Raw genomic sequence first — 60,948 nt, forward strand, 5'->3', positions numbered from 1 at the left:
CTCTCTCCAGCTGAAGCTGGTTTTCTGAATGGTGGGATGGAAGGAGCATCCCTTCCTTACCAGACAGAGGTGCTGCCCACCCCAGAAGAGCCCTCTTCCCCAAACCCACAGGCTGTCAGTTGGGCAGTGCCAGGCTGGGCATGTAGACCTTTGCATTGCAGAATGAAAGGGGGGAGGGGGAAGGGAGTGAGGTCCAGGTCTCAGGGAACCGAGAGAACTCTGGGGAGAGGGATGCTTTGTCCCAAGGGCCAGCTCTGCCCAGGACAGTGGAGCTTAACCTTCTGGGGACCAGAAACTCCTTGGAGATTCTACAGAAAGCATTGAGCCCTCCCCCACTCTCCACAGCCAGGCACAAGCAGACACAGTTTGAAGGGTCTTCAGATCCCCCTGGCCATCACAATCCTTTGCCGCCAACTCCCCAGCTGAGAAATGGGTAGAACATTCCTACTGGCTTCCCTGGAACTAAGGCTGAATAAAGGCAGATCCACTCCTCCTGCCAAGCACCTCAAGAAACAGGCCTCGCGTCTGCCCAGGAGGTGCCTGAGGACCCTGGATAGGACGCTGGATGTGCGCTGCGTTTGGCCTACCTCTTCCACCACCAATCTTTTGCAGCCACATTTTGAAACCTTAAAGGACCAGCTTCCAGGAGTGAAGGGACGGGGAGAAGACAAGTAGGCACACGGGGCTTCTCTCCAAACACCTGGACTGGGGTTTGGCTAATGACGTGGGAATTATGTGTGGACTTAAAATATCTGTGCTTTCCTCGGCTGTAACCGATCTGCAAAGGGTGGACAGGCTCAGATCCCAGAGGCCGACTTCCGGTTCCAACAACTTCCTCTCGGTTCAATGAGAATTAAGGTGGCCACCGAGTAGGGTGGAGAGCTCGCCTCCAGGGCTTTCGAGCCAGGTTTCCCGCGGGTCCCGGAGCTCCTCTCCCCCCCCTGCGCTCTTGGCCTTGGCCTTGCCCTTGCCAGAGAGGGCGGGGCACCAGGCTCCATCGCGCACCTGGACTTCGCCTTCAGGCGGGAACCCCAGCCCCCGCGCGGAAAAGCGGGTGGCCGGCTCCGCCAGAGCAGGGATGCAGAGCCTGGAAGCGAATATGGAGGGCAAAGGTGTGGGTCTCCCTCCAGCGGGCCCGGGCGGCGGGGTTGGTCAGTTTGTATAAACTCCAATCAGCTCCTGCTTTGCGCTTCATAGGCGCGGGGTACCAAACAGCGCGCGAGCGGCTGGAACGCCTCGTTTATCCCGCACCTCTGGGATCCGCGCTGTTCCCAGGTAAATGAAGGTGTGCCCATGAATGCGGGCTTCCTTTACGACCCCCTCACTCCCCTGCCTCATTCAACACAATATGCTGGGCAGGAGAGACGCAGCTGAGAAGGCCTCTCCCAGCGCCTGATTCCCCAGCGTCCGCTAGCCCGAGTTCCGGAAATGGCTAAGCCCCTAAACTCGGGGTGCAAGTCCCAGCGTGAGGTGGGCGAGGAGGAAGGGCGGGCGACCCTGGGGCGCTGCTGGGGCCCTGCTGAGCCGGCACAGATCGGGTCCCACGCCTGCTCCCCCGAGGTCCGCCCGCGGTCTCAAAGCCCCTAAGCGACCCCTGCTCTTTGCAGCGCCTGGAGAGCACTCGTCGTGGGTAGTGCCTCCCTCCCTGCCTCTATCCGACTGGAGGCTCGGGTTGGCGCGGCGGCGTCCGCATTCCGGGGAGATTGGGGCAGGGGCTGCGGCGGCTGGGGGCCGGTGCCCAGGGCCGATGCTGACCTCCTCCCGGCGGAGGACGTGGAGAGCGCGCCGAGGACCCGCGAGGACTCGCTGCTGTCGCGCCCGCCCCGGCGGCTCTGGAGAAGTGGCACCTTTTCTGCGAGCCCTGGAGGTCCAAAGGAGTTAGGAACCTTTCGGTCCGCCGGTCCCCGTAGTGTTTGGCTCCAGGGATTTCTGAGACCGTAGGTTCTGACGTTGGATCGCCTGAGTTCGAATCCCAAGTCCTCTGCTTTGCTGTGTGGCCCCGAGCTATTACTTCACTTGTCTGTGTTTCGATTTCGTAACCATTATAGAGCGAGAATAATAGTTCCACCATAAGGCTATTGTTGGGATTGCAAAGATCTCAGTGTGCAAGGGCTGACTTGTAATTAACAGTTGCCGATAGGCTGTGGCTATTACGTTATTTCTAGAGTGTGAGGTGTGTGCGCAGGGTTCCCTAGGACAGGAGGGTTCCCATGCGAGACTTAGAAGCTTCTGGGCTTCATATCTTGGCTCTTCCCCTCTTTTCTGCCAGTGTCCAAAACGTCCTTTCAGCCACCACACGCTTCAGAGCAGTTATTGTAGCCCTTCTGCCACTTGCAGAGCTGGCAACCTCCAGCCACGTGCTGCACAGGACTCGCTGATGGGGGCGTCGTCCCCATTTGACTCACATGGAAGTCAAGGCTTGGGTCAGTCAGGCAAGGTTACATAGAAGGTAGGTGCCAGGCTGTGGAGCGGGGGTGCCCCTCCTCACAGGTCCACAGTGCTCAGCCAGGGTGGTGGTGCAGTAGATAATTGGGGAGTAGAGGGCAGCTCAGACTGAAGGTGGTGGCTCTGCCGGGTGCAGTGACTCACACCTGTAATCCCAGCACTTTGAGAGGCCAAGGTGGGCGGATCACGAGGCCAGGAGATTAAGACCATCCTGGCTAACATGGTGAAACCCCATCTCTAGAAAAATACAAAAAAATTAGCCAGGCATGGTGGCACACACCTGTAGTTCTAGCTACTCGGGAGTCTGAGGCAGGAGAATCACTTGAACCTGGGAGGCGGAGGTGGCAGTGAGCCAAGATCGTGCCACTGCACTCCAACCTGGGCGACAGAGTGAGACTCCATCTCAAGAGAAAGAAGGAAAGAAAGAAAAGAAAGGAAGAAAGAAAGAAAAGAAAAGAAGAAAGAAAGAAAGAGAGAGGAAGGAAGGAAGGCAGGCAGGCAGGCAAAGAAAGAAAGAAAGAAAGAAAGAGAGAGAAAGAGGAAGGAAGGAAGGGGAAAAAAGGAGGGAGGGAGGGAAGGAAGGAAAGAAGGAAGGAAGGAAAGGAAGGAAGAGAGAGAAGGAAGGAAGGAAAAAAAGGAGGGAGGGAGGGAAGGAAGGAAAGAAGGAAGGAAGGAAAGGAAGGAAGGAAAGGAAGGAAGGAAGAGAGAGAGGGAAGGAAGGAAGGAAGGGAAAAAAAGGATGGAGGGAGGGAGGGAAGGAAAGAAGGAAGGAAGGAAAGGAAGGAAGGAAGGAAAAGAGAGAGAGAAGGAAGGAAGGTGAGAGAGGGAAGGAAGGAAGGAAAAAGAAAGAAAGAGAAAGAAAGAAAGAAAAAGAAAGAAAGAGAAGAAGAAAGAAAGAAAGAAAGAAAGAAAGAAAGAAAGAAAGAAAGAAAGAAAGAAAGAAGAAATTCTGCTGTGTTCTCTCCCCACTGGGCACCCTCTAACCAACTCAATCCCCCACCCTTGGGCTCTACCGGAGCCACCAGGACTGGGCAGCTACCCCCCAGCCAGGGGCAGTCCTTTGGGCTATTAATTCAATCATTCATTCAACATATTTTCTGAGCAGCACTATGTGCCAAGTACTGCACTCAGCACTGGGGAGACAGTGGCCAGGGACTTGCATTCTAGGAAGAACACAGACAATAAACTAAGTACATTAACAAATGTAGGAGATAATGTCAGATCGCGGTAGATGCTATGGAAGAAAAGGAAGATGTGACAGGGGTAGCTAGGGTGGTGAAGGAAGGCCTCAGTGAGGAGGTGGTACCCAGCACTAGGGTTGAGGAAGAAAGGCTTTTCTTCACCATGTCCCCACACCCTTCCCAAGTGGGGAGCCTGGAGCCTGAGGCCACAGAATGTGGAAGCTGCTTCCTGGAGGGCTGACTGGGAGAAGCAAAAGGGAAGGAGAAAGGGGCAGCCAGCGGTGCATTTGCCAGGGGTGGGAGTGCAGGACTTGAAGCAGTTATCGTAGCCTTCCACCATTTGCAGAGCTGGCAACTTCCAGCGAGTTGTGCACATGACTCACTGAGGTGGGTGTAGTCGCCTGGGTCTCCCAGTACACAGTGAGGTAACCGGGCACGCAGAAACTGCCTGGCGTGTGAAGGAACCTGACGGGAATCAGGCAGCAAGCCAGGGAGAGCCTCAGCTGCGGGAGAAAGAACGCACCTGGAGAGCAGCATTCAGGCCCAGACTCAGGCTCCAGCACTCTCCCTGTGGCCAGAAAGCTGGAAAGATGCCCTACATCCTTGCCCAAGAACCAGAGCAGAGTGGTTCCACTTTCAACTACGCAAGGACCAATAGAGGAACAAACGATTGAACACAAACAGAAATAACCAGCTCCTCTTATTAGCACGGTCCCTGGAACGTTTTGGAAGGGACCTAGGAGAGGGAGTCGGTGGAGGTTTGCATGAGGGCTTCAGGTCACACACTCAAACGACTTGCCCGGAACGTTGTCCCCAAGGTACTTTCTCACTCGTTGGCACGCGCTCATTCTTCCTGGATCCAGCTATACGATAAAATGCAGAGGACTAAAGGCGCTCGTTCCAAGGACACAGGGTCTCAGGCGAGACAGGAAAGATTCTGGCTTAGGGCATGAAATCCTTGGGTTTGAATATCCAGGTGGTCAGGGAAAGGTTGAATAGCGAGGCAGTAATTAAACAGGTAGTACAAGCTCAGAGTGTTTAGGTGGTAAGAGGCGAGGTGATGCTCAAAAAATGCTGCATGAAACACAGCAATTTTTTGCATTGGGTGCGCCTGGTTCAGAGGTTCTAGGAAGAGTGTACAATTGCAATTGTTCCTGTCTTGGGGTTGCCATCCCCATCCCAACCTTCTCCACCACAATTTGCCTCTCATAGTCCTTCCCTCATTTTTTAGGCAGGAATGGGGGTGGAGAAAGAAGTGGGGGTATTGCCACCACTTTCTGGGTGCCTGCAGGCAGCTGTTGGGCACAGGAGACTGGAGTAGGCTGCTGGCTTGGAACTCCTTGATAAAAAAAAATGCATCTCTAAGCCCCTGGGAACCATAGGACACTTTCATTCATTCACTCAACAAGCATTTTATGAGTGCCAAGCCCTACAGTGAACAAGACAGACCTGGCCTCTGCTGTGAGAAAACTCATTGCTCTCAAGGCACAGGCACAGGAAGGGCCAGCACGCTGTTAATTCTGCTACTTGATTCTTGAAGAGGGGGTGGGTGGGTGACCAGCTCTCCTTCACTAAGGGAAACCAAAGAAAGAGTCTCAGAACTCCCTGCACTGAGCAGTTGGAATAAACTGAGGTGATAGAGTCCTACAGCCCCAGGTTTAATCTTTATTTTATTTTATTTTATTTTTATTTATTTATTTATTTTTTGAGACGGAGTCTTGCCCTGCCGCCCTGTCGCCCATGCTGGAGTGCAGTGGCACAAACTCGGCTCACTGCCAGCTCCACCTCCCTGTTTCACGCCATTCTCCTGCCTCAGCCTCCCAAGTAGCTGGGACTACATGAGCCTGCCACCACGTCTGGCTAATTTTTGTATTTTTAGTAGATACGGGGTTTCACCGTGTTAGCCAGGATGGTCTCTATCTCCTGACCTCGTGATCCATCCTCCTTGGCCTCCCAAAGTGCTGGGATTACAGGTGTGAGCCACCGCTGTAATCTGGTCCAGGTTTAATCTTTTATTCCACAAATATTTGTGGGGTGCCAGGCACGTAGGAGGCTGCCGTAGGGCAACTAGTGGGATTGAGATACACACATAGCCAGGCAGCCAGACAACCACGAGATCTGGGCCGGAGATGAGGCAAACGAAAGCGTCAACTTAAACTAGGAGAGATGGGAAGTCTTCCTAGAGGAAGATGCTCTAGGCTGAACTCTGAATCATTAGCCAGACAAAAGTGCAGGAATGAGGTTAGGGAATTCCAGGTAGGGGAAATCATCTATGCTACAGTGCACAGTCTGGAGACTTTGGCAGTTTCTAGGAACTTGAAGAAACTGCTGGACAGGATCATTTAGGATGATGGCAGGAGCACTCCGCTTTTTGCTATCTAACTTTGGAAAATTTCTTTGGTTGAGTCTCAGTCTACCCATATGCAAAATGGGTATGATAAGCCTTGTATTGCCAGATTGTTGGCACAACAGGAGCTCAATAAATAAAGGACTTTCAAGTGGCTAAGGTCTGCCGGCCAGTGAGGCGCGGTTCCCATTGGGCATGGAGTCGGGGGCGGCTGGAGCCTGCGCGCTCCTGGCCTGGTTTGCGGAATATCTTTATTAACGAGCACTTCAAGGTAAGCTGGCGATGGAAACCAGATGTGGGATCGCGCGGTCGGCGGCGGAGCAAGGACCAGAGATACTAAAGGGGTAGGGTGGGGGTAAGAATTAGCCCAGATGAGGTTGGGAGCAGAAGCGCGACCCACTAGATATTTTTTTTTCTTTGGGAGACCTTAGATGCAGAAAGTTGACATCTGACCCACAGTCCTGGGTTCACGGTGCTCAGACCCTCTTTAATTTTACCTTGCACTTTTACCTCTCACCCTACTCCCAGACTCCCTCGAGGTACGTTCTCGCTTAATGATTTTCTCAGCGGTTTAAGGAGGGCTGCTCTCGCTGGTCTCCTTCAACTTGAACCATTCCACAGCCGGAGGCCAGTTTCCCCTCTGCGCCCTCGCTGTCCGCACGGCCTTCCAGGTCTGTGGAGGGACTAGCCTGAGCAGAGGGCTATTTCCCAGCTGTGTGACCTGGACCAGGTGGCCGCCCCTCTCTGAGCCTCCGTTAGCTCATCAGAAAATTGGGGGCCCCAATCTCTAGCACGGTCGTCATGAAGCGAAATCGAGGGGCTGCACGCGCAAAGTTTTTTTCCCTTGCTGTGGCGGTGCCAGGGGCCTTGAGGCTCGCATTGGTGGTGAAACCACAACCTATCAAAACCAAGCAGTTCCTTTTACATTTGCGGGCAGTGAAGCCAGAAAGAGAAGAGACGGTCTCACCCCTCTCCCCAACCCCTGACCCCAAGGAGTGAACAGGTGACAGCGCGACTATCGGGTAAAGTCAGGGGGTCTCCAGACTCCGCTTCTGTACTTCGCCTGGCAGGAAATCCCCTCGCCTGGGCGCAGACGTGGGGCGTGCGCGGTGCGGCCTCTGGAAGAGAGCGCAGAGGGCAGCGCTCTAAAGCTTCTGAAGCCGGGCCCCAGACCAGGGCTTCCCCAGGACTTGAGGGAGCACAGATTCCGCTACATCCCAGCCAGCGCCCTTACAGCAGAGGGAAATAGTTAACAAGACGTGCAAGTGGACCATGCACCGGACGACGAAGGCTTGTGTGTGTGTTAATCTCCCGTAGGAATGGGAATGGGGAGGAAGGTTGGAAACCTAGGAAAAGGTGCCAGCGGGAAGGCCCGCAACGGCGCCCCGGAGCTCGCGTGCAGGAGGCCGAAGGACTCGCTTGCAACCGCAGGCCCGTGGTCTCCCTGGCTTCGAATGTCAAAACCTGTTAGGTTTATTTTGGGGGGCTTTTTTTTAACCTGTCATTAAAATTTGCATTTCCCTTTGCCCTAGGCCAAAGCTCCGACACCCCGCCAATTCGCAGCCTAGCCTCGGGAGCCGTGGGGATCCTGGCACCTCCCCAGCCCCGCCTAGAATCGGAAAAGCCCTCGGGCGCCTCCGGGTTGAATCCCCGCTAGCGAGTTAGTAGCATCTCCTTAAGAGTGGAGAGGAGGGGGCAGGGGCCAGTGGAAGGAGAGAGGAGGAGGGGACGAGACAGGGGGAAAGGAAGAAGCAAGGCGGGGGAAAAATTTACTTATTTTTTTTTTCCGCTGCAAAACCTTAAGAGGGTTTGGGAGATCTGGTCAACTTTCCGAAACATCTGAATCTTTTTACTGCCCTCCGTTCTTTCCCTCGGCTAGCTGTGGGGAGGGAGGAAAGAGAGAGAGGGAGAGAGAGAGAGGAAGGGGGGGAGGGAGGGAAAGAGAGAGAGAGGAGGGAGAGAGAAGAGAGAGAGAGGAGGGAGAGAGGAGAGAGAGAGAGAAAGAAGAGGGGGAGAGAGAGAGGCAGGCGTGGAGGGGAGGAGGGAGAGCGAGCAGGCCGGGCACTGAGTGCATAGCCACAGCCTCCTCGCGTACCCAAACTCCCAGCCAAGGCGCGCGGTGGCGTCCTCGCGCCCTCGCTCGCGCCCCCGCCCGCCGCCCGCGCAAGCCAGGCATGAATGCTGAGACTTGCGTCTCTTACTGCGAGTCGCCGGCCGCTGCCATGGACGCCTACTACAGCCCAGTGTCGCAGAGTCGGGAGGGCTCGTCGCCTTTTAGGGCATTTCCCGGAGGCGACAAGTTCGGCACAACTTTCCTGTCGGCCGCCGCCAAAACACAGGGATTTGGGGACGCCAAGAGCCGGGCCCGTTACGGCGCTGGGCAGCAGGACCTGGCGACACCCCTGGAGAGTGGAGCCGGGGCGCGGGGCTCCTTTAACAAGTTCCAGCCCCAGCCGTCGACCCCGCAGCCCCAGCCGCCGCCGCAGCCCCAGCAGCAGCAGCCGCAGCCCCAGCCGCCCGCGCAACCGCATCTTTACTTGCAGCGAGGCGCCTGCAAGACGCCCCCGGACGGCAGCCTCAAACTCCAGGAAGGCAGCAGCGGCCACAACGCGGCCTTGCAGGTTCCCTGCTACGGTGAGTGCACGTGCGGGTCACCTGGGGCTGGGGACCACGGGGTGTTTGGCTTCCGCATCCCTTGAAACTAGTGGCTTGCGGGAGGTATGAGTTGTCGGGCTGGGGGCGGGGTGGGGGCAGTGGTTGGTGAGTCTGGTCGGTAAACGGGATCGATCGCTGCAAGGGAGCCAAGGGATCTGTTTTGTCTCCTTCACGTCCGCCGGCGTAGGCACGGAGAGTTTCGGCTGTTAAACTCGACTTGGAGTTTGTTTTTCCCGGTCCCTTCGGCATTTCCCCAAACCGCTCGCTTTGCGCTGCCGGCTGGGCGGGATTTGAAGCGGATGCTTCTTATCGGCCCAGTGCGTGCGGCCGCAAGGAGTCTCCGGGCAGCGCTCTGGCGCTGGGCTGCGGGGCTGCGGCACTGCGGGGCTGCGGGACTGCGGGGCTGCGGGGCTGCGGAACTGCAGAGGCCTCGCTCCTCGCCGGCTGGGAGGCTCCTGGGGAGGCACCGCCGCAGGTGAGAGCGCCGCAGGTGCGGAGCCAGGCTGGAAGCCCGGAGCGTGGTTGGCCAAAAGCTCACGGGAAATCCAGGCGCACTGGCGCGACACAGTGCGGAGCCAGAGACCCTGGGGTCTAGCAAGACCCGAGTCCTGGGACCCTGAGCGCTACTGGCAGTGGGGATGCGGGCAGGCCAGTTCCCCGGGAGCTTCTCCCTCGGCGATTCTTGGAGGCGGCAGGCCTCTGAACAATGGTTTAGGACGGAGTCGGAGGGGAGACAGGAAGTCCCGAGTCCCCGGTGGCCCAGGGCTGTGGCAAGAGAGAAGGGTCTGGGTCCTGATTTGAGCCCACGGGGAACCCGAGGGAGCTGGCCTAAATGACCTCCAAGCCGCCTTGAACGCAGCCACAGGAGGCAGGCCTGGGCCCCCCAGAGCACAGCCACCATTGCCTGGGAGAGAGAGACACTCAAGGACGTCTCTAGCCAGAGCAGCTCGGTAGTCTAGGCCTTCTATTCTTCCAAAGAATCGGGGTTCCTGAACCCCAAAGCGGAAGGGGGAGCAGAGACGCAGAAAGGGAAAAACCTTCTCTGGGCCAGGAGCCCTGAGCACATACTCTCCCGGAGGCCTTGGCATTCAGGCTCGGCCCTGGTGAGAAGAGTTGGGGGCAGGGGATTTGCCCTGATCCAGGCTGATGGAGCGGCACTAGGCCTGGGGACAGAGGCTGGGACACGGCAGAGGCCTTGGTGGCTAGAATAACCCTGGGAAAACAGCCGATGGCAGATGTTTTCTCGTATTCAAGTTCCTTCTTTCACAGGCGCAGAACTAGTTCATAGATGGCTGCCGACAAACATTCACAGTCATAGGCTTCTCTACAATTTCACTCTACACACACACGCGGAGAGCATCTTCCTTAGGAGCCGATGTGGTGCTACCCCAAGAACACATGCCCATGTGGCCTCGAATGAGCCACATACTCCCAAACCCATAGGACAGAACTGAGAGAAGATTTAGAAAGATTCAGTGGCCCTTCCCCACTTCCTCCACCTTCCTCTTCACCTCCAGTTGGAATGAGATCAGGCATTCAGATCACAGACCCCCATAGCTCCACACACAGACACCCACAGCTCCACACGCAGACACACACAGTTCCACACGCAGACACACACAGTTCCACACACAGACACCCACAGCTACACACAGAGACACCCACAGCTCCACACACGGACACCCACACATGGACACACACAGCTCCACACACGGACACACACAGCTCCACACGTGGACACACACAGCTCCACACACGGACACACACAGCTCCACACACGGACACCCACACATGGACACACACAGCTCCACACATGGACACACACAGTTCCACACACGGACACACACAGCTCCACACACGGACACACACAGCTCCACACACGGACACACACAGCTCTCATACAGGCGCTCCTTCCGTGCTAGGCCAGCAGAGACTCTCAGCCCTGTCCATACCGGCTGTCCTTCCCAGCCCAGGGACGCAGGCCCCAGCCCGTCCCTGTCATTCAGGACTATTAGGTGAGGGCAGGTCGCAGACTAGGGGACCCATGGAGGTTCATGCTGCATAGCCAGCAGGCTCGTGCTCTCTCTCCACTGCATTAGATTTTCATATTTTAACGAAAATTACCAGTGAGACCTCTGAAGAGGCTGATACATTAGGCAAGAAGAGAGCCTAAGGAGCTCCCCACCTCTTGGTTAAATGCTTTCAGGTCCGGAGGGAAGGCGGAGAGGGCTGGCCTCCCCTGAGCCCTCTCTCTGTGCCCTGCTGGGCCCCCACAGCCAGCCTGGCCCTTCTTCTACTTGCAGTAGCCTTTGGAGCTGAGGGAAAGGGCCAACCACTTGACCCGCTACTGCCCCTAACCCGTGGCAGTGTGACCTGACAGCAAACACCTTCCCAAACCCCGGTCTCCTCATCTGCATCCTGGGGTGATAACAGAAAGGCCTTACTGGGTCATAAATGTGCCTCTGCAGAGACAGCAAGAGGCAAGAGCAAGAGGCCCCGCTACCCCTGCCCCTCCCAACCCCCGCCCACATTTCCATCCCTGTCTATCTCCGTGCCGCTGGGAACTCAAGAGCACCCAATTCTGAGGACAGGGCAAGGCCCTGCCACTGCTGTGGGTCATAAACTGCGGGCTGGGACCAAAGGCAGCCTGTAACCACCGGCAGGCCCCCACTCCATGCTACCTAAGATGGAGGCACTGCTCGGGGCAAAGCTACAAACAATAAACAGCGAGTCACTGTTTGTTCTTTCCCTCTCTCAGCAGCTGAGTCTCCCCAGCCATTAGATGTCTGGTCCTTCTAGGAAAGGGATTAGGCGCTTTAGGTCTAAGATGGAGAAACTGAGGATACAAAAGTTGGGGCTCTGCCCTTTACAGAGGTAGCCAGGAGGAGTGCGATCCCTCCTCTGCCAGCAAGCAGGAAAACAGAGGCATGCATTGACAACAATTCCTTCCCAAAGTTGTGAGAGTGTATATACTCAAAAGGGGAGAAATGGAGTTCAAGGAAAAATCCTTAGACGCTCCCAGGAGCATGGGGAAAGTCGGAGGCAGGGGCAGCCTTGGTGCCAGTACTGGCGCTAGCTGATCTCCCTCTTCAGGCGGGCAGCTGAGACCCGGCAACCATTCCCAGTCCTGGAGGTCGGGGCGAAAGCTGTTCTTTCACGTGTGTAACTACACCTAACAAAAGGGGGAAGCTCGGAGGCCTCTTCCTGGGCCTCAACTTCTGGGCCCATTCCCGGCAGAGTCCAATCGCCTCTCGGCAAGGAAGGTGCCCCGGGCAGCTGCGCCAGGGCCAAGCCGAGGGAGTGCGGGGCGGGGAAGCCGCCTCCAGTCTCTGCTGGCCGGGTCTGGACTGGGTTGCGGAAAGAGGTGGTGAGAGAAACCCTCCCGGGCTGCAAGCGTCCCTACCCCAACCTGGGCCTTCCTTTCCCCAAATGTGCTAAAAGAACGATGATTAAGGCGGCTCCGCAGTGTCCTTTGGGTGCGCAGACCGTGTTTTTACGAAAGAGCCCCCACCGAGCCCTCTTCTGTTGCAACCCAAGACTTCACCATTCTCCCCTCCAGACTCTGGGTCCGCTCTTTGGCCGCCTGAATTCCTTGCCTGAGCCCTGAGCGCGCCGCCTGGGCCCCAGGAGACAAGTCAGGTTGGAGACCCGACGTTTCTCAGCGACGCAAAGAGCCTTCCTGTACTCAGGGCAGAGACTCCGGCGCCTCGCCCCCAAACTCCGGATCCGACCCCGGGAGTCGCAGCCGCCGCGTGCTGGTCCTAGTCTACCAGTCCCGAGACGCGGGGCCGCTGCGGGAAGCTGCCCCCTTCCCCCTTCCCTTTCTCTTTCGATTCGGTGGCGACAGGTTTTTGCTGAAAGCAGATTGCTACCTCTCCATCCACCCACCCCCAAAAGCAGCGCTCTCAGCGCCAAGGTCTGGGGAGGCGCGGGCCAGGCTGGAGCCCCTGGGGTGCCGCCTAGGGGCCCAGTCCCGATTTTTCGAATTAGAAGCAGTGGTTAAATACCAGAAGGTATTTATTTCCCCTGCACCCACATAATCCATGCACCACGAAATGTGTAAATTCTGCCGGGGTCGTATTTGAATTTAGTTAGAGAACTGGGGTGTGTTTTGTATACAAGAGACGACCCAAAGAAGGCAGAAACGAAAACCCGACAGAAGCAGCAACAGCCAGTGGGTGACTGTGGGGTGATCGCAGGAAAACTCGAGCCTGGGACTGAAGCCTACTCGGGAAGGGGCGACTGTTGTTTAATTTTGGAGGGAGGGATGGCGAAGGAAGATGCTTTTAATTTTTTACTTTGTCAATTTCCATAGCCTGCTTCACCAGTCTGGTCCAAACACATACGTTGTTAAATAGAAAAACAGAGGGCCTGGATTAAAACTCAATATTTTAAGTCAATCGACTTGCACGATCTTGCACAATCTTTTCTTTATTATAATTTACATATAGTGAAGTGCATAGCTCTGAGGAGGAAAGTTGGAAGAATTGTTATGTATGTGTACACTGTTAGTTAGGACGACCATCTGGATAAAGAAACAGACCATTTATTTACATGTTTCCTTAAACGTTGTAAAACGTTAAAGCAAAAACATTTTTTGTAAGTTGTTTTAAGAAAATTTCAGAAGATACTTCGGAGCACCGGGGACCCCATTTTGTTCCTGACAGCAGTGTTTCTTGAGTAGGGTGACACTTTAGCCAGGGCATTTGCGCGATCCCGATTCTAATGCAAAGTTCCAAGCGGCTGTGCCAGGAACCTCGCCGCTACCGCCGGGCTATGCCGGAGTCACCAAGCCCCGAGCCGCACGCGCTGCGATGCCGGCCCGCAGTAGGAAAACAGATTAAAACGCCCTACAGAAAATCTCGGCGAAGTCCCGGAGGACTCTGGTTTCTAAGATCAGCTGGGCGCACTTTCTCCGGGACGTCCCTTCTTCTCGGTCTCAGCGCCTTCCTGCCCGCAGCCGCGCGCAGCTTTGTTTTGGTGGCAAACTGAAATAAGAAATGGAAATATATTGGCCTTTGCTGCTGCCAGGGATGAGAGATGGTTGACGTCCGGCGTGTTTGTCCGGGCTTCGGGCTTCTCTGCAGACCCCTGGACTGGGGTGCCTGAGGCCAGGAGAGGAGGGGGATAGTTGCCCGGAGCCCCCGCGGCTCCCAGGCCTTGGGATGACTCATGGGGGGTGCGCTGCCTTGGTGAGGCTCTCGCCCCGAGGGTAGGCGAGGTGGGTGGGTAGGGGAGTGTGTGCCGGAGAGAAGAGAGAACGCTTGACCAGAGAGAACTTCCTGCCCCCGGAGCCTCAGCGTCCTTAGCCCCCCAAACCCCTGTTCAGGAAGCCGAAGGACCTAGGCCCAGACAACGGTTTGGGGTGGGGCGGTAAGAGCGCCGTCCTGCACCCGGACGTCGCCTGCCAGGCACCACCTGGCCATGTGCGCCCGCAGCGCAGGGTTCTCCAGCCATCCGCACAGGTCCTCACCGAGGTGACAGTCATCGGATTGGGAAACCAACACTGCGAGTACCCGGCTATGTGATGACACCGTCCGGGGGAATTCGAGTGGAAGCCGACCGTCCTGCGTGCCTCTAGACAAGTGAGAGGCAGCCCTTCCAAAGGGGGACCTTTGCTGGAAGGAGGAGGCACCTCTTTCCAGCCAGTGAGCCCTCCCAACTGCAACCGGGGTCTTCTCTAATATCAGTTACCCGCGGCCTCCAGGGACCCTGCCTCCAGAGATGCAGCCCGGCACACCTCTCCCCTGCAGATATATAAACCGGCAACACCCCCATCTCTATTCAAGATGCTCCTTCCTCACCCAGTAGAGGGGTGCAGAGTAAACCTGGGACAACAACTTGCGTGCTGCCTGGAAGCAGGTCCCTCAGAAAGGATGACAAAAATTTGGTGATGCGGCAGAAGCTTCCACTGTGTCCAGGAAAGGGCAGCGGCCCCCTAGTTGCACAGGCCCCGGCCCCGGCCCCCACCCCCAGCACATTCTGTCACCTTAGCAAAGACCCGCTTCTCCACCTGACCCCAACCCGCACCAGCCAGCGCCGAGGAAAGGGAGGAATGGAAGGGAGTTGTGGCTCAGGGGTGAGGAAGAGCCGCCGCGCAGAGGCAAGGCTCTGAGGAGCCAAGGCTGGGTGTGTAGGGTGGTGCGCAGGGCTGCGGGCCGGTTCGGATTTGGACTCCAGAGGCAGCTGGAAGGGTCACCGTGGGGCTCCGCGGCTCCCAGAGTGCCCTTTTGGTGAGGAGGGGGTCACTGGGAGATACGGGCGGGGTAAGAGGCGCCACTAGCTGCCAAGTACCTGACTTTCCCGGTGGAGGCGCCGCTTGTACTCGGGACCGCTTGGTCAAGGCTGCTGGGCACTGGCACCGCTGCACTTGGGGGCAGAGAGGGAGCCAGTGCTTGCTTCATCGGATTCTTGAATAAGATTCTTTAAGAGTGGATTTTCATTCTGAACTGGAGGCCCAGCATGGATGTTGGCCCCACGCACCTCGTAGAGGGACAGGACCTGGTGACCCAGGTCAGGGCAGAACAACTGGCTCTCCAGGGCTCTGAAGGCCACAACCAAGAAGGCTGGGAAGCTGTGGGAGGTTTGGACCACGACACTGATGTCCAGCGTGTCACACGTGGGGACTGGGGCCCACAGTTGGGGTGTAGATCACCCCAGCCTCCACCTTTGCATTCTCTACTCCTGCATGGCCTTGGAGAAGTCCGTTCTGCTCCGGGGTCTGAATTTTAGTTGTATGAAATGCAGGAGTGTTGGCAATTTCCAAAGACCCTCTTGGAGTTTCTGTGCTGGTAGCAGTCTGGGCCCACCTTCACCCCCTTTGTCTTCCTTCCTCACCCCCACACGCATTTTTGTCCAGGAGAAATTGGGGTAAGGTGGGTGGAAGAGGCTTCCCTGGAGGCTAACACAGGTCCTGAGTGGGGAGCCATCCCAGGACACAAAGCCGGCTGGAGCTCCTGCAGGGCCGTGGTGGAATGCAGGTTCTGGGCTCAGGACTGGAATGCAAATAGGGAGGGGGTAAGCGAGTGTCTTTGTGACCAGGCTCAAGCTGAGGCCCCGGGCTCAGGGCCCCTGTGTCCATTCATCTTCCCTATCCCAGTACTTACGGAGCATCTTCCCTGAGCGGACCTTCTCCTAGGAGATAGAACGTGCCAAGACCCTGCCTCCTGTGTTACAGCTTATGTCCTTCCAAGTGTTTTGTACAGTTGGGCTTAACAAATGTTGGCTGGCTGGAAGAATGAATGAAGAACTGGTGTCTCCTGCAGTGTTGCCCCCGCATGGTTAAGTGCCCCCAGGAGCCGGCTTAGGTGTCTGTGTGAACAGGTGCACAGCATGAATGTGAGCGGTGTGTGCCGTGCCCATTCTCTCTGGGTCCGCATCCTGCTGTCTGAGTGTTTCAGGGCGAGGCTGAGGATTTGCGTGTAGTCTGGTGAAAGGCATGTCTGTCCTCTGGCACTTGTGTCTGTGTCCCCCGGTGTGCGAGCCTCAGGTGTGCAAGGGTGACTACCCATGTGCACGGCTCTGGAGCTTCTCTGGGTCTGTGGGTGGCAAAGCCTCTGCCTCCAGAGGTGCCCCCAGGGAGAGTGACTAAGCGCCCTTGCATCGTGGCCTGTGGCCTTCCTGCCCCTGGTCGTGGCTCCCAGGAGCAGCTGACTCACCGGGTGGCAGGCGGAATCTCCCTGTGGCAAGTCCCCGGTGGGGCCCAACCACCCCCAGCGTCATCCTGGGGCCCTCGAACATGGCCCATCCAGCCCACCCACACTGCGACGAGGCCTTCTGACAAGCCACCAGCTCTGGAATGTACCCTCTGTCCCTGTTCCATGTGGCTCACTGCGAAAGAGACGTGTCCTTGGCACTGTCTATGCCCACTGCTGACCCCATTTAGCACATGAGCAAACTGAGGCCCAAGGGGAAATGGACCCCCACAGCCAGGTTAGTAGGAGGGCAGGAACCCACCGAGTTCTCCTCCTTCCGCTACGATGGGTGGAAAGGCAGAAAGTGTTGGGGAATCCAATCCACTCACCCGCTCTCTTGTTGGATGCGACTCCTGCAGTAAGTCCAGTAAGTCGTACTCTCTCTGTGCATCAAACAGGGCAGATGCTCACAGTTCTGCCTCAGTCTCCTTAGAAGTAAAGCAGACCCCGCCATGAGCCCTGGGCATTAGAGGACAGCAGGAGAGCACCCGTGGAATCCCTGGTGGGACTGCAGGAACCTGAGTCTAATGCAGCCCCACCAGGCTGGGACTCCTGCTCTCTGCCCAGCTCCCCAAGCTGGGTTTTCTTTTCCTAAATTCTTGAAAACCACAAGCCAGCGTCAGCTGAGGCCAGATGACCAACTCCTCCCACTGTGTAGGACCGTCCACCAGGCCCTGAGAGCCTTTGGTTACATCAAGGAACCTGGTAGCTCCCTTGACCCTGCAGCACACACACAACGGGTCATGGTGACATGGTGGGGGTCTCACTCAAGGTTGGAAGAGATGGCAGTCATCTCCTGGCCCACATGTCTTATTTCACAGACTAGGGGACTGAGAGGCTTGATTCCATTTACACAAGGCTCACCAAACTTTGCCTGTCGCTATGCCAAGCCTTGTGGGGGATTCTGGGAAGCTCTGGATGCAGCCCCTGCCTTCAGGTTCAGAGGCAGAGACAGACGAGTGACCTTGAAATTCCAGTTCAGTGGGATGGGCCCTGAGATGGGGAAAGGCCTGACTCAGGCTCTGAGGAGAAGGTCAGGCTGGCTTGCCCTGGGGTGTGCAGGCGCCACCAGGGTTTGGTAGCTTACAGGAAGCCACTTAAGGGGAGGGTTCAGGAAAGTTGGGGGAAGTTGGGATTTGTCCAGGCCAATGAGTTTTCTCTAGTGGCTGGAAATCCTGAGGCTTCTTCTCTCTTGACTTTCTCCTTTTCTCCCTCCATGCTTTCTCTGTAAATCAATAGGTCTTGGTTTTTCTATGGAAATAGTCATGTATAACAGCCCCCTTACTTCTCTAGTGCCACTCCATTTCTCTCTGTGTTGAATGGCACTTTGGCCCTGTCCTACCTGGGAGGGGAGTGTGAGGAGGATGCGATCACGGAGAGAGGTAGTGTGTCTGCCCCATACATCCTGCACCACCAGGTTCTCTGCTGCACCCCTCACACTACACCCTTTGAGGGTGCTAGGATATTGCAAATGATAATGGTGGGGTTCTGATCAGGTTTCAGAGTAGGTATGTAGAGTTTGGGGTCCTCCTGGATATATGAGCCTCCCCGATGTCTCTACGTGGCTACAAGGATTCATTCACACCTGGTTCACATCCCAGCATGGAGCTGGGACAACTCCAGCTCCATGGCCTCTGACTTCAAGGAGGGAGCTCACTTTCAAATGGGGAAGACAAACATGCACCTAGCTCTACTGCATGGCTCCCCTGTTGTGGCCTCAGCCTCCCCATCTCTGAACCTTCTTCATGGGACTCAGTGGTTTCAGAGGCCTTCGGGTTCTGTGATATTCACCAAGAGAGGTGGATGGACCCTCCAGAATCCTCGAGATGCCTCGGGACCCCACACTCTTCCCCATTCATTGTACCAGGAAAGGAGGAAGGCTGGTCCAGTCTGCCAGAGGTTAAGAGTCTGGGATGCCAGGCCTGGCTCCTGGCCTGAGTTTTCCCACCTGCAGGACAGAGACAATAATGGGTTTTGAGGCAAAGAAGGCTTAGAGTTGGCTGCTGCTGCAGAACCATGTGACAGCCCAGAACAACTGAGCGTCCCTGCCTGTGTGCCAGGCAGTGCACCAGAGCTGCTTATGCATTATTTCACTTAATTACCATCACAATCCTATGAGATCGGTACTATTATCATCCCCATTTCGTGGATGAAAACTGAGGTTCATGGAAGATAAGTAACTCCTCCACAGTGAGACAGCCAGGAAGGAAGAGTCGAGCCTTGCTGGCCGAGGGCTCCAAGAAACCTAAAAGGCATTCTGTTCTAGAATGATCCTGATTAGGCTCGAGATAACCCTAATTCCGTCCCAGATGATGTGGAGATGAAAGACAGGGTCTCACAAACATGGACCCCAGGGCAGGGCGCCGTGGCTCACGCCTGTAATCCCAGCACTTTGGGAGGCCTAGGCGGGCGGATCACGAGGTCAGGAGATCGAGACCATCCTGGCTAACACGGTGAAACCCCGTCTCTACTAAAAATACAAAAAATTAGCCGGGCGTGGTGGCGGGCGCCTGTAGTCCCAGCTACTTGGGAGACTGAGGCAGGAGAATGGTGTGAACCCTGGAGGCGGAGCTTGCAGTGAGCCGAGATCGTGCCACTGCACTCCAGCCTGGGCAACAGAGCAAGACTCCGTCTCAAAAAAAAAAAAAAAAACCATGGCCCCCAAAGCTTTCTTCTCAGCTTCACATCGGGAATGCAGAAGACAAGTAGTGCCAAGAGTAAGTTTTGGCACCTGCCAGGTTGAAGTTGTATACCTGACTCTGTGACCTTGGGCACAGCTTCCTCACCTGTGCCAGGTGAAAACAGGGTCCCAGGCATGGCGTAGGGCCTCATAGCTGATATAAGGAATGACTGCATGAGTTTCCAGAGGTTTCAGGAATATGAGAGAACCTCTGATCAAGGTAGGGTGGAGCTGAGGAGCATCTGTGGGAACAGTGGGGAAATAACACCTGCCCTCTAGGAAACATGAGAAACCGCAGGAGGCTTTGTCTGTTTTGTTTCAAACTTTCCCCAGAGCCTGGAGCTAGTCTATATAGTAGATGCTCAATAAATGTCTGTTGCTGAGTGAATGAATGAAAGGATCTTATGGGAGGGGAATATGCTAGGAACTCTGTACGTCTTTCCACTCTCTCTTCGTTCATCCTTCCTTTGAATTGAGGCCTGGGGTGAGAGCCTGCTTTGTCGTTCTCTTACATTCTGGTAGAAAATGATTGATTTTTTTTTTTTTTTGCAGGGTTTCCTGTGGGGTGTAGGAGCAGGGAGGCTCTGGGTAGCTCTATTTAGCACAAGCCTTGGTCTTCTCTGACTCCAGCAGTCGGAGGAGTACCCCTTTTCCTCACTGCTCCTCTTTCAGGTCTCACCCCACAGGCCACAGGCCTGCCATCTGACTGCCACACCCCCCGGGGTCAGCTCTAGTCAAATGGTTTTCTCCCTTCGTCCCCAACTCTCCTCCTCAGGTCTCCCCCATTCCGTACAGTGAGTTCCATGTCCTTCCCGCTGGCACCCCCATTCCTGCCATCTGCCCAGGGGGCTGCCTGAGAGCTGCTGAGGTTCCTCCCTTAGTCCCCATTCACTCATCCTCCACCCTGGGATTCTGAGACTCACCTGCAAGGGATGCAGCCCTCTGTTCTGGCCAGGATGCCATCTGACCTCACCCGGGTTCCCAGCGGGGCATCCGGCTCCAAGGCCTGGGCTGTTCCCAGCACACCCATGATTCCTTCCACCCGCCCCACCCCGGCATATGCAATCTGAGGGCACTTGAACATCCACGATCCCCTGAGTCTCACCAGAGGCCTAGGTGGAGGAATTGAATCTCATTTTACAGATGGAAGCCAAAGCTCAAAGAGGGGGAACAGCTCAGAAGGAACGCACGGAGGAGTGTGCGCCTGGCAAAAGCTCCTCCTCACATCCAACAGATCCTTCAGCCTGGCACTTCTGTGTCAGGCAGGGACCAGAGTGTTTGGCAGTGAATGAACTGGCTCCTGCCCTCAGAGAACCCATAGCCTGGTTAGAATGTGCTACATGCCATGGGAATCCCCGGGGAAGGTGAATGGCCCGGGGCTTCCTGAGCATGGACATTTGAAGTGGACCTTGAAAGTTGAACACGAGCTCACCAGCTGAAGGAGCTGAAAGAGGCCCTCTAGACTCAGGAAACAGCATGAACTGAGTCTTTGGGTAAGGGAAGAACATGAAGCAAGTGTGTGGAGTGCAGGGGTATGATGGATGCCGGCGAGGTGGGCTGAGGAATGGCAGGGGCACAGCCAAAGAGAGCTTTTTATTTTATTTTATCTTATCTTATTTTATTTTATTTTATTTTATTATTTTTTGAGACAGGGTCTCACTCAGTCACCCAGGCTGGAGTGCAGTGGCGCAATCTCGGCTCACTGCAACCTCTGCGTCCCAGGCTTAAGTGATCCTCCCACCTCAGCCTCCCAAGTAGCTGGGACTACAGGCTCATCACCACGCCCAGTTAACTTTTGTATTTTTAGTAGGGACAGGGTTTCTCCATGTTGCCCAGGCTGGTCTTGAACTCCTAGACTCAAGTGATCCTCCCGCCTCAGCCTCCCAAATTGCTGGGATTACAAGCATGAGCCACCATGCCTGGCCCCTGGGCCATTTATTTTCTACCAAGGGGTTCAGACTTTGGGAAAGCCACTGGAGGACTCTGAGCAAAGCAGTGAGACGCCAGGCTGAGTGTTCTTTGCGTGGTTCAGTATGGCCTTTGATTTTTGCATTAAAATCTTAAGAATGAACTTTTTATTTTGGTAAAATATACATAGCATAAAATGTTACCATTTTAACATCTGTAAGTGAACCTTTCAGTGGCATTAAGTACACCTGCAATATTGTGTAACCATCACCACTGTTTCTAGAACTTTTTCATCATCCCAAACAGAAACTCCATACCCATTAAACGGGAACCACCATCACACCCCTGACCCCCCACCCAAGTGACCTCTATTCTACTCTCTCTCTATGGATTTTCCTACTGTAGGTACTTTTTTTTTTTTTTTTGAGACAGAATTTCACTCTTGTTGTCCAGGCTGGAATGTAATGGCACAATGTCAGCTCACTGCAATCTCCACCTCCTAGGTTCAAGCCATTCTCCTGCCTCAGCCTCCCGAGTAGCTGAGATTACAGGCACCCACCACCACGCCTGGCTAATTTTTGTGTGTTTAGTAGAGATGGGGTTTCGCCATGTTGGCCAGACTGGTCTTGAACTCCTGACCTCAGGTGATCCACCCGCCTCAGCCTCCCAAAGTGCTGGGATTACAGGCGTGAGCCACTGCGCCTGGCCCTAGGTACCTCTTATAGGTGGAATCATACAGTATTTCTCCTTTGGCGTCTGGCCATTTGTGTATCTTCTTTGGAGAAGTGTATTCAAGTACTTCGCCCATTTTTGAATGGGGTTGTTTCCTTGTTCTTGAGTCATAGGAATTCTGGATATTAATTCCTTTTCAGACACATGACTTGTGAATATTTCTTCTCATTCTTTGGGTTGTCCTTTCACTCCCTGGAGTGATGCACAAAAGTTTTACATTTTGATGACGAAGTACAATTTTTCAATTTCTTCTTTTGTTCTCTGTGCTTTTGGTGTCATATTCAAGAAATCATCAATAACTCCAGGGTCAGGAGGATTTTCCCCTATGTCTTTTAAGAGCTTTATAGTTTAGCTCTTAGGTTTAGGTCTTTGATGCACTTTAATTTTGAATATGACATAACATAAGGCTCCAACTTCATTCTTCCTCATGGGGATATCCACTTTTCCCAGCACCATTTGTAGAAAAGATGGCCCTTTTCTCATCAACTGGTCTTGAGACCTTTGTTGAAGATCAATTGTGCATGTATTTGAGAGTTTACATCTGGTCTCTATTCTGTTGCATTTGTCTATCTGGCCCCTGAATGATCTTCTGATGTGAAGTCCAGGATCGCAGAATGTACAAGGACCCTTGTAGGCCATCCATTCATCTCCTTGCCTGCAGGCCAGTGACCAACAGGTCACAGAAATTCAGCTCAAGGACACATTTGTTTTCCGGGACCTGGAGCTGGTGAGAAGGAGTGGAGGGCAGAGCCAAAGGCGAGGACTCTAGAGCCACAGTCTTGGCCCTGGCTGGGCCCCTGGCTATTTTGGGGCCCCTCTGCCCCTTCAGTTGACCATCCCATGAGGACGTGGCCTTTGGGGAAATTCTCATGTGCTCTGAGGGTCTATACATCCATCTCCTGAGATGCTCAAATCTGGGACCACTTCCTTTATTAAGATGATTCCAGAATCCTTCCAGTGGAGCTCGGAGGAGCTCCAAGAGGGAAGCATCCAGTGACACCATGCTGTTGGCCCCATGCATATTTTGAAGATTTTCTGTTGGATTCCCAAAAGAGGCACTTGCAACTCCCTGTCCCCTACCCTGGGCCATCCAGTGAGTGGCACAACCAGGGTCTGGGGCTCCAGGGACTAGACAGCAGGGTCAAGGGGAGCACAGCTGCAGAGAAGCAGCTGTCCCTGGCTCCCCCTCCTAGGAACTTCCCCAGCCTAGGTGACTAAACAGAGGCCTGCTTGAGCCTGGTCTTCCAGCCATGTGCCCTAAGGCATAATTTCTAGAGTTCTTGGAAAATCATAGAAACTATATTCATTCCACAATTGGGCTACACAGGCTGCCTGATGCTTCAGATGCCTTTGGTTTGGAGAAGCCCGTGGAGCTCAGGACCTGGAAACAGATTTCGGCCCACATAGCTGAGTGACCTTGGGCAAATTAGTTGACCTCTTTGCCTTAGTTTCTTTACCTGTAAAGTGGAGATAAGAATCATGTCTACCCGTTAGTGATAGGGTGAGGCTTAAATAAGGTAAAATAAGTAAGGATCTAGCCGGGTGTGGTTGCTCACGCCTGTAATCCCAGCACTTTGGGAGGCTGAGGCAGGTGGATTGCCTGAAGTCAGGAGTTTGAGACCAGCCTAGCCAACATAGTGAAACCCTGTCTCTACTAAAAATACAAAAAATTAACTGGGTGTAGTGGTGGGCGCCTGTAACCCCAGCTACTAGGGAGGCTAAGGCAGGAGAATTACTTGAACCTAGGAGGCGGAGGTTGCAGTGAGCCGAGATCATGCCATTGCACTCCAGCCTGGGCAAGAAGAGCGAAACTCTGTATCTAAATAAATAAATAAATAGGTAAGGATCTTAGAACAGTTCCTGGAGCATAGTAAGAGCTCAGTCAATGTTAGCTGTTACGACTGATAAGATTTTGCTGGAACCTTGACTCTATCAGACTGGCCAGAAACCTTGACAGGCAGTTAAAGTTGACCGGGATGCATAGAGTTGGAAAATGAACAAATTATTACTGAATCTACGATTACTCTGTGGTTGACATTGTATTTTAAAACATGGATGAGTGATGGGAGGGGTGGGGGCTGCCATCTCTACCTAACACAGTGGGGGCAGGCTTCAAGGAGGGATGAAGGCCACCCAGGCCCCTCAGGCCCCTGCTCCCCATAGGCTGCTGCACCTCGTACCCATGTGTCATGAGCTGGGGAATAACTCTCTCCCTGCTGAATGTGTTTTCTGTGTTTATTTGACCCAGAACCTTAGCCTGTCCCCAGGGCAGGGGTTCTGTTGTGTTCCTCTCTGATCGGCACAGGGCTGAGCACAGAGAATCGGGAATGTCAGGCAGTCTCTGCACCCTCCCTGGGCCCCAGCTTGCCCATCTGCAATTAAGAAAGCACCCGATGGCCATTGCCCTGGGCCACACCTGGACTGAGACTTTTCATGGAAACCCATTGGGAGATATTAGTATCCTCAATTTGAAGACGAGGAAGGTGAGGCTGTCCCGCTGTGAATTGAACCCAGATCTCCTGGAGCCAAAGAACCTTTTTCCTCTTCGCTCCCCTGCCCAGGGGGCTCATGCCCACTGCCTGGACGCCCTCAGGCCTATGTGCCCATCAGACTCAACAGCATGTGAGAGCTCTGTAGATGGTGGAGGGGGCGCACTGGGAGGGGTTTTCAGCACACCGCATGCTGTACGTGGGCTACACCATTTTCGCTCATCTACTGAAATGATGACCACGTCCCCTGACCGCCCAGACCCCACTCCCTCCTCCCTCCAGAGCCATCCTGAGAACCAGGCCAGCCCAGCCCAGCCCAGGACCCCTATGTGATGTGTGGCAGCAGCTCCTGTGGGTGAAGAAGAAGGATACAAACCCTTCTAAACCGAATGAGTAATAGCCTCCTCGCTTGCCCAGTATTGGCGAAGCCAGGGACAAGAGGCCAGTTTGGAAACATTACTTGTACCATGTGGCTGGTGAACAGTGAAGGCCAGACGTCCTCAGGGAATGTGTGTACCCAACCCCTGCTGTATTAACGCATCCCCCAGGATTTAGCCCCATGAGAGAAGATTCCACAGAGCCCAGTTTTGTGCTACACAAAGTATCTTCTCAGGAGATCCATCCTGTTGCAGGGGATCCACCCTCCCAAGAAGTAGTAACAGGTGGAAAAGAGATGTATTTGTCTCGCCTTCACTGTGGATTAAGGTTTTCTTGGTAAAAGGGACACACCATGCATTATATATATATTTTTTTCTTTTTTTAAGATGGGGTTTTGCCATTTTGGCCAGGCTGGTCTCGAACTCCTGACCTCAGGTGATCCGCCTACCTCAGCCTCCCAAAGTGCTGGGATTACAAGTGTGAGCCACTGTGCCCAGCCACACCATGCATTTTAAAGAAGGGCCTTATTTAAACTTTTTATTTTGTTCAGATGAGCAGAAGTCAATGAAAAAACCATTTTCTTTCTTCCTTCTTTCCCTCCCTCCCTCCCTCCCTCCCCCCTCTCCCTCCCTCCCTCCCTCCTTCCTTCCTTCCTTCCTCCCTCCCTCCCTCCCTTCTTCCTTCCTTCCTTCCTCCCTCCCTCCCTTCTTCCTTCCTTCCTTCCTCCCTCCCTCCCTCCTTCCTTCCTTCCTTCCTCCCTCCCTCCCTCCCTCCCTCCCTCCTTCCTTCCTCCCTCCCTCCCTCCCTCCTTCCTTCCTTCCTCCCTCCCTCCCTCCTTCCTTCCTCCCTCCCTCCCTCCTTCCTTCCTTCCTCCCTCCTTTCCTTCCTTCCTTCCTCCCTCCCTCCCTCCTTCCTTCCCTCCTTCCTTCCTCCCTCCCTCCCTCCTTCCTTCCCTCCTTCCTTCCTCCCTCCCTCCGTCCCTCCTTCCTTCCCTCCTTCCTTCCCTCCTTCCTTCCTCCCTCCCTCCCTCCCTCCCTCCTTCCTTCCTTCCCTCCTTCCTTCCCTCCTTCCTCCCTCCCTCCCTCCCTCCCTCCTTCCTTCCTTCCCTCAGACAGGGTCTCGCTATCACCCAGGCTGGAATGCAATGGCTAAATCATGGCCCACTGCAGCCACAACCTCCTGGGCTCAAGCAGTTCTCCTGCCTCAGCCTCATGAGTAGCTGGGACTACAGGCTTGTGTCACCACGCCCAGCTAATCAAAAAAATTTTTTTATAGAGATGGGGGTCTTACTGTGTTGCCCAGGCTGGTCTCAAACTCCTGAGCTCAAGCAGTCTGCCCACCTTGGCTTCCCAAAGTGCTGGGATTACAGGCATGAGCTACCATGAGGGGCCAAAAGAATCATTTTTAACTAACATGTTAATTGTGAATGCTGAAACATTGATTATTTATATTTTATCCTTACTATATGTGATAGGCAAAATCCTTGGAACCCAACTACTCCAAATCCCAGCCATGTATACAAAAACACCAACCAAAACTTAGAAATAATTATCCTTTAGATATTTTGAATTGTTAACTATTTTATAGTTGTAAATGTGGATTTTTTAAAAAGCAAATGTTGAAAAATCTTTTCCATTCTTATCAACTTTAAGGAAGTTGATGACTTTCTTAAAATACAAACTAGGACTGGGCATGGTGGCTCATGCCTGTATTCCAGCACTTTGGGAGGCTGAGGTGGGAGAATTGCTTGAATCCAGGAGTCTGAGACCAGCCTGGGCAACATAGTGACACCTCGTCCCTACAAAAAAAAAAAAATTTTAATTAGCCAGGTGTGATGTTGTGTGCCCATAGTACCAGCTACTCAGGAGGCTGAGGAGGGAGGATTGCTTGAGCCCAGGAGGTTGAGGCTGCAGTGAGCTGGGATTGTACCACTGTGCTCCAGCCTAGGCAATGGAAAAAAAAAAAAAGCAATCTTATAATTAATTGAGCCATTACTTTCCCTTTCTCATCCAACGGGAGAAAAGCCTTGTTGCTTTTTCAGTTTGTAAGTGATTCTCTAGATTAGAATGAGTCCATTTGGGCAGGGTGAGGTGGCTCACACCTGTAATCCCAGCACTTTGGGAGGCCGAGGAGGGTGGATCTCGAGGTCAGGAGCTCAAGACCAGCCTGGCCAAGATAGTGAAACCCTGTCTCTATTAAAAGTACAAAAATTAGCCAGGTGCAGTGACCGGTGCCAGTAATCCCAGCTACTCGGGAGGCTGAGGCAGAAGAATGGCTTGAGCCCGGGGGACAGAGGTTGCAGTTAGCCGAGATGGCATCAATGCACTCCAGTCTGGGTGACAGAGCGAGACTCCGTCTCTGTAAATAAATACATAAATAAAAATAAAAGAAGGAGCACATTTGAGAAAGAAAAGATTTGATGTTGGTGAAAGCAGCACATTCTTTCTGGGATCACATGCTGCTTCTGCAGGCTAAGAAATTCAATTGTTTGGCCAGGCGCAATGGCTCATGCCTGTAATCCTAGCACTTTGGGAGGCCGAGGCGGGCGGATTGCTTGAGCTCAGGAGTTCAAGACCAGCCTGGACAAAAACGGAGAAATCCTGTCTCTACTAAAATACAAAAAATTAGCCGGGCATGGCAGCATGTGCCTGTAGTCTCAGCTACTCAGAAGGCTGAGGCAGAAGAATCGCTTGAACCCAGAAGGCGGACGTTGCAGTGAGCCGAGATCGCACCACTGCACTTCAGCCTGGGCAGCAGACCAAGACCCCGTCTCCAAAAAACAAAAAAGAAAGAAAGAAAGAAAGAAAGAAAAAGAAAGAAAGAAAGAAAGAAAGAAAGAAGAAAGAAAAGAAAGAAAGAAAGAAAGAAAGAAAGAAAGAAAGAAAGAAAGAAAGAAAGAAAGAAAGAAAGAAGAAAGAAATTGAATTGTTTAAGATTTGTTCGATTCAGTACGTGCATGTTGGGTGCCAGACACTGACAACAGGCAGGGCGAGGGATAACGCTGCCTCGTAACACCCCTCCCCTGCCCTTGGCGAGGGCACAATCTAAAGGCAGAGGCTGCCACGCATCCACTCTTTAAAAGTTTTTTAAGTCTGTATAACCAAATAAATTTAACATTTGATTTTTACAGCAGTTGCCAATGTTTCACCCCATTTATAGTCTTTGTTATATGTATGTGAAACGGGCCCTTCATTGAAAGGGACCCTGGGAGCTACTTTTGACAGAGGTTTATGGTTCATAAATGTCATTCTGGGAGCTGCCGCTTGGGAAACCTGAACTGGAGAGGATGCACCTGGGGAAGGAAGCGGGTGGGGATGACACAGTTGCAGGCTGAGTGACGTTGCCCTGGCTGTCAGCTGCCACGGCCAAATTCATCCCCAGATCATAACTCTATTAATATATCATGGCGACGTCCCATTGATAGAGTGGGTGCCGTGTGTGGGTCAGGGGGTGTGCCGTCTTGCACTCTACTTCAGTCAGACCTCACAGCCATTCTGGGATGTCGATGTTCTCAGCCTCATCTTACAGATGAGGAAACTGAGGCACACAAAGGTCAAGTCACTTTTCCAAGGATACCCTTCTGTGGCAGAACCACGGGGTGGCTTGGGAGCCTCCTTAATAATCTCCTTTAGTCGGCTCCCATTTCTTTCATGGGGAAAACTGGCGTTCCCTAGTCTTATGTGAAGCGTTAGCTAAACACAGCTTCAACAGACCTCTCCAACCACATCGCTGCCTCAAAACACCTCCTCTACAGAGATCTGGAGTCGCCCCAAGGCTGGGCTAGGTGCCCCTGCCCTGGTCACCATCCCGCACTGTAACCACGGCCCCTGTCACTGAGGTGAGCCATTTCAAGGGAGGGACTGTGTTTTACTGGGCTTTATATTTTCACCACCTGGAACTTTGCCCAGCGCATAGCTGGTGCTCCAGGAACGCTGTTGAATAAATCAATGTAGGAAATAAGTGGCAGAACCAGGGGCCAAGCCCAGGCCTGTCCTACCCCAAAGACTTCTCATTCATTTCATTTCACCTCGTGCAGGATCTAAGCCTCTCCGTCTCGCCTGCCTCCGGATGAAAGTGATATTACAGTGTCTTGGTGAAGGTGGTGGAGCTGCAGGGTTCTTTCTGCTGCAGAAGGGAAACAGAGGCTGGGGGGAATTAAGTGAGAGATGCCTCAGGACACGCCCGGGCCACATGGTTTAGGGGAGTTGAGAGGGACAATGGGCAGACAGACCACAGGGCTGGATGCAGGAGGTGCAGGGTTCGAGTCCTGGCCTTTCCATTATCAGGCAGTATGACCTCACTCTGGGCCTCTGCATCTCCGCTGTGAAGGGAGGGTCTGGTCCAATGGGGTCTCTGAACCCTGGGGATGTATTGCTGGGATAGGGGAGAGCATGGGGGACTCTGCTTCTCTGGCAGTGGGTCCTGCTGGGGACAGGGTCTCATCCAACCACCCACGCCATGAGATGGAGCTTGGGGATGGGACGAGGAGCCTGGAAACTTCTGGCCTCCTTGAAGAGAGAAGCTGACAGGGGCACTTAGAGCCCAGACTGAAGCCAGAACACCCGTCCCACCCCAGGAGGCATCAGGAAATGATCTCCAAGTGTTAGATCATACGTGGGCTTCTCATGGAGACCCTGAAGCTTGGTTTACCCCAGTCCTTTGAGATAGAAATGACCCCAGTGGCTCAGCAATGCCCCCTTATGACAAGATGAAGCCTGCCTGACCCCTCCAGGAGTCCTCCACATTAGAAAGATGACTCATCACCACCTTGAGAGGCAGTGGACTTGGCATGGGACCATCCACATTAGAAAGATGACTCATCACCACCTTGAGAGGCAGTGGACTTGGCATGGGACCATCCACTTTAGAAAGATGACTCATCACCACCTTGAGAGGCAGTGGACTTGGCATGGGACCATCCACGTTAGAAAGATGACTCATCACCACCTTGAGAGGCAGTGGACTTGGCATGGGACCATCCACGTTAGAAAGATGACTCATCGCCACCTTGAGAGGCAGTGGACTTGGCATGGGACCATCCACGTTAGAAAGATGACTCATCGCCACCTTGAGAGGCAGTGGACTTGGCATGGGACCATCCACGTTAGAAAGATGACTCATCGCCACCTTGAGAGGCAGTGGACTTGGCATGGGACCATCCACGTTAGAAAGATGACTCATCGCCACCTTGAGAGGCAGTGGACTTGGCATGGGACCATCCACGTTAGAAAGATGACTCATCGCCACCTTGAGAGGCAGTGGACTTGGCATGGGACCATCCACGTTAGAAAGATGACTCATCGCCACCTTGAGAGGCAGTGGACTTGGCATTGGACCATCCACGTTAGAAAGATGACTCATCGCCACCTTGAGAGGCAGTGGACTTGGCATTGGACCATCCACGTTAGAAAGATGACTCATCGCCACCTTGAGAGGCAGTGGACTTGGCATGGGACCATCCACGTTAGAAAGATGACTCATCGCCACCTTGAGAGGCAGTGGACTTGGCATGGGACCATCCACGTTAGAAAGATGACTCATCGCCACCTTGAGAGGCAGTGGACTTGGCATTGGACCATCCACGTTAGAAAGATGACTCATCGCCACCTTGAGAGGCAGTGGACTTGGCATTGGACCATCCACGTTAGAAAGATGACTCATCGCCACCTTGAGAAGCAGTGGACTTGGCATGGGACCATCCACATTAGAAAGATGACTCATCGCCACCTTGAGAGGCAGTGGACTTGGCATGGGACCATCCAGTCTGCCCCTCCTAGCTATGTGATCTTGAGCAAGTTATTCATCTTCACTGGACCTCAGTTTCCTCATCTGTGAAACAGAGATAACCAACACTGACCTCATGGGATCTGGGGAGGGTCAGAGGAAATAGTGGGTGGGTCAGGGCAACACGAATACGAGGCATTACATTATTGCTGTCATGGTTGTAATCAGCCCTGATTGGAGGCCTCCTGTCTAAGGGTTCCCCCTTGGTAATTTGGGATTTGCCCTATTTGGGGTGGGGGGATGGTATCTTGGTATCTTGTTTTACCATAAAATGCAACATGCCTTGCCGAGCCCTCCTTGGCTGGCAATACCCAATTCAAGAGCCACTCCATTGCGGAAGCCTTCTCCGACCTTCTCAACGGAAACTGACCGCTCCTTTCTGTGGGCCCTGCCGTGTCTGGGAAACAAGACTCTTGCCCTAGGGACCCTGGAACACTTGACCGTGCTTGTCCCTCATCCATTTCTTCCATTAGGCCATGATTCCTAAGGGAAGCTCTGATGAGGTGCCCAGTGAATGAATCAGTGAGGCAAGACACAGGGAGGGGGAGAGAACAGGAAAGACAAATTCCAGACACAAGCTAGGGGGTGGAGGGGACCCTGGCCTTGGCAGAGGAGCCATGGGGGCTGAGGGCTGGACAAAGGCCCTAAGGATGGTTCTTTCTTTCCACCATTTTTTTTTATACAAGGAAACTTTATTCATTTGGACTACCTGTAGGACAGTTGAAATTACAGCAGACTCAAAAATTATTTTTTAAACTTCTAAGTTTCAACAGTAGCTTGACCTTGGCCTCCTACAGCTCTCAGAAGAGCTGCTTAAAGGAGCCTCACGTTCTAATTGGGTCACAATGGCTTCCATGGGAGTGAGGGCTTCCAGAGGGCTGGGGAGCAAGGTGTGCTCCCAGAGTTGGCATTTGTCTTGTGAGTTTTATTGCAACATACAAGGCCCCTTGTAGAATTATGAATGGTGGTGGTGATGAGGGGAAGGTGGGGAGGTTGCCAGGTAAACTCGTCCAGGTCCTGTTCAAATGATTACATATGCCAGCTTCACAAGAGGGGTTCCTAAGGAAGGTGCCTTCTTGCCATTAGTCCACATACCTTTTCTTTTAAAAAACTTCTTATTTTGATATAATATTACATTTAAAGTTACAAGTGGACTACAAAGAATTCCCAGATGCCTTTTATGCTGACTCCCCAAATGGTGATGTTTTGCCATATTTGCATTATTTTCAATCTCTCTGGGTCTCTCTCTGTGTCTCTCTCTGTGTATATGCTCTGTTTATGTATGTATTGATATATATGCATACTATATACAGCTGTATCATTTAACAGTAAGTTGCAGGCTGGGTGCAGTGGCTCATGCCTATAATCCCAGCACTTTGGGAGGCCGAAGCAGGTGGATCACCTGAGGTCAGGAGTTCGAGACCAGCCTGGCCAACATAGTGAGTCACTTGAACCCGGGAGGTGGAGGCTGCAGTTAGCCAAGATTGTGCCACTGCACTCCAGCCTGGGCAACAGAGCAAGACTTTGTCTAAAAAAATTAAAAAATTTAAAAAAAGAGTAAGTTGCAGACATATCTCATATGCCTCTTTGCCTCTAAGTACTTCAGTGTGTGTAGGCCCTGAAACAAGGCACTGGTCCACATCTGAGGTCCCAGATGGTCAATGAAGTTGATCTTTACCAGAGCAGTTTGATCAGGGGCAGCCTTGAAGGCGGTTGCAAGGGGCCAATCTCAAGAGGCAGCTGAAAGCAGCCATTCTCCTGTGACTTCCTCCCTTCCTCCTTGACCCTGTCTCCTGTCTGCCTGTCCCAGTCCCACCCACAGCATCCACCCCAGGAGGGCCCAGCGGGCATGCTCCATGCCTGGGGTTCAAATCTCAGCTCTGCGTCTTACCAATTTTTTGTTTTCTTTTCTTTTTTGAGACAGATCTCCCCCTCTGTCACCCAGGCTAGATGGAACTCTGGGGTCAAGTGACCCTCCCACCTTGGCCTCCCAAAATGTTGGGATTACAGGCATGAACCACCACCCCTGGACCTTCTTAACAGTTATTGATTCTTAGCAAGGCATTTACCCCTCTGGCCTCAGTTTCTGGGGCTATAAAATGGAAACCTGGTGGTTGTAAAGAGGCTAGAACTCTCCTGGTGGCATAATAGATGCCCTAGTACTTTGTAAAGTACAAAGCCCAGTTCCTGGTTTGGTTTTTTGTTTGTTTGTTTGTTTTGTTTGGTTTGGTTTTTTGTTTTTTCGAGAGCCCAGCATTAATCCCTTTTCCATCCTGGACTCCGGGAAGCCCACTCCATCTCTAGACTAAGAGAAAGACAGTCCTCCCCACCCACCCCTGCCATCGCGGGAAGAACTGAGAGAGCTTCTGTGTGAGGGCGGAGGGGTGGAGGAGGGGGTGGCAGACCCTGCCTCGGTAGATGCCCGCCTCGGGAAGAACCCACAGGGAAGCTGGTAACAAATCTGCCAGCCACATGGAAAGCCACTGGGCCAAACGTCAGGGGTGTCCTGGGGAGCTTTTGCAAGGCAAAGGCTTCTGCAAGTTAGTCAGTTTCCTGAGCACCCACTGTGCGCCATCCTCTCTGGAGGGCCAAGGAATCCCCATGGGTCTCCAAAGGGAGGCCACTTAAGGAATGAAAAAGAGCCCAGGTCTCAGCCTGTCACTCAGTCGCTAGTGACACTGGTGGGTCCCTTCTCTCGGCGCCTCACTTTGCCCATCTGTCCAATGAGGATGCTGGGGCCACCGTGTGGGAATTCTGAGGGAACTGGAATGAGGCAGGAATGTGAAAATACTCAGTAGGGGAGGAAAGACCCCTGCAAGGAAGGCCAGCGACCCACCCCATCCATCTCTTTGTCCCTTGTAGTGCTGGAATGGTGGCAGACGCATGGTAGGGCTGAATTACTGCTTGAGTGGCAAATCCTCCCAGCTAGGACCTGGGTCTTCAAACAAACGTCTAGAAACCTCGTTAGGCACTGGGGCCCCAGGATCATCACCTTCCATCCAGTGACTATTGGAACTGCAGTGCCTCCTGGTGGCCAGCTTGCGCAACTGCAGACTTGATCGTGGCCTGCTGGGAGGCCCTGGAACCTGAATGCTTAGCCTTCTGGGTAAGCAGCCAGGGCCGGGGACTCCTCTTCAGTCTTGGCTTCCCACAGGGCTGTGCCCCTCCATCTCCTCTTCTCATACCCCTCCCTGGCAGGAATTCATGCAATGTTGTTGAGCTGAGCAAATAGAAGGCAAGAGGTTTGTCCAGGGCCAGGGAGCTGCCAGGGTCACCTTTGGCCCTTCCTGCCCTGCGCTGTGGCTGGTTTCCTCAACCTCCCTCATCCTGCAAGGTCCCTTCTTCCAACTCCATGCAGCAGCCTCCCGACACAAGCAGTGTGTGCAGGGGACCAAGGACCTCCTGCGTCTGGAGCCCAGCTCCAGGGCCTGGGGCCCTTTCCTGCAGACACACTGGCCACCCTCAGCTGTGCCTGCAGAGCTGCCCCAGCCATACTAGAGGCAGAAGGAGCCCAGAGGAGTCTCCCCCAACCCAGGCACACACAGGCATTTGCATTAATTCCAGGGGTATGTCCTGAGCCCTTACACAAGGCCCAGGCCCCAGCAGTACATCTGAGAGGCCCACTCTGACCAGCTCACAGTCTAGGGAGGGAGCAGGCCCATGAGCCGGTGCTGTAAAGCAGGGGATTCAGTGTTTAAGAGGCAAGGGAGGTCAGGGAGGAAGAAGGGTGACCCTTGGCTGAGCCTCGAAAGCCCAGGAGAGGGAATTCACAGCAGAAGAAATAAAAAAAAAAAAAAGCTTCCATAGTTAAAAAAAAAAAAAAAAAAAAAAAAAGGAAAGACAAGATCTCACTTTCATCCATCATGCTGGCAAAGATTTTAAAAACACTATAATGACCATTATTGGCTCTGAAGTGGGAGGGGACACCGTGGTAGCTGAGGACATTACATGTTTCTGGAAGACAGCTTGGCCGTGTTTCTCAGAGATCCTCAGATATGTGGATAATTGAACTTCGTATTTCTAGTTCTTGGAGCTTCTCCTAAGGGGATCGCCAGGCATGTATTGAGAGATTTAAATCACAGACCTGCTATGATTTCAAACAAGTAGAAACCTGTGAGCCCAACAGAAAAGGATGGATTAAATAAAATAGCGATTGTTCTCGCTACGTAGCCATTAAGAATGGTGTGGTAGAAGAATATAGAACAGCATGGAAAGAGGTACGGAATATGGTTAGATTTTACTAAAACGTTTACAGGCTGGGCACAGTGGCTCACGCCTGTAATCTCAGCATTTAGGAGGCCCAGGAAGGCAGATCACCTGAGGTCAGGAGTTCGAGACCAGCCTGGCCAACATGGCAAAACCCCATCTCTACTAAGAGTACAAAAATTAGCCGGGCGTGGTGGCGGGTGCCTGTAATCCCAGCTACTCAGGAGGCTGAGGCAGGAGAATAGCTTGAACCGGGGAGGCGGAGGTTGCACTGAGCCGAGGTTGCACCACTGCACTCCAGCCTGGGCGACAAGAGCGAGACTCCATCTCAAAAAAAAAACACAGGCCAGGCGTGGTGGCTCACGCTTGTAATCCCAGCACTTTGGGAGGCCGAGGCAGGCGGATCACAAGGTCAGGAGATCGAGACCACGGTGAAACCCTGTCTCTACTAAAAACACAAAAAATTAGCCAGACGTGGTGGCAGGCGCCTGTAGTCCCAGCTACTCGGAGAGGCTGAGGCAGGAGAATGGCGTGAACCCGGGAGGCGGAGCTTGCAGTGAGCCGAGATCGCGCCACTGCACTCCAGCCTGGGTGACAGAGTGAAACTCCGTCTCAAAAAAAAAAAAAAAACCCACAAAAGTTTACAAAGTAATGTCTTCTCTCTCTGTGTGTGTGTTTGTGTGTGTGTGTGTGTGTGTGTGTGTGATTTTCTTTTGGTCTGTCTTGATTTTTTTTTAATCTTCCATATAGAACATAGATTACTATTTGTAATGGGAAAGAAAAGTCACAAAAGTTAGAGAGAAAGCTATCCGGGTGAAAGTAGTAGTTAGCCACAGACAGGAGGGGCGGAGAGACGTGCTAGGTCGAAGGAAGGGTGCCCGCAGGAGTGCAGAAGCCTGAAGTCACTCGTGCAGTGCGCTGCGGAGCGGAAGCAGGTCTATGAACCTCAAGCTAGATGGAAGGCTGGGGTATAAGTCCGTGAGTCTGAGGGGGACCAGTCCTGCCTTCGGGACCCTGAATGCCACATAAGCCTGATGTACAGGGTTGGCAGATTTAGCAAGAAGCAAGCAAGCAAACAACAAAACCAGGTTGCTCAGTCAAATCTGCATTTGAAATAATGAATAATTGGTAGGATAAGTATTTCTTGTGCCATATTTGGGATATACTTATATTGTTTAAAGTATTAACTGTTTATCTAAAATTCCAGTTTAACTGAGTCCCCTGTACTTTTTCTGGCTATTCTAAGGAGGGATCTGGGAGCCAGTGAAAGGCTACAGAGAGAGCCCTGACGTGACCAGCTGTGTATGTTTTAGACACTCCCTCTGGTTGTATTTGAGGGTCATGAGCCTGAAGGTGGAGAAACCCCTCAGGAGGTCGGGACTGAGCGTCACCTTGAGAGTCACCGAGATCCTAGAGGTCTGAGTTGCGGGGACCCAGTTTGTGAGGACAGTGGCCAATCCCCACGGCATAAAAAGGGCCTTTCTCGGAAGCTTCCCTAACCTTCCTCCAGCCTATTCCAAGTGGTGCTTGTCTCTTGCTTCCCACAATCGCACAGCACAGAGCCCAGCCCGCTCTCAGAGCATGCGCCATCCAGGATTCTCATCACTGTTTTCAGATAATGTTTCAACCTGTTCCTGGGAGAACAAATAGAAAATTAATTCAGACCAGCCCCCCCCCCCCACAAAAAAACAGAAAAGAAACAAAATTAACCCATAGACCCATATTGCCACTTCTGGAAACTTGTAGTGATTTCTGAGGACAAATGCTCCATTCCCTTCCTCTTTTTGGTCAAAATGAGATTTATCTGATATAAATTGAACATCTTTGCATGTGTTACAACCCTATCCTTTCTCAGCATCATTTCATTCATTTGTTCATCAAATGTTTACTGAGCATCTACTGCATGCCAGCTATGATACTAGGTGTTACACAGCAGGGTAAACAAAGCGCACATGTTCAGATATATTCCCTGCTCCATGGGAGGGAGAAAGAGAGACAATAAACAAAGGGAAAACAGAAGAACAAATAAATACCTAATATTGGTGCGGTGGTCCATGCCTGTAATCCCAGCACTTTGGGAGGCCTAGATGGGTGGATCATTTGAGGCCAGGAGTTCAAGACCAGCCTGGGCAACATGAGGAAATCACGTCTCTACTAAAAACACAAAAATTAGCGGGGTGTGGTGGCCCATGCCTGTAGTCCCGGCTACTCAGGAGGCTGAGGCCCGAGAATCGTTTGAATCTAGGAGGTGAGGTTGCAGTGAGCCGAGATCAAACCACTGCACTCCAGCCTGGGTGGCAAAGCAAGACTCTGTCTCAAAAAAAGAAACAGTGTGCAGAATAAAGACTATCAGGAAGGATGTTCCATTTATGGAAATATCATCCTTTATTTAACCAGTCCCCTATTGTTGAATATTTTGATTACTGTCGGTTTTCCTACATATTAAACTATGACATGATGAACTTTCTCTCTAGTGAATTCTTACGGTTATTTATTTAGAGTAAATTCCTAGAAGTGAGATTTCTGGGTGAAGGCATATAAACTTTTAATTTAGTTTTTGTTTTATATATTTGAACACAATTTTGTATTTTCTTTTTAGTCACATTTTTTAAAATTTGAAAACAACATGCTGTAAATTTTTTTTTTTTTTTGAGACACAGTTTCACTCTTGTTGCCCAGGCGACAGTGCAATGGCATAATCCCAGTTCAGTGCAATCTGCACCTCCCGTTTTCAAGCGATTCTCCTGCCTCACCCTCCCAAGTAGCTGGGATTATAGGTGGCCGCCACCAAGCCCGACGAATTTTTGTATTTTTAGTAGAGACGGGGTTTCACCGTGTTGGCCAGGCTGGTCTCAAACTCTTGACCTCAGGTGATCCACCACCTGCCTCTGCCTCTCAAAGTGCTAGGATTATAGGCGCAAACCACCGCGCCCAGCTGTAAAAAGCTTTTTGGTATATACTTTTACGAGTTTTAACACACTCATGTATAGATTCATGTATTCACTGCCACAGTCAGGATACAGAATAGTTCCATCACACCAGTGCAAGCCCTTTGTAGACAAACCTTCCCCCTCCTGCTAAACCTGGCAACCAGTGATCTGCTGCCTAGAGTCCCCGTAGTTTTGCCTTTCCCAGAATTCATGTGCTAGCTGAGTGAAGTTGCGCTTCATGTAAATTTGAGACTGGCTTCGTTCACAGACCCTAAGGCCACCTTTGAGATTCATCCATGTCGTTGCTCGTCAACAGTTCTTTCTTTTCACTGAGGAGTCGATCCGTGGCCTGGATGGACCACAGCTTGCGTCTCCATTCCTCTGTCAAAGGACACTTGGGGGTGTTTCCGTTTCGGGGTTATTCTGAATAGAGCTGCTGCAGACATTTGCCTATGGGTTTGGGTTCCTCTCCTCTTAAAATAAGTCATTATTTCTGTAGGGTAAATACCTAGGAGCGGGATGGCTGGGTCATGAGGTCAGTGTTAGTTTAACTAGATAAGACACCGCCCAAGTGTTTGCACCGTGATGGATGGGAGTTCCAGGTGCTCCATACGTCACCATAACTTGGCATCATCAGGTCTTCTTATTCTCACTGTGATAGGCACATAGTGGTATCTCATTGTGCTTTTAATTTGCATTTCCATAGTGGGTAATGAGGTTGAGTATCTTTCATGCTTACTTGCTCCCTGTATATCTTCTTGGGTGAAGTGTCTGCTAGAATATTTTGCCCACTTTTTGTTAAATATTACTATTAACTACACTCCACACTTTATTCAGATTTCACTGGCTTCCCTCAATGTCCGTTTACTGTTCCAGCATGCCCCTCAGAACACATTGATTACACTTAGTCCTCATGCCTCCTTGGCCTCCTCCAGTCTGGGGCAGTTTCTCAGACTTTCCATATTTCGAGAGCATTTCAGGGCTTGGGTTGGTGGCTGTGGGTGAGCAGGATGGCCTGTGCCGCTGGCTAGCCTGAGGACTGCCATTTCCACCCCACCGTCTGCTGAAGATTGGCAGCCCCTTGAGGGCTGGGACACTGTTTGTCTCTGCAAACAGCTGTGCCCCGTGCATGTGTGCTGAAGTCTAAGCCCAGTCACTACTACCCCTTTGGCATTATTTATTGGGACTGGAGCTAAATTAGGGACATTCAAGTTGAGCTCTGGACAGACCCCAGTGGCAGATGAGATGGGATGGGGACGTGATCAATGGCTAACCTTTAACCTCCGCCCTCACCCCCACAGGACTGTTTGGACAGCAGTGGGTTTAGTCAGTGCCCTTTCAATAGCATGAAAGGGCCTCACGCTGGCCTGTTTTTTTTTAAAGAGATTACATTGGTGTGTGCACTCAGCCACAGGGCGTGTGGGGCCAGCTCACCCGAGAACAGAGTGAGCGGCATGTCCCCCACAAAGCAGATGTTTGGAGGACAAATAGATGTAATCAAAACCATGGAGGATAAAATGACTGAGACCCCTAGCGCCATATGCATGGACCGGTGCACAGCTCCACGACAGGCCCACACCACCCATGTCCACACCCACCCATGCGGATCTGCACCCACACACAACTGCCCACATGCCCACGGGCACACACATCCCACTTGTGTGCCTGCACTTGACCACACAAGCAAGCACACTCCACAAACCTATCCACAAGCAACTACACATATGTTCCCCACACCCACTCACAACGGCAGACTTGTGCCACATGCCCTTGGGTGTACATCTGTGCACACAGATGCTGCCAGCCACCCTCTCCCTAAAATGCCTCTAGAAGGTCATTCTTTAAGTCTCGGCCAAAAAAAGAAAGAAAGAAAGAAAAAAGAAAAATCAGTCACCTTTGGAAATCTGTCAAGGATTTTCCTGTTTTAAAAAGGTGAAACTAGATTAGAGTGATGCCATTGGGTTGAACCAAGACAGGTGGGTAGAGGTTAAGGGAATGAAGCAAGGCTTTCCACTCCATGCATTTCTCCAGCTGAAATCCAACAGCCATGGGTTCCCAGCACTAGAATAGGCAGCTCCCAGTGGTACGGGGGTCCTCCCAGGGGGAGTTCCAGCAGAGGTTGAAGGGCTCAGTGGCTCCCCATTGAGAATATAACCTTGAGCTGCATGCTTCCCACTTCATCAAAAGCAGTCTATGCCAATAATGCTGACCTACGATTGCTTGAAGAGCAGCTGACCTACCCTGTGCTGAGCCTCAGGCTGAGAAGGGACAAATGGCATGAGGTCCCAGCCCTTGGGGAACTGACATTCTATAGGAGGAGCTGGACATTCAGGGCTTGATGAGATATGAGTCAGTAAACATAGGCAGTCAGTGGAGAGGGTGAGCAGAGGACAGAAAACAGTCGCAATCTGGGAGGGCTTCCTGGAGGAGCACTGGATCTTGGAGGTCAGCTGGAAGGAGGCAGGGGCCCGAGATGGGGACTTGGGGGACCAAGGTGAGTGGTTTCCTTTGGTCAGGAGCAATCAGCCTGAGACGTGGGACTTCTGTTTTCAGCAGCCGTCTTGTTGAGGAGGGCACCTCGCGGGGAGCCAGATCTGACCAGCACCCAGGCCTTCAGCCACCACGCTGACTCTCCAGCCAGTCCGGGGTCATCTCCCTGGAGAGCAATCTGGGGGCTTTGCCCAGGGCCCAGCCCCACTCCTCATCTCATCCCTGCCACCCTCTGTCTCACACAGGCCAGAGAAACTCAGGGCCAGCGAGGAACAGCAGTGGGAACTGCAGAAGTAAGGGAGACTCAGAGGGGTGGCAGTAGCCTCTCAATGCCCGCAGGGACAGGGCTGTCATGGGGAAGGGTGCTGGGGGTTTAGAACTGGAACCAGTGAGCCAGACCTACAGGAGACAGACATGGACTGGGTCTAAGGACAAATAGTCCCGCTGTCCTGGGGGCAGTGAGCTCCCTGCTACCCTAGACTGGAACCAGCGCCAGGTGATGCTGCAGGGTGGCGGGAGGTGGACAAAGACAGCCTGAGCTTGGGGTCTTAGGGCTCAGACTCTGAGAGGGCTATGCTTTTCATTCTGACCGGTTGAGTGGAGCTGCAGAACTTCGGGAATTTTTCTTTGTTGTCTAAATGAGGAACCCAGCCTCAGAATTTAAAGCAAGCTGACTCAAGACAGGTTAGAAGGCTTGCTTCCTTCTTCCTTGAGGAGTCAGGAGCAGCGCTCTCCTGAATTCCTTCCATCTCTGACACAGGCACACCCTCCCCCTCTCCTCCCCTCCCCAGGTCCTCAGGGACAGTCCTGGCTGCTGGTGAGCAAGGGAGGAGGGACCCTCAACTACCCCGCTGTCCCTATTTGTAGGTGAGACTCCAGAGATGAAATGGGTCATCTGAAGTCCTGGGCAGAGCAGGGGCCTTGGCCAGGGCTCCCAACTCTTGGGCTGGTGGTCTTTGCACACCCTATGCCACCTCTATCTCTGCCTGCTCACTTGGTCTCAGTGGGCAGCTGGAGGTGGACAAAACTCTACCCTTACTTGTCACCATGAAGACTGGACCTTCTGCCACTTCCCCTGAGAGGCCAAGAGCTGGCTCAGTGCTGAGAGGCTGCCCCCAGGCCGCATCCTCAATCCCTCAACTTCAGGGGCTGGTCCTGCTCCCCACAAGATGGACAGAGCAGGACGCCTTGGTCATGTGAGGCCCCTGGGTTCCTTCTGCCCCTACCTCTCTCCCTGGGAATAAGGCCTAAGACCCCAGGGGAAGGAGTAGAGGGCAGGCCAGGAGCTGAGAGGCTGTGCTCTGTCCGGAATTGGGGCATGTTCCCTTCTCTCTCTGGCCTCAGTTTCCCCCCAGTTAAAACTACGAGTTCAGGCTGGTCCATACCAACTCTCAGTTCCTGTAACATGGAGCTCCCATCGCTGTGCAGGGTGGTCCTGATCCCCAGCAAGGGTCTATGGGGCTGTGAGATGGGGCCTGGGGACCAGGGCTCAGGGCTCAGGGCTCAGGGCTCAGTGCTCACCTCCCTCAGCCCCTCATCTGGCTTCCAGGAAGTTGCAAAACAGGGATGGTTATTTTTGGTGAGGCTGGGTGGGGTTTCTAAAAAAAAAAAAAAACCTAAAACATAAAATGTATTTGTCTGCCAGGAAGATAAATATCTTTGCTGAAAGCTCTTGGCCCAGCTGCCAGCTGCAGTTTGCAGAATGCTGTCACTGAAGCTGTGGCTGTCTGCATGTGCCTGGGCTCACATAGGTGTCATGCGTGATGCCGCTGGGCTGGTCGTGCACCCCCATGGAGTCTGCACTGCCAGCGGCCCTCAGGAGCAGCCTCCTGAAGCTGCTTCCAGGCCTACTCTGGGCACTCACCTCTATGCTCTTTTCTTGATGCCTTGGAGAGGGAGGTGAGAATGCCACAGGCCAAATGTCCCTCTCAGCTTCCCCAGTGTGCACAGAAAGCCAGGGATGAGATGAGTCTGAAGCCTCAGCCCTCAGGATCTGGAGGGAGTCCGAAGACCTGGACTAGAGGCATCATTCTGACACTTAATGCCCATTGCTTGGACCTATTTCCAGAAGAAGAAACCAAGGGTCAGAGTGGTTGATGCTCACACTTACTACACATGTTTGTTGTGATGATCAAAGCTCCCGCACGTGATAGGTCGTGTCAAATGCTCCCCACACGTCTTATTTATTGTGTTTGTTCTTCCACTAGACAAGTTCCTTTTCCCCAAGTTACAGACAAGGAACGTGGTTCTCGAGGAGCTCACACCCACATCTGCAGACACCCAGTTGGCTGCCCTTCCCTAGGCATCTGTGCACGCCCTGCACACGCTCCCGTGCCCAAGGGCCTGCATGCTTGGAGGACTTCTCTAGGGTCGGAGTCCTCTAATGGTCACAGGGTCTGTGGCTTTGCAAGTCCAGACTAGAAATGTGAATATCAATAATGGCAAAACTACATAGCCAGCACACTAGCCTCTTTATTTCCCACAGCTACCCTATGAGGAAGATCCTATAAGTATCTTCATCCCCATTTTATAGAGGGAGAAACTGAGGCACATAGAGGGTAGGTAAGCTCTCCTGAGCATGCAGCTGGGGAGTCACGGCCATAGGATTCATAGCGGCGCTAAAGAGTCCATGACCTAAACCAGGGATCCTTAGCCCCCAGGCTGTGGACCAGTACCGGTCCATGGCCTGTTAGTAACTGGGCTGCACACAGGAGGTGAGTGGCAGGTGAGCAAGCATTACCACAAGTTCTGGCTCCTGTCAGATCAGCGGTGCCGTTAGATTCTCACAGGAGCGTGAATCCTACTGTGAACCATGCATGTGAGGGATCTAGGTTGCGTGCTCCTTACGAGGATCTGATGCCTGATGATTTGTGGTGGAACAGTTTCATCCCCAAACCATTCCCCACCACCACCTGCTCCACCCATGGAAAAAATTATCTTCCACAAAACCAGTCCCTGGTGCCAAAAAGGTAGGGACTGCTGTCCCAAACCCTCTGCCAGGAGGTGAGTGTGTCTGCCTCGGAAGCTCACCAGGCTGTGTGGTGGTAAAGTGGCTTCTCGCCACACTCTCCCACCCCAGCCTCCACCTCTTCTTCCTTGACCTGTATGAGTTGACTCGTCCTTGCAGTCCTGAGCTCCTAGGAATGTGCCAGGCGGGTTCCATCTGTCAGACGTAGTGGCTGGGAGCTGTGCTCCTGTACACCCACCCAGGCCTGGGGTCAGTGTGCTGGGGATGAAGGTGCCTGGGCAGCCTCAGTAAACAGTCAGCAGGAGCTGCTTGTAACAGGAAATGTGGCCCATGCCTCAATCCCATGCACCCCCAAGGAAGAAAGACCCTTCTCTTGAACAATAGGTGAGACCAGTGTGCAGGGTTGGGGGGCAGGGAAGGAGGTGTTGACTCCTCAGCACCGGACTCTTGGGGCAGAGTCTCCACAGCTCCTGCTGAACTCCTGGTAGGACTAGGCCAGGAAAGGAGGGGCACTCCTGTCTGCCTCAATGCTGGGTCCTCCTCACCCCAAGCCCCACTGGGCCAGACATGGCTGCTGAATGAGTTTCCCTTCCACCCAGGGAGGCCATGGCACTGGGGTCAGAATTCTCGGGGCCCAGAAAAGTCCTGATGAAGAGAATCCCTCTAGAGAGAGGAGCTCAGGGTCAGTGAGGTGGGGATTAAAGGTCACAGAGGTCAGATTGGCTGACTTAGGTTCACATAACATTGTTGCCGGAAGGGACCTAATCTAAGATGATGGCAAAGAGGCTCAGAGAGGGGAAGAGATTTGCCCAAGGTCACACAGCATGTTAATGGCAAGCCAGAATTAGAAGCCAAGTCTCCTGACCTTGCATCCAATGAGCTCTAAGAGGAAAAAGGCAGGGGGTGGCTACCCGAGTGCCCCACTCTCCCCCTGACATCCCCCTTCTCTTGCTTGGTTCAACTATTGGTTTCTGACTTTGTTTCCTCCTCCCTCAGCTAAAGAGAGCTCCCTGGGTGAGCCAGAGTTACCCCCTGACTCTGACACTGTGGGGATGGACAGCAGCTACCTAAGTGTCAAGGAGGCTGGGGTGAAGGGGCCCCAGGACCGGGCCAGCTCAGACCTCCCCAGCCCGTTGGAGAAGGCCGACTCGGAGAGCAACAAGGGCAAGAAGCGGCGGAACCGGACCACCTTCACCAGCTACCAGCTGGAGGAGCTGGAGAAGGTCTTCCAGAAGACCCACTACCCAGATGTGTATGCACGGGAACAGCTGGCCATGAGGACAGACCTCACCGAGGCCCGCGTGCAGGTCAGTGAGGGCCACCCGGGAGTGAGGCTGGTAAAGCAGAGCCTGTCCCTGGGCTCTTGGCTGCAGCTGGGGTCTCCTGACTGCCCACCAACCCACACCATGGCTTTTCTTTCCTCAGTTCATTGAGAACCTGAAAGTGGGGGCTCCTAGCCTGCCCCTCATGCCCCAGTCCCAACTAGAGCAACTCTGCTTTTATCCTCTTTAATACTGGGCTTCTGCGCTGTGGCAGGGGGGTGCAAAGGAAGGAGGGCCCCCAGCAGAGGGGCAGGAAGGCTGCTGCTGGCTGTTTCTGGGCTTTACACAGTGTGAGAGTCCTGGCTGTTTCACACACAGAAGGGTTACTGGTCCCTGCTCTAGAAGGCCTATCTCTTAGACAGGAAACAGGACAAACATGAAAACAATGTCTACAGCATCCCAATGGGCAGAAACAGAGAACAGTTTAGCTCTTCCTTCTGCCTAGATGGCTGCATCCCCCTCCATTTTTCAAGTCCCAACTCATACCTCCTCTGAGAAGTCTTCCTGACCACTGTGGCCAAAGCAGTAGCCCCCCTATTATCAGCCAACAACCAAAACACCCAACCCAGTACAATACAGTGGAACCCAACACACTCAACCCAACTCATTGCAACCCAATAGAACTCAACTCAACACAACACAACACAATAGAACTCAGCACACTCAACCCAACTCAGTGCAACCCAACACAACACAACCTGATAGAACTCAACTCAACCCAGCACAACAGAATGGAACTCAACACACTCAACCCAACTCAACCCATTCCAACACAACCCAACCCAATATAACACATTCCAATGGAACTCAACCTAACACAACACAACACAATGGAACCTGACACACTCAATTCAACTCAGTGCAACCAAATAGAACTCAACCCAACCCAACGCAACACAACCCAATAGAACTCAACTCAACCCAACACAACACAATGGAACTCAACGTACTAAGCCTAACACAACCCCTTCCAACACAACACAACCCAATATAACACATTCCAACAGAACTCAACCTAACACAACACAACACAATGGAATCTGACACACTCAACCCACTCAACACAACCCAATAGAACTCAACCCAACCCAATACAACAGAACCAAACCAGCTCACCTTTTGCTACACTGTCCTATTTTATCTTCTTAACAATTTTTTTAATTTTTTTTTGTTTTCTTTTTAGAGACAGGGTCTCATTCTATCACCCAAGCTGGAGTGCAATAAGACTATTATAGCTCACTGCAGCCTCAAACTCCTAGGCTAAAGTAATCCTCCCACCTCGACCTCCCAAAGTGCTAGAATTATAGGCATGAGCCACTATGCCTGGGCCCATTTTATCTTTTGGGTATTTTTGTTTATTTTTTAAAAGAGACTGGGTCTCTCTCTGTCACCCAGCGTGGAGTACAGTGGTGTGATCATGGCTCACTGTAGCCTTAACTTTGTGGGCTCAATGGATCCTCCCGCCTCAGTTTCCTGAGTAGCTGGGACCACAGGCATACACCACCATGACTGGGATAAGTTTTTAAATTTTTTGTAGAGACGGGGTCTTGCTTTGTTGCCCATGTGTCTCAAACTCCTGGCCTCAAGTAATCCCTCACCTCAGCCTCCCATAGTGCTGGGATTGTAGGCATGAGACACTGTGCCCAACTCCTATTTTTTCTTCTTTACAGGATTGTTGACTGGCTTATTTTACTTGTTTGTCCCCTCCCACTAAACTGTGATTTCCTTGAGATCAAACACTGATTGTTCATCACTGTATTCCCACCACTTAGAGAAAGCCAAACGCAGAGCATCAAGGCTAAAAAATAAGTATCCATGGATCAATCAACCCTTGTCCAGAGAGCTGTGTCTGCCCCGAACAGCATGAATTCACAGCAAAGAAAGGATCAGAAAGAAAGAAAAGACCCATGAGTAGCCAAAACACAGGTGACAAAATTCACACACTCAAGTTTAAGTTTCAATTTAACACAAAATAAATGTCATAATCAGTCTGCTTTTCCAAACCAAAGCTTGTTGGAAATAGCAAATAAAGTGTTGCCATATAGCAGTTTTTCCCTCTCCAGTGGGCCAGAAAAATCAATAGCTTTAGAACAAAGAGAAATCTTCTTTTTTTTTTTTTTAATCAGCAAAGCACCATGCAGCTCAGTGGGCTGGGCCCTTCAATGTTAGGACAGAGATGCCCCAACCCTGCAATCCTCAGCAGGCCCCAGGGACTCTTGCATTAATTCACGAAAGCATCTTCAGCAGCATTGTTCTAAGGCGTCAGTAAAAGATTCATCAGTTACAACCATGTTCTGTTTAAGAAGGCAGAGGCATCTCTAATAGAGTCTACAAACTTTTTTTCCAAAATGGCTAATGTGGAAAAGGACTAGTGGTTATCAGTAACTATGTAGCTGTTCAGAAACTGCAGCTACCAGAAGTGATGCTGAGGAGTTGCATGGCTGAGTTGCTGTAAGTTCCCTGAGGGCAGCCTGCCATTTATTTTTTATTTTTTATTTTTTATTTTTTGAGACAGGATCTCACCGTGTCACCCAAGTTGGAGTGCGGTGGTGTGATCTTGGCTCACTGCGGCCTCCACCTCCTGGGTTCAACTGATTCTCATGCCTCAGCCTCCCAAGTAGCTGTGACTACAGGCGTGCATCACTACACGCAGCTAATTTTTTGTATTTTTTGGTAGAGATGGAGGTTTCACCATGTTGGCCAGGCTGGTCTTGAACTCATGACCTCAAGTGATGCACCTGCTTTGGTCTCCCAAAGTGCTGGGATTACAGGTGTGAGCCACCATGCCCAGCCCAGGCTGCCTTTTTTTTTTTTAGACAGAGTCTTGTTCTGTCGCCCAGGCTGGAGTGCAGTGGTGCAATCTTGGCTCACTGCAACCTCTGCCTCCCGGGTTCAAGCGATTCTCCTGCCTCAGCTTCCCAAGTAGCTGGGATTACAGGTGTGCACCACCACAGCTGGCTAATTTTTGTATATTTAGTAGAGATGGGGTTTCACCATGTTGGTTGGCTGGTCTTGAACTCCTGACCTCAGGTGATCCACCCACCTCAGCCTCCCAAAGTGCTGGGATTACAGGCATGAGCCACTGCACCTGGCAAGACTGCCATTTTATTCCCCTCCAGTGCCTAATGAATGTTTGAGGAAGGACGACAGGGCAGCTGGGGCTTTCCTGTGAATCCAGAAGCCCTCACACACCCAGATCTCATTTGAATTTGGACAACCAGCCACTCACATGACCTTACATGCCTGAGTTTGGACAGGAATCCTAGCATCTACCCTGATCTCCAGCAAATGGATTGGGGAGGACCCACAGGCACAGGTAGAGAAAGGGGCATGGCTGGTTATGGGACAGCCCTGTAGGTGCTGTGTTGGTGTGGGATAAACCTGTTCATTTTCTGTGCAGTATGTGTGTACACTTGTGTTTGCATATGTGGGTTGCATGCATGCTTCCTAACAAACATATGGCAGTGCCCGGGAGTAGAATTCACTAAGTACTGAAAGAAGAATGAGGCTTTGAGTACAAAACATGAAAACAAAGGCACACAGAGCATTTTTCAGTTACCAGCATACAACTAAAACAGAGTGTCCTCTGCACACACACATGCACACACACACACACACACACACTTATACCTACTTCCAAAATGGAGTTGAGGTAGCTTACAATTAAAGATTTATTTGTCCAATCTAAAAACAAGAACAATGGCATGAAATGCGGAGGTAATGTGGTAAAAAATATTTAGGCTAAGGTTCATGGTTGCCACTGAGCACAAACTTCAACTTGGAGCTTCCTGGCAGCCAAGGCAGAAAAGGAAACTCTGATGTGCTGCATATCTTATCACCTAGTGGGAGGACCACAGAATTATAGAACGGTAGTGCTGGAAATGATCACCCCATCTTCCCATTTGATAGACGAGGAAGAAGAGGCCCATAGGTGGGAAGTCATAACCTGAAGCTAACAGCAGCCACTCAGTAGCGGCACTGCGACTGGAATCCGGGACTCCTGAGTTGCAGCCTAGTGCTTCTTTGACTTTAGTTTGCTGTACAAGGACACATGCCAGATTGTTCAGAGGCTTTTCTTTGTATAAAGGCAGCAGGGTGGGTGGGATCTTCATGTGCGTCAGACCTCTGGGTTGAGCCCTAAGCCTGGCAGTGCCCTGGGGGGGTAAGGGGGTGGCGATGGAACCCCCTGCTTGCCTCTGCTGTGTTTGTTCAGGGCCCATACTCAGCTGGTGGCAAGCCAGGTGCCTGGCGTAGAGTGGTGGTGGGGACAGGGACGGGGCAATGGGGGCCCCAAGATGGACTTTTCCTGGGAAGAAGCCTGGGGTTTGGCCCTGCTCCAGGGTGCTGCAGGGGCCTCTCTCTGCTGTCTGGGATTCCAATCTCTGCAGCTGGTGTCTGAAGACAATAAGACAGAGGCCTCCCCGCCCTGGGCCACCCCACCCTGGCCCCAGATGGGCTGCGGTTAGCGAGGCCTCCGCCAAGACAGTTGGTTCCTTGCACAGCCCGGTCCTCGGGAGAGGCCTGTGCTGAGTGGGCCCAGGCTGGGGTGGTCCTGAGGTATGACATTCAGCCTGGGAGAACAGTGGGGACCTTGTGGTTGGCTGTCCTCCTAGGGCTGCACAGTGGAGACAGGCCTGCGGTGCAGAGCTTGGAGGCACAGGAGCGGGCCTGGGGGTTGGTGTGGCATCTGGAAGGGAGTCTCGGAGCCCCTGGGGCGCCAGGGGTCAGAAATAGAAGGACACTCCAAGCCTCAGGACCTGCAGATGTGAGCATAGAAGGGGTCTTGGGGATACCCTTGCTGCCTCCAATTTACTGGGGAGGATATTGAGGACCAGCCAGGCTCACCTAGCTCATGTCTGGATCTGGGCAGAAAAGCCAGAACTGGGTGCACAGGGTAAGGCCCCAGGACAAAGGAACAGGAGAAGAAGGCGGGAGGAGGTGGGCTGCCCTGCTCCTGCCGGCCGCTCACCCGCCTCTCACCATTTCCATCTTCAGCTCTCAAATAAATCCCTCAGCCTGACCTTCTTCCATTCCTGTTCCAAAGACGGTGCTAGCTCTGCTGGCCTCTCCCCCGCCTGGTCATCTGTCTTCCCCAGATAACCCACATCTCCTCCCTCACACTCAGCTCCAGCGAGCCCGCGCCCCACATTCCACTCCCCTACATGGCTCCTCCCTCCACTCTAGACCCCTTTGCCAGGCGCTGGCCACCTCCTTCCCTCTTCGGGGTCCCTCCCTGCCCATCCCTGGATCCTCTGTTCCAGAGCCTGCAGGGACATCTTCCACTTCCACCGTCCCACCACGGGGACCTGGAACCCACAGAGACACAAGGGGAACCCCAACAGTCACAGTGACAAAAAGAAAAAGAGAAGCCATCTCTCTCCATGCCTCCAGTGGCTTCTCCCCTCCCCCCAGCTTCCCCCACAGAAAACCCTGGGAGGCTGAGGAAGGAGCGGAAAGACGGAGCTAAGCCTGCAGGAAATTAAACATGAAATGAAAACAAGCTCCTCTGATTCATTCTCTCATCCTGGCCCCAGTCTCCCATCCCAGGCCACTGATAAAGAGGGATCCCATTTCAGCAGCACAGGGAGGAGACCCCATCTGTCCTTGGCTCCCAGTGGGCGGCCAGGGCCTGGACCCTAGGAATCCCTGGAGGAAAAGGGGCCCTGGGAGGCCAGGGCAGGGGCTGAGACCCCAAACTGGGGAGAGGGTCCGTTTTTAGGGAAGAGGCTTCTCCTCCCCCAGTCAATGTGTGTGCACACATGCACGTGCATGCAGCCACACTAGTGGGTACACTCGTGCACACACACACACATGCTTAGGATTAGGAAGGGGAAAGTGAGTTGGTACAGGAGTGGAGAAACATACTAATGTGTACCCCTGCACCCCTGCTCACCCCCACCCTCCTCACAGTAACATGAGATACATCCCCATCTTCCTTGACCTCTTTCCTCTAGCAAAAGACAGTGAGAAAGGTCAGGAACTGTAAAGAAACAAATGGGAAGTACTCTAAACATTCTTGGACTGCATTTCCCGTCTAGCTCCCCTGCTGCAACTATGAGGCACCATTCGCCATGCAGAAACTGAGGCCCTTGGCAATGCCAGTGCTTCTATGAGCCTGTCTGTTGGCCGCTGCACTGGATGCCCAAAGAGGCCAGGCAGCGTCTGTGAGGAAGCATGTCCACACCTCCTTCTCCCCTCCTCGCAGTGGTTCCTAGGAAGTTCAAAGGCTCTGAGGCAGAGGAATTTTGAGAGCTGACTCCTGTATTTAGCTCAGCAGCCGCCTTGGCCGTGATGGATGGAGAAATGTTTCCACCTGGAGAGCCGGGACTGGACCTCAGGAAAGTTGGCTTTCTCGATGCCTGGGCCTGGAAGGGCCTGGCACGGCTCCTTATGGCTCTGCAGCTGAGGCTGTTGTCACGGCTCTGTTCTACCGGTCTGCAGCGTGCTGTCTGAGATGTGCCCACTGGCATCTGAGTCTGCAAAGCCAGCAGACAGGTGCACATCAAGCTGGCAGAGGCCTCCCTCTGAGGAGCACCACGGTCCATCTCTGAATCAGCCTAAGGCCATTCTTGGCCTGGAAGCTGATCCCTCCTCACTCTCCCTCTCTCACCCACCCCGTCCCCATCACCCCTTCTCCAGATCCTAACTCATGGGCCAGGGGTAGGGCAGCTCTTGCTCTTGAACCTTGGGAAAGTTCCCCGCCTTCCAGAAATGCTCGTGCAAAGGAAAATGACCCAACACTCCCCATCACAGAAAAACCCCAGTGCCCACAGCTGACTCAGAGACCTCCCCTCCCCCGTTGGGCTCCCAATCAGGCCAACATCCCATCCACTTGTGTTCAGTGATGGGTGGGCCTCCACTTCCTCTCACCATCAGGCTACTCTTCTATACAAGATTTTGTAGTGACTGCCTCTACGGACAGCACCAAGGGAAAAACCCTTCACTTGGCATTCAAGGCCCCCTGCGATCTGACTCTGTTTCTTTCTTTCCCACCACTTCCTTCAAATTGACCTCTTTAGGTTTTTGGAGCATGCCTTGCTGTTTCTAAACCCAGGCATTGGCTTTCCTCCTTTCAGCCAACCATTCAAGGCCCAGCTCCTGTCCCTCCTCCAGGAAGTCTTCCCTGACTGCCTCTGTTGCCCAGCAGAGCCCCTGCTCTCCCACAGGCTCTCATTCCCTTTAACACAGGGGAGTTCTGAGCTGGGAGACTGTCTCCAACAAGAAGGCTGCAGACAGGATGCAGGGAGGAAGGCATTCTGAATCTGGACCAATAAGCCTTAGAGAGCCATGAACCTTTGGGAAAACTGGCAAAACTGTGTGTGATTGTCTAGAAGAACACATCTGGAGGAGCATTTGTAGCTTTTATCAGCTTCTCCACAGGAGTCTGGTTAGATGACTGCTAAGATGACCAGTGACTTGTTTCATAGGTGGTGACACTTGGCTGCTCTAGATTCTGAAGCTTAGAAAAATAAAGTTCTGGCTCAGGATCACGCCCATGGCTAGTGGGGGTAAGATACCTTCCCAGCTCAGAGTGGATGATTCTAGATTGTCAGCTCTTGAGGACAAAGACCAAGGTTGATATTTATGTGTGGCCGCACCGCTTCCCAAACGCACTGCAACTAATGGGGGGCTCAAGGGAACAGTTCGCACTGCCTGAAAGTGAGGCCTCCAGGCAGGTGTCTCACCCTGGTGACAAAGGCTTTCTTGTCTTGTAGGTCTGGTTCCAGAACCGAAGGGCCAAGTGGAGGAAGCGGGAACGTTTTGGGCAGATGCAGCAGGTTCGAACCCACTTCTCCACTGCGTATGAGCTGCCCCTCCTCACCCGAGCTGAGAACTACGCCCAGGTAAGTCCCGCCCTGAGCTGCCGCCACCGATCCCCAGCCCCTGGTGCTCTGAGAATGAGCCCCTTGGAGGAGAGCCCAGGTACCCCGAGATGACTTATGGCTCCAGGCTGCCCTTCCGTCTCATTCCAGGGGTGTGCCTGTTTATACCAGAATGTGGGAGGCCCAGGGTTATTCTATCCAGCTAATCATTGAACCAGGCTTGGCTGAACTTTAGGGAAGGGAAGTTTGGGGCAGTGAGAACGGCTCTTTCCTCCACTAGCCTTGGCCACTTCTGCTGTGGGCATCGGAACCAAGGCAGGCAGAAGGCCACCAGGCCCTCAGATACCGCTCGGAGGGTCTCTTCAGAAAGCGAGCTCTGAAATCTCCAGGACTCGTGGCCAAGTTGGAATGAGCTTGGGATTCCGAGTCCGGGGACTTAGGTTATCTTTCCAGCTCCAGGTCTTTCTCACTTCAGGCAAGTCTCAAGTCTCTGAGCCTCAGTTTTTTCACCTGTACCTTGGACGTGGTAAAAGCATCTGCTCAGCTCTGTTGTCAGGCAGTTGTAAGGTCTAAATTCAATCGTGCAAAAGTATTTTGTGAATTGTACAGTTTCAAAAAGCTTGTGTGCCTGCGCTCAGCCTCTGGGGCCGCGTCCTCCCCTCCCCCCAGAGCATTTTCCCTGAGTGTCTGTCAGCCAGTCCCCTGTTCTAGTGTGAGATGCAAGGGACGAGAAGTATTGAGTCACATCAGGCACCTGGGATGCTTGCAGAGATGGGTTTTTGGCCAAGTCCAAGTCCACTCCTGACCCCCCTCAGCCTGCCCAGCAGAAGTGGCTGCTCCCTCCCTGCTCAGGCCTCATTCTGCCATGGCCTCTGCCTCAGCTCCCACCCGGCCCTGCCCAGCAGCCAGCCAGTAGCACGGGCACCCCTGCCTCCTTTACTTCTCCCTGACCTGGTTCTATGCTAGCAAATGGTCTCTGGGCTCTCCACCCAGACCAGCCCTCCGTTCCCTCTCCCCCAGCCCGGGATTCATGGGGCAGGAGGGCAGGAGGGCAGGGCACAGGCCTGGAGGTGAGGCTGAAGAATATGGGATGTCTCATACAGGCACCATCGGCATCAGCTCGCACTATGTTCTTCCATTCTCTTTCTCCCCTCTCCCTCCCTAAACTCAGCCTCCCTCCGTCCTCCCAGGATGGAACTCTAGCTCCCTCCTTGGCTTTGAGCTCTGCTGCCTGAGCCCACAGCTGGAGGGAGAAACCAACACAGGGCCCTGTTCACCCCTCCTACCCCCACCTCACCTACAGCACCACACAGTGTGCGCTCAGACCTCTTCTGAGAGGGGGTGATGGAGGCCAACCCGTCCCCCTTCCCCTGCACCGCGGAGAGAAATGCGGTTCCCTCCGGGATTAGGACTGAGCTCCTTCTCCCTGCTTTAAAATGCCTCCCTTGAGTGTGCTCCAGACACATGCAGGAGGGCAGGCCAGCAGAAGCCTACATGAGGTTACCAGGAATCCCGTGTGCATAAGCTGAGAGTTTCCCGGGTCTTCCCCACACCCTAATTCTACCTCCTTATACGTGCCTCGAGGGCAGAGGAAGATGGGAGCCCCAGGTGAACGTTGGGGAGGGAAGGGAATCCCAGTGGCACCGATGGAAGACAAGATGGCCAGCTGATGCCTGTGCATGCCCTCGCCCCCTTGGCCTGAGGAGGTCCGGTCTCGGCTCTGGCTGTCCACCCTTGAGGCAGCTCCTTCCATCCTGAGTTAGTTCTGAAGCCTCCTAGTTCAGGCCGTGGAACCTCAGCCACTGACCTTTGGTTTCTGAGAGGTTTAGGCCCCTGCTGCCCACCTCACCCAACCCCTCCATCTTCCCGGCTACTGGTGGGGCCCCAAGGGAACCTGCAAGGCCAAAGCTGTCCGAGTTGGGGTCCGCTCACCTTGCTCAGGTGCCTATGGATGTGAGGGGCCTGGGGAGGAGCTGGAGGGGAATGAGACACAGCTGCCATCCGCAGATGGAAGCCAAGTCTACAGTTGAGTCTAAAAATAGGAAGCCAGCTGGGGGGTGCTGGGGTGTCACCCTTCCACTGGCCACTGGGCCCTTAATGAAGCCTGAGGTCACTCCTTAGAACTGAACTTCCCTCTGCTGCTAGCCTGGCCCTGGGAACAGAGATGCCAAGGTGTAAAAGCCACCCCCACAGAGGTATCTGGACATCCATCAAGGCTAAACACTCAAGAGGGGCTTCATGGGAAGGATGGACAGTGACGGGAGAGGTGCTCTGGGGGAAGGGGTGAGCCCCTGCCACACCGTGCCTGCACGCCAGCCCGTGACATCTCTCCCTTCCTCTCCCAGATTCAGAACCCGTCCTGGCTCGGCAACAACGGGGCTGCCTCACCAGTGCCGGCCTGCGTGGTCCCCTGCGACCCGGTGCCTGCCTGCATGTCCCCTCACGCCCACCCCCCTGGCTCTGGGGCCAGCAGCGTCACCGACTTCCTGAGTGTGTCTGGGGCTGGCAGTCACGTGGGCCAGACGCACATGGGCAGCCTGTTTGGAGCAGCCAGCCTCAGCCCAGGCCTCAATGGCTACGAGCTCAACGGCGAGCCGGACCGCAAGACCTCGAGCATCGCGGCCCTCCGCATGAAGGCCAAAGAGCACAGTGCGGCCATCTCCTGGGCCACATGACAGGGCACCCCCGCCCCATCCCCACCTCGGGACACCGTGGGCCACGCCCATGTTTTCCAGGCCCCCAGCCTCCCACTCGACTTTCCTCTTAGGAACCTGGCCTGGGTCAGGGGCCTGACCCTCAGCACTTTCAGCCACCCCAAGTCTGAGGCCCCGTGGACTGCTGGGAGGGAGGGGGCAGCAGGCCCCTGGCCCCTCCCTGGCACTGAGGCCCTGACCCCTGCTCCCGGCCACAGGCAGTGGAGAAAGCCAGGTGGCCACGTTTTTCAGCTTTGCATCCATGAAAAGCTGAAAGCGCTTTCTCTCTCCCACCTGCTCCTCTGGCCTGCCTAGTTGACCATGAGTCAAAGCTAGATTTCCATGCAGACCCAGCAGCCTCACCAGCCCAGCCTTGTCCACCCTTCCCGCTCCTAGTGGGGTCCCCTGGTCACCAGGCCGGTGGCTGTGTGTCTGAAGCACAGGCTGCCCTGCAGAGCCAGCCTCCTGCCCTCCCATCTTTCTCTCCCTGAAAGCACATGGAATCCGACCTGCTGGGGCCGAGGCACCGGCCTCCACCTCCCTCCAAACAGCGACGAGTCTGACAGAGCCTGGCTGACTGCATCCCTGGCTGTCCCCTGAGCTGGATACACCTGGAGAGAGTGGGCAGAGGATGACAGGAGCTGGAGCCAAGGACCCCTGCTGCCATCTAGCAATGCCAGTCCCCAGGGGAGACATGGGCCAGCCCCTCACTGGACAGTATAGGGGAGGAGCCAGACCTGAGGGAGGCTGAGAACACGGATGCCGCAAGGGCTCCCACGGTGCTAGAAGAAGGAAAGGTCCTGGGAGAGGGGGAGGCTCCGGGTGGGGCAGGGGCCCGGGCAGTCCTCCCGCTCTCCCGCCTGCCTGGCATCCGGTACAGTGGGGAGGTCTGGGCAGCTTTGTTCTCCATCCAGAGCCCAGGAGGGTCCCTCCAGGAGGATTCGGAGGGGCTTGTCCCTTCCCTGCCCTACCCTGGCCCCCCCCGGGGCTGCTCAGCAGTGTCCCAGCATGGAAGGACTCACAACTCGGAACACATAAGCTAGGGCTTGGGGACCGGGCGGCAGAGGGTCAAGAGCTGTGCGCAGGCTTTGCTAGAGGACGTGTGGCCATGCTCGGCCTCCAGGCCCTGCCATGGCCTCAAACTGACTGTCCTCCCTGCCGTATCTGTCACAGTGTCATCGCTGCCCAGAGCCTTCCACGGCAGATGGGGGCTCTGTGTCCCTCCAGGCACTAGGAGGGTGTTGCTCTTCTCCACACAGCTTTCCACACTCCGTCCTTACACTTCTTCCATGGGGACCAGGACTCTCTGCCCTTTCTCCAGCCTGCGGAAGGGCTCCTGGCCTGGGCTCCTCGGCCTGGCTTTGCTATTGCAAAGGGGGTGTCAGGATGCCCTCCTGAAACCAGGCTTCCTGCCTCCAGGAAGTGGGGCTCCGTGCCTGCCTGCCTGACCCCTGCAGCTTGGGTCTGGCCCTGAGCCCCAGCCCTCACCTCAGCTGGGAGTACACAGTAACCGTCCAGAGGCAGGCCTGTCAGACCCCGGGGGGGTCCCTCCGGCAGGCAGCGCTCGCATTGAAGGGCTCGCCTTTTCTACCTTCTCCCTTGATTCCTGTCATGGAGTAGGGCCAGGCCCACTAGGCTCAGGGTAGCGGACACAGAAAGGCCTCCTGGGTTGGGCTGAGGGTAAATTTGGCGTTGTTGAATGAGGGTCTCTGGGGTCGGGGTTGACAGTCTCCCGTCTGCCTGGTGCTCTCATCCACTCCAGAAACCAGGCTGGGGAAGGGTCTGGCTGTGGCCTGCCTTAATAAGAGTCAGACCTCTTTGTGAACCGTAGCTCTAAAATTGATCTTGCAGAGGTGAAAGGGTCTTGGACATTGAATTAAATGTTCTTGGAGGCTTGGCTTTAAGTGTTTCAAATATTTGAGGATTTGGAGTGACTTTTGGGAAGTTTTTTCTAGTTCTAAGGTTCGCTGAAATGACCCAGACTCCCCCAAAATCTAGCCAGGGAAAGGAAGAACTTAAGGCTGGGAACAGTTTCCCCATTTCTCCCCCATTTCCTTCTGAAATGGTCATGGTTGAGGAAGGATGGGGGAGGAAGGAACTTGCACCTTGGGTCTTTCTCACCCATGAGAGAATCAGGACAAAGAGGAAGAGAGCCAGGTAGCTCCAGAGTGGGCCAGCAGGGAGGGCGAGGGAATCAGGACAAAGAGGAGGACAGACAGGTAGCTCCAGAGCAGGCAGGGAGGGAGAGTGAGAGCTTTAAGGGGGCTCTTCCGCAGGGGCCCCCGGCACTCAGTTCCTCCATGCATCTGCTCTCTGGCTGGTCTAGACCCAAGTCAGGCAAATTTCAACCCAAAAGCTTGAGAAGAAAAGGCGTCTATTAGAAGGCTCTGTGGCTATGGCTGCCTGTCCCAACACACCCAGAAAGTGTCTAGGATTCAACATGCCAAATGTGAAACATTCCTGTTCATCTCGTCAAAGGCAGCCACGTGCCCCAGGCCTGTCCTCCGTGGCTTGGCCCAGCCCTTGGGGGCCACCTAACCACATTAAGTATCATAGGACCACCGAGTTGGGAGGAGGCTTAGAAACCCTCTAGTTAGTCCAGTCACTTTACAACAGAGAAGACCCTGGCCCAGAGTGGAGACGTGACTGCCCTGGCTTGTATTTGCCCTGAGACTAAGCTGAGAGAGGAGCCTGGGACGTGCCACCCAGGGTGTGAGGGCCCGGGCCACGGTGGCACCGGGGGCGGCCGGTGCTGCATGCAGCTCCCCTCTCCAACGCCTCATGGGCATTCACTCAGCAGCTCAGTTCTCCAGAAGAGAACCTTGGCGCCCAGTCCCTTCCCAGACAGGTGGCGAGGCCCAGCCTTCTGCACTGCAGAGCAGGGGCCCACTGCCCTGTCAGCTCCTAGGATGACTGGGCAAGTCAGGGCAGCTGCCCAAGGCCATCTGGAGGTAAAGCTCATGAAGGCAGGTGGAGAGAAGCATCTACCTGCCAGGTGGTTCATTGCTATGCGAATACGCTGAGAGGTGAGGATTTCCTTTGGATATCTGCCTAAGATCTCAACAGAGATGGCAACTTAAAAATGAAGTCATGGGTAGCCGGCAGATGGATGGGCGGCCTCCCCACACTGACAGCCTCCAGTCCCTGCTGGGCACAGGTCTCAGCATGGCAAGGCTTGACACTAAGGTGCTGCTACTGCCCTCCAGATGCCAGCACTACTCCTGGGGCATGGGAGCGAGGGCTCTGGGGGGCACACAGAGAGGCTTGTCTCCAAGGCTGAAATAGCACTTGGAGGACATGGGCTTTTAGAACTTTCCTTGAATTCTTTTAACTATACTTGATTCTCAGCGCTCACTACCGTGCCTCCAGCTTCGGGAAGCACGGTGGCCAGGTTAGCTCAAAGACACTGCGATGGGGTGGGTGCAGCAAGTGTGGGGTGGGTCCCCAGCACACACAGCTGTGATCACACTGGACCCAGCTCCGTGCCCCATCTGTCATTTCGGCTGGGCAGACAAGAGGGACGCTTCCATGAAAACTATGTACCCTGCTTATGCAGTCATTCCCTCCCTGGGCTAGACAGTGGGGGGCCATCTTCGAGAACCTGAAAGACACGCGGGGGTTCCTGGTCTGTTTCATGGCCCTGACTGTCTGGTGCAAAGGCAAATAGGCCTAGCTGGGGGAGGACGGTTGGTAAACTGGCCCCCAGGATAATACCCTGTGACTATCCAGTTAAAAAATAAGAAGGTGACAAAGACCCATCAACCCCACTTCACTTCTTTCAGGATGCTGTAGGGAGGAAAGGTGCTTCCATGACCTAACCTCGGCCTCTCCTTTCTTCCCTCTTCACTCACACGCATAGAGCTAGGCCTTTATACTACTGATTTTGAAGGACAGTTTTCAATGTCTAATCATCTGTTTGGGTGTGCAGTGGTTGAAAAAAGAGAGCTGAGTGCTAGAAGGAACATGAACCTCAACCGATACTTGTTGTTCTCATTGTAAGATATTTTAGCCCTGTATAAATGCAACTTTTCCTTTAGCTTAATGGCCTGGGGTGGAATATTAAAAATATATATTAAAAATACAGTAAAAATCCAGAAAAATGTAAAAAAAAAAAAATGAGGTCGGTTCCATAAAGTTTTACTGCCTATACCACCATGTAACTACATTATAGCAAAATATTAAAAGAAACGTTCTTGCCTTTTAAAGTAAGTTATTGCACTTACATCTTTTTTGGGAGAGGAGGAACACGGATGGGAAGGAGACGTAGGGGCCCAGGCATGGGGCAAAATGGAGTGCAGAGGCAGCCGGGCACTCCCAGAACACCCTTTGCTGGCCCAGCCCAAACTGTTTGGTTGTTGTTATTTGCAATAAACTCCTTCTCCTTCCTCCTCTCAACTGGAATCTGTCTGATTTGTTCCTGACTTGTGACAGATGAAATGTGATCAGAGGGGCCTCTGAAATCTCACGTTAATTGAAGTCGGCAAAAAATACTAACAGTGCCCTTTTGAACTGCTGACACAGTACAGAAGGGATTACCAGGGCTAGATGAACAACAGGTGGCCGGCTGATGCTCCTGCACAAAGAAGGGGTGCATGGCCTGCGAAGGGTCTGGGACATACCCAGCCCCCTTGTCCCAGAGGACCTGTCTGCACTGCAGGGAAGCTAGAAGGGGGCAGGGGATACCAGAGCCCACTTCTCAGGCAGCCCAAAGTGTCGCAGCAGCAACTCTTTGCCTCCCCGGCATCTGGGGTGTGCTTGGCACAAACTGTGCCGTGAGGTCTTCACAACCAGCACTGCCAGCCCCTCGGTGCCACTGAGTACCATTCTGTTCCCAGGGGCTGTTCTGAAAGCAGGAGAGCCAGAGCACCGAGGTCCAGGCTGCTTGGCGCCCGGAGCACGGGGCGGACCTCCAGGAGAGGCGGGTCCCAGTTCTGGCTCTGCTACTGAGTGGCCAGGGGAACTGTCCTTCCAGGACGTACGGCCAGACAACTTTTAAAGCAAACCTCTGAAGACAAATTATGAAGCAGAAGGAACCCAGGTTCTACTGTGGTATAGGTGTTTCCTTGCTTTCCAGCATGAAGGTGACTCAGGAAAAGGCAGTCGGCCTCCAAGGGACCACTGTGTGGACAGGGAGTCATTTTTGTTGACCAAACCAGCTGACTCTAAGTTCTCATATCTGAAGGATAGAAATAAGCCCTGTCCCTGCTTAGCTTACCGATGGAGGGGGGAGGATGAAATGGACAATGTCCACGCATGGGCTTTGTAAGCCGATGTGGCATAGTGACATAAGGGACAATGATTACTCCCAGAGAATGACATCTCCCTCCAGCTCCCAGCTGTGAGTCTGATAAAACAACAACAACAACAACAAGCTCCTTTTCATCCTGTCTTTCCAACTATTTGAACATTGTTCTCTTGGAACCACATCTCAGATTTGATACCTGTGCCAGTGCATTCACATTCAGTATAGACTCAACTGGGTTTTAGGTTGACCTGGGCTGGGAACTTGTTTTTTTTTTAAAAATGACACCTGTCCTATATTAGGGCTCAGGGTCCTGGTAGCACTTGGACGCTCCACACCAAATCACTGCCAAGTCACAGGGCAGGAATTGAAGCAGAGAGGGAGAAAAGCCATGTGCAAACCACATGCGAAACCACGGGGTGTTGTCTCTACCTCACGCCCCTGCTTCTTCCTGTGGGAGCTGAGCACTCCCCAAATCCCTCAGAGTCCAGATGAGCGCCACTGCTGAAGAGGAAGACGGGCCTGATGGGCGACTCGGGCATCATGGGGGATGCAGGTAGCCCACCCCTGGGACCTGTGCCTCTGAGTGGTCTCTGGGGAGAACGACAAGGCCAGGGCCAGCAGGGCCTCCTCTGACTGTGGACTATGGCTCAGCCCATCACTGTCTGACCACCCAGCACCGCTCATTGTTCCCCAAAGCCATCTAGGCCTTTTCACCTGGCCACACCACTGGACTTGCTATCTCTTCTTAGAATGCCTCTATCTCCTCCCTAGATCCCCTCCAATGCACCCAGCCACTCTGCAATGTATCCTCCAAATGATAGCACCCTCTGTGAAGCTCTTTCTTAAGCCCATGCCCTCACCTCAACTTCCACCCCTAGGTCAAAGGCTGCCCCTCTGTGCCTCCACAAAACTGTTTGTGTCATAATACCATGATGGCACATAATACCGTATAAGTTATCTATTTATCCATCTGATTTC

At 53.3% G+C, this 60,948-nt stretch overlaps 1 protein-coding gene across 1 annotated transcript; it reads left to right on the forward strand.

Moving 5' to 3' along the window:
- Nucleotides 1-8,070: 8,070 nt before the first annotated feature.
- On the forward strand, nt 8,071-59,330 carry ALX4 (ALX homeobox 4). The gene is made up of 4 exons (XM_055281846.2): nt 8,071-8,607; nt 43,884-44,194; nt 51,925-52,053; nt 54,378-59,330. The coding sequence occupies exons 1-4, from the start codon at nt 8,148-8,150 to the stop codon at nt 54,705-54,707; spliced, it is 1,230 nt and encodes a 409-aa protein (XP_055137821.1). The 5' UTR covers nt 8,071-8,147; the 3' UTR covers nt 54,708-59,330.
- Nucleotides 59,331-60,948: the final 1,618 nt, after the last annotated feature.

This window comes from Symphalangus syndactylus, chromosome 6 (assembly GCF_028878055.3).
Source record: "Symphalangus syndactylus isolate Jambi chromosome 6, NHGRI_mSymSyn1-v2.1_pri, whole genome shotgun sequence".
NCBI lineage: Eukaryota > Metazoa > Chordata > Mammalia > Primates > Hylobatidae > Symphalangus > Symphalangus syndactylus.

Coding starts and splice junctions, on each gene's coding strand:
- ALX4 (XM_055281846.2), top strand. CDS start 8,148: ATGAATGCTGAGACTTGCGTCTCTTACTGCGAGTCGCCGGCCGCTGCC. Junction 44,195..51,924: donor TCACCGAGGCCCGCGTGCAG/GTCAGTGAGGGC, acceptor CTTGTCTTGTAG/GTCTGGTTCCAGAACCGAAG. Junction 52,054..54,377: donor GAGCTGAGAACTACGCCCAG/GTAAGTCCCGCC, acceptor TTCCTCTCCCAG/ATTCAGAACCCGTCCTGGCT.